Genomic DNA, 71703 nt, shown 5'->3' with positions numbered 1-71703 from the left:
AAGGCTAAGTTCTCCCCCCTCCATCTCCATATTTGGCTATGATGCTGAGTATTTGCACCCACTCTTCTTGCTTCCTTGGGTTGCTGGAAGCAATATACATGCCCTTCCTCTAACTCTTTGTTTATTTCAGATATTGGTAGATTTCACTAATGTATCCTGTTTTTGCCTTGGGAGAGTTCCTGTCTTAGCTTTGGATGTGCAACTTTGTATCAAGATCCTTGGTTTGCATATGGCTATATAATAAAGCAAACTGGGGCTATGAGGCACTGGGATACTGCCAGGCATTTTGAAGAGTCCTCCTGGTCCCATCGTTTTTGTTTTGATAAGTGTGTTTCCTTAATTCCGCACCGTTATTAGGAGCCACGCTGGTCCGCAGCAGGAGCCCTGCACCATCCGCAGGCTGCACCTCAGTAAGAAAAGTAGCAAATGCTACTCTGCCCAGGGAATGACGCTGCTCCGGCCAGGTGCCCCCCTCATCCAGTTGGAAATCATCCCACACTCGGAAATCATCTCGTCTCCCTCTAGACGTCAGCATGGCAAGGTTGGGGCCCTGCCAGCCGCCGCCACTGTGTGCCAGCCTGCTCAGTGCCCAGTGACTGGCAGGGTGCACAGCACCCTTGCTGCTGACAGGTGGACAAACAGTATTCAGCCACAGAGGCCCTAACAGGCTCAGTGTCGTGTGAGGTTCTGAGAATTCTCCACAGGGACTACTGGGCCTCAGGAGAGGTTGTGTGCCCCCAGCACACAGACCCTGGACAGGGAGGGTGAGGCACCGTGCACCCAGGGCCAATGCAGGGTGGGCGGAGGCCAGCAGGGGTGCCGGTTCACCAGGCCCCTTGCAGTCACTGTCTTCCCTGCACGCTTCACCCCCTTTGTGTCAGACTTCTGGTCTGGGCAGCCTCCCTGCCTCTCCCGCCCTTCCTTCTGCTGGGCTCTGACCTTTGCCTGAATCCCCAGGGCTGTGCTCTACCCAGGATGAGGTGGGCACAGCCAGCACACGCCCAGGGAGACTGCCTTGCTGCTGTTAGCCCTGGACCTGACCACAGACATGGGCCCCCTCAAATGGCGCAGACCCCTCCTCCCAATCACTTCTCCCATCCCAACCCAGTGTTCTTTCTCTGCCCCCCCCCAACACCCAAACCTGTGTCCTTGGACTGGGAGACCGACAGGGAGGGGAGGGATACAGGAGCGGGGGCCACAGGTCATCACTGGCCTTGGCCAGGCTCTGCCCCGGTCCTCTCTCCAGCCAGTGCCAGCCCAGGAGTATCTGCATGTGGCTGTGAGGGACCTGGCAGGTGTCGGGGGGGGGGGGCGGCCTCAGGTGGGGCTCTGTCTCTTGCTCTTCCTCCAAGCACGTGATGTGCAGGAAGCACAAACTCCATGCAGCTGTGGGACAGTGTTCTTGCCCTGCCCAGGGGGCCTCCCTACACTTGCAGCCAGGGCTGAGGGGCACATCCCTGGCAGGACCAGTCCACATGGGCCCTGGAAAGACTCTGCCCCATGCGGGCCTGGAGGGTGTGTTAGGACTGAGGGGCAGGTGCTGGTGGGAGGGGAGCCTGAGAGGCCCCGCAGGCAGGCTCTTCCCAGCTCTTGGGAAACAGCCCGCTCTGTGCTGGGCCAGCCCCCAACCCCCTGCCCTCTCCTCAGTTTCCCTCTCCTGGTGCATTGAGTCAAACACTACGCCCCTTATTCTTGTTTGGGGTTTTTTTTATGTATTTTTCTGAAGCTGGAAACGGGAGGCAGTTAGACAGACTCCCGCATGCGCCTGACCGGGATCCACCTGGCATGCCCAGCAGGGGGTGATGCTCTGCCCATCTGGAGCATTGCTCTGTTGCTACCAGAGCCACTCTAGCACCTAAGGGCAGAGGCCATGGAGCCATCCTCAGTGCCCGGGCCAACTTTGCTCCAATGGAGCCTCAGCTGCGGGAGGGGAAGAGAGAGACAGAGAGGAAGGAGAGGGGGAGGGGTGGAGAAGCAGATGGGCGCTTCTCCTGTGTGCCCTGGCCGGGAATTGAACCCAGGACTTCTGCACGCCAAGCCAACACTCTACCACTGAGCCAACCTGCCAGGGCCTACGCCCCTTATTCTTATATAAAACCAGAAAATACTGCCAACAGCCAGCACCTCCTGAGCACCTAGCGTGTGAACTGGGCCCTCTCCTAATGCTCCCTGAGACCTCACAATGAGGTCAGAGCCACTACTGTCCTTAAACATGTGAGACGGTGTTGCACAAGGCACCCGGAGGGAGGTGATGCAGCCAGCAGAGAGGACCGAGCACACACCACACCAAGAGTCCATGCCCTCCAGCTTAGCACACGTTACCCTTAGTGTGCTCACAAAAGGGAAGTCTCACGGCCTCGACAAGCAGCCTCTTTATTCCCACGGGGCCCTGGGCGGACCTTCTCCTGGCATTCGGCCCTGGGTCAACAGCAGTGGGTATTTAAAGGATGAGGATGCCAGCCAAAACCTGGAGCCCAGAACCACTTGGTCCTGGAAAAGCTCAAGTGCACGTCCACTTCCTGGAAATGGGGCAGGTTCACTTCAGAGGTTTCCACAGCGGCCCCTGAAGCTAGAGGCATTTGTGATGGGGCTCTCAGTTCCTACGAAGTGTCACTCCACTGCTCCCCACCCTGACCTTCCCCAGCACAGCTGTGTCTAAGTGGCCCCCACACAGGTGACAGTGGGTGACACAGGACCTGCTCCACGTAGAGCACAGTCACAGGACAGCCTGTTTAATAACGAGACTCTGAGGGTCTGTGACCCCAGCCACCAGAGGGACTGCAGCCTCTAGGTGTCTCGGCCACTGTGGCCAAAGGCCTGCCCCCGGTGTCATGCTGCCCCTGCCATGGAGACGTCTGGATGGCCGGCTTCAGCAGCCGCACACGTGGATGGAAGGGACTCAGCAAGGAGAGGCCATCCCCAGACAACAATGTGGAAAACACTACAGAGACGAAGCCACGCAGGCGTCCCTGCAAGCCTCCATCGTTAAAATAGAAAGCCAGAAAAGTTGGCAAGGCGGCAAGGAAAATTACAGGGCATTTCCTGTGAAGATCGTATGGGACATCCTTAGAAATTTCTTGAGGCATAATAAGCTTACTGTTCCTCTTTCTAAAAAAATATCTTCCTGTGGCTCACCTGTCCCCCCCTAAACAAACAAAAAAAAAGCAGTTATTTACGGATGGCAAATACTCCCTCTTTAGAGCAGCGTGGCTCATCTGGCACACGGTCAGGACCTGGGGTGGGTGTTTGCTTGCAGCCACTGACCGCTGTGGAAGCCTCTGAGGAAGCCTGGCCTGGTCTCGGCTCTGAAAGCCCAGTTAGGACCAGCAGGGAGCTGGACGTCGCGTTCTGTCCAGCCCAGTTAGAACCAGCAGGGAGCTGGACATCCCGTTCTGTCCACAGAGACGCAGTCCCCACACAGGAGTTCCCAGTTACTCATTTACTGGGTGAGTGTGTGGGGGCTCCCTGGGGGTCATTCCCTGTGAGAACCCCTTTCTGAACCTCCCGCTGTGGGTGCCTAAGTCTGGCCCCGAACTGCCACCTGCACGACCACGGGGCCCAGAGGGGAAGGCGTGGCCCTGAAGACGATGGGAAGGTCTCCTTCTCCCCTCCTGCACTAAGAACACTTGGACCCACCTCCTTATTCTAGAAGTTACTAGTTAAATGCCTAGTACTATAGCTGCTTTGGCACAAGCCAAGGAAATTATTTAGAAAGCAAACACCTAACACAGGCCCAGACGTGGGCTCTTCCCTGCAGCGAAGACAGCGGGCACCCCGGCCCGAGGCGGATGGGGCGGGGCGGGCTCCTGAGACCGCTCGTCCAGGGGGCACCAGGCAGAGCTGCAGTCGGGTTAGAGCAGTCCTGCGAGGGCCACTCTCCTTGCCCCCTGAGGTGACGGGCACTGAAGGGAAAGGGCAGGTGGCAGGGAGAAGGCCCTCCCACTCTGAGCTGGTCAGTCCTCCTCCTCCTCCCAGGATCTGAGAGCTGACCTTGTTTCTTCAAGGTCACTTGTCACAGAGCCCGTGGCCTTCAGACCCTGGCTCCCACACGGTTCTCACAGTGTATACGTCAGTGTGAGTGACGGTTCCCTGTGCTGTCCTCCACACCCCGACAGCGCCGTACCTACAGGTCAGTGCTGGTCAGTCCCTCCCCTGCCCCACTCAGCTCACCCTGCCCCACCGCAGCCATCAGTCTTCCCTCTCTAAGTCTGCTTATGTTTGTTCACTCATTTGTTTTGTGTTTCCGATTCCACATATGAGAGAACTCACCGGTGCTTGTCTTCCTCTGTCTGACTGACTTCTCTTAGCGTACGGCCTCGGGGGCCACCCATGCTGCACCGCTAGTAGACACTCCATCTGCAGAGGGCATGCGTGGGCCAGTCCACGTCCCAGACCAAGAGGGCGGGGGATGGAGGGGCTTGCCCACGACCGCTGCTCGCCCCCGAGGTGACGGCGCACAGCCCCGAGGACTCGCTGTCAGCACCCTGACGTGCTCCCAGCAGCTGTGACACAGAACAGAGGGCCTGCCACAGTCTCAGATGACAACCACGCAGCAAGGACAGAGCCAGACAAGAGCTGAGGGTGACATAGCTCCCACAAGCACTCTGGCCTTCCTGCTAGTGTCCAGTTTACTTGGACAATCCCAGCTCTCCCCTCTGCTAGTCTCCTTTTCGGAACACTGTTTGCTTTTATTTCCAAGTGAATGGCTGCTGGGCACCCAGTGGCCCTGCCCTGTCCGTGGTGGGCCACTGGGACAACCATCACGTCCCTGTGGAGTCTGGAACTAACTGGGCTTTGACCCTCTGGGGCCTGGATATTAAGATGTAAAGTTCAGAGGCTGCTGGAGGCTGTTACGCAAAGCAGCAGCCGACAGAGAGAAGCAGGACAGGGAGATGACAGTTCTCACTTCCCACAGCGTGTGTCCGCAGCAGCTCTGCTCCTGAGACCCTCTCTGGGCCTCTGCTGGGTCCCAAGGGACACCCGGGTACTGCTCTGCAGGCCTTGCAGCCTGGACCTCACACTACTCCGAACTCCCGTGCAGCGATCTGGAGGACTCAGAGCTAAGTCGGCACTTCCCAGGCTCCACTGCGGCATGGATTTCTCATGTGACCAGGTCCTGCCAGGTCCGAGTCCCTGCAGAATACCTGGCGGCTAGAGGTAAGCACCCCAAGCTGCTGGCCGCACTCAGGGAGATTCCTGAGCAGGGCCCGCTGTCCTGGAGATTCCTGAGCAGATGAGGCAGAGGGCCCGCTGTCCTGGAGATTCCTGAGCAGATGAGGCAGAGGGCCTGCTGTCCTGGAGATTCCTGAGCAGATGAGGCAGAGGGCCCGCTGTCCTGGAGATTCCTGAGCAGATGAGGCAGAGGGCCCGCTGTCCTGGAGATTCCTGAGCAGATGAGGCAGAGGGCCCGCTGTCCTGGAGATTCCTGAGCAGATGAGGCAGAGGGCCCGCTGTCCCGGCCCTGAGCTGTGAGTGGGGACAGAAGCCACAGTGGGGCTCTCAGAGACAAGTCGTATGGTCCACGCAGACACCAGTCCTGGCTGCAGGGTCCATGCTCGGGTCCTTCGGCCGCCCAGAGATTCCATCAAGCACACAATACGTGGCCACAAATGCCCGTCTCTGACACAAATGAGTTTGTCTGTTTAAAAAAAAAGAAAGACTGAAATAGATTGAAAAAAAATCTCCTTTATCCAAATGATAGACGCTCTGTGCTCAGGCCACTCCTGACCAACCCATCTGCTAGGTTGAGACATCTGAAACTCCATCTTCACAGAACAGGAAACATGTGGGGGACACTAAATAGTTGAAATTCCATCTTATAAGAGATTGAAGATAAACATATTGAAAATAAAAACACTCCAGTGAGTGGTCAGCTGTAATGCCCTCCCTGAGTTCTGAGGGCGTGAGGCCCAGAGCGTCCCTCACTCACACACGGAGGTAACAGGGTCCGGGCTACCGGTCACCTCGCAACACTGGTCTCGGGCCTCTGCCACGGCCTCTGGAGGCTAGGATTTCGGAGGCTGTGGCTCAGCCAGAAACAACAGTAAAAGAAAAGAGAACAGGGCCTCCTCACCTATTTTTATTCACGGCCAAGCCAGCAGAACGAGAAGCCAGAGGCTGGGCCTGGGAAGACGTGTTTGGCTGGGCCTCCGTCTGCAATTCCTCTGCAACAGGAAGCTCTCGGTTCACAGGGAAGAGTGGGCTGCCCCTCCGCCCCCTTCCAAGTCCCCACACCGCCGGTCCCTCCGTCCTCACACGGCCCTTCCCCTGCTCACGGAGCTCACGTGTGCGTCTAACCGGCTCGAGAAGCTTCTGGTGAAAACAGTTTTGCTTCTTCCCCAAAGAAACACTCCAACAGAGACCTTTTTTCTTTGTTAAACACTATAGGAAAACAGGCTGTGGGTGTCCGTCAAGGCAGGGAGGGTGCCCCTGGTGCCCGGGACAGTGCTGTGGACACTTGCCAGGTGCTTGCAGGACCTTGGGAGTAAGAGGAGCTCAGTAACAGGCCGGAAAGGGCGGCCACTCGTGGGACAAACTACCGAAAACCCACTCAGAGGAGAGTCGAAAGCCTTCGTCAGTGTCAAAAGTAAAAAGAAATGTTGACTTTGTCACAAGCAAATCACTGAAAAACGACGAGAGCCTCTTCCTTCCCTGTGTGTCCTCCACAGAGAGACAGCACTGCACGGAGTCGCTCGCACAGGAAATGAACCCGTGCTTGAATCTCAGCAACTGCACCAGATTTCCCTTCATTCACTCCAGACTCAAGAAGAACCCTGTCAGGCCCGGGAGATGAAGTCTCCGTTGCGTATGGAGAACAGCACGGAGTTCAGCGGCCTTGCACAGAGGTCCTGGAATTGGATGCATGGTGCTCAGACTGTAACAGAAGCTGTATCCACCGATTTATCTTTGCCAGAGGGACCCCGGGTGGCACACTGACTAAGAGCTTCTCGTGGGCTGGCCCTTCTCAGACGGAGCGCTGTCTGACCGTCTCTCCCAGGGAATGGGGAGCCATGTTGCGTGTCTGGCTGGCTCTTCTCAGACGGAGCTGTCTGACCGTCTCTCCCAGGGAATAGGCAGCCATGTTGCGTGTCTGGGCCTCCTCCTTCTGTGGATGGAGGTGCTCTCCTGACAAGAAGAACCAGCGGGTTTGGTTTGAATTGCGTGGCAGTGTCTATCAACTGTCGCATGGACGAGCAGAATGTGCTGTTTCATGCAGTGGAATATTATTTGGCCATTCAAAGGAACGAAGCTACCACATACATGGACCTGAAAAACATCACTCTAGGGGAAAGAAGTCAGACTCAGAACGCCACGTATTATGTGGTTTCATTGGCTGAAGTGCCCGGAACAAACAAATCCAGAGACAAGAGGCGTCGGTGGCTTTCCGGTCGGGGGAGGCAGGATTGGGGTGACTGCTGATGGGGATGGGCTTCTCTGTGGGGGGGAGTGAAACATACAGTAACACAGCTCTGTGAACATAATAAAACCACTGACTCGTATACTTCAACATGGTGAATTTTATGGTCTCTGAGTTATATTTGGACTAAAAATTAACATGTAAATTGAGAAAGAATTCTGGAGTATCAGAAAACAGGGATCTCTCTGTAAGAGAGAGGGAAAGGACAGGCCAAGAAGCATGTTCAAGTCCGAGGAGGTCAGCTGTCCGGCAGGCCCGGGCGGCAAGGCCAGGCTGGACAGCAGCCCCAGGACTCGGAGACCTGGACCCAGTGTGGATAGGTCTGGACACATTCAAAAGAGTTCCACAATCAGTTTGGTGATAAATTAGAGATTAGTATAGAAAAAAAAAAAGAAAAGTTAGAAAAAATTTAAATTTAGAAAAGACAAAAACCTGTACTCCCCCCCTCAGAAAAAATGACTATTGTACACAACCTGACTCAGTTGTGAAGAACAGTTTCATGCTGTAAACGCAAACACGTACAGACCTCATTACAGACGGAACAGGACTGGCCCAAGGGGCAGGACGTGGACAGGAAGTGGGAAGGGGTGGTCAGTGGGTAATATCTAAAATAGAAAACTCAAGACACAGCCGTGTAGCAAGCTCTGGGGGAGCATGGGTGAACTCTGGCCTCAGAAGGCAACGTGAGAAGTCCTGGCTGAGGCCAGAAAGACGGTTTGTCGTATCAGCCAAAGTGAATGCTTTGGTGTTTAGAACTGCACATGCTGTTTTATTAGAAATGTGAAAATTATTCCCCGGTCACCTATTAGAGAACGCGTCATCTCTGTTCAGAGAGGCTCAACTTCTCTCTCATGCTTTCTAGTTCCCTATAATCAATTTTACAGAACTGCCCCCAAATCAGGAGAAAACATCCTAGAGTTAAGAAGACAACCGTCCTTCTGGCTGAAATGCCTCAATTCCACACAGGTGACGCTTACCACACATCTCTGAGGCCTAGCTTAAGAAAAGTAAGTTAAAAGGCCTAAGCACATTCTCCCCTTACAGAGTTCCCCGAGATTTTCAGACTGGGGCAGTTTAACCACAGCTGATGCCCAGAAAAGTGCCCGCCACCTTTCAGACTGTGTGTACAGTTGGGCCTTTGTCCTTCAAGGGCACCAGAGGGCACAGGTGAGCTGCATGGGAGTTGAGCCTAATCTTCAGCACCCTTTGCCCAGATAACCCATGGTCAAGCTTTTAGAATGAGAACAGCAAAATACTAGGGGTGAGTCTCAGGGCACAGGTCACAAACATTCAGACTTGTGGGCACGGAGTGGACATTTACTTTCTGCAAAATTTCAAAACAGAAAATGCTTCCCATTGGGCAAGAGCCATATTCTGCCCCTGTAAGAGCACAGAGGGTGCACTGAACAAACAATGATACAGTCACTAATGCTGGTTCTTTATTACCTACTTGCCTGTCTGTCTGTCCATCCGTCTGCCTGTCTACATATCCCACACCCACGGAAACCATGTTATACTCATCACACCACTGTTTAAAGAAGAACAAAAGGGAAATGCCTGTGAACATTTTGAGATGCTTTGCATAGTTTTGAGATGATTGCTGTCAAAGTTCTAAATGTTCATTTTAAAAGCATGAAATAATAATTGAACACTATAAATAAAGCACACGGCCCATTACTCAACAGCTCTTCCCTCCCTCCTCCCTAGAACATAACTTAGACTCTTTTTTCATGTCCTCTGTGCAGCCCCAGCCCAGGGACCAGCTGTACTGGTCTCGTTCAAATGTGGTGTTCTAGTCACAGGCCCAAGGGGAGCCATATGATCCGATTCTGGTCAGTGAGAGACAGGAGAAGTCACTCAGGAGGGAGCCTGTGATGGATCTCCTCGTTCTTAAATAAGACGTGAAGGTAAGATGGTGCTCCCTCCACTCTGAACACAGGCAGGGAATGAAGCCTGGGGTCACGCAGCCCTGGCCGCCACCGACACATCGAGTCAGCAGAGGGGGGGACGGGGGGGGGGCGCTGATGGCGAGGCGGGCCAGCTCTGGAACTGTCCCCCTTTGGGGCTCCTTATTACAGGGCCCAATAAATCTCCTTATTGTTGAAATCACCACCTGCTGGGAGTTGCACGAAGATCTCTCTGTCTAACCCCACGTGATGGATTGCAGAGCCACCAGGACAAGGAGAAAGTCCTGCAAAGCTTCCGGGCTGGACAGAGACCTTGTGGGTGGGGAGGTCAGCAGTACACGGCACTGCACCATGCACAGCAGCCACACGGATACCCTCTGCCAGCCTCTCACTGCGCAGGTTACTGCCACCACTGAACCACAGCACTGCACCACGCACACAGCCACACGGATACCCTCTGCCAGCCTCTCACTGCGCAGGTTACTGCCACCACTGAACCACAGCACTGCACCACGCACACAGCCACACGGACACCCTCTGCCAGCCTCTCACTGCGCAGGTTACTGCCACCACTGAACCACAGCACTGCACCACGCACACAGCCACACGGACACCCTCTGCCAGCCTCTCACTGCGCAGGTTACTGCCACCACTGAACCACAGCACTGCACCACGCACACAGCCACACGGATACCCTCTGCCAGCCTCTCACTGCGCAGGTTACTGCCACCACTGAACCACAGCACTGCACCACGCACACAGCCACACGGACACCCTCTGCCAGCCTCTCACTGCGCAGGTTACTGCCACCACTGAACCACAGCACTGCACCACGCACACAGCCACACGGACACCCTCTGCCAGCCTCTCACTGCGCAGGTTACTGCCACCACTGAACCACAGCACTGCACCACGCACACAGCCACACGGACACCCTCTGCCAGCCTCTCACTGCGCAGGTTACTGCCACCACTGAACCACAGCACTGCACCACGCACACAGCCACACGGACACCCTCTGCCAGCCTCTCACTGCGCAGGTTACTGCCACCACTGAACCACAGCACTGCACCACGCACACAGCCACACGGACACCCTCTGCCAGCCTCTCACTGCGCAGGTTACTGCCACCACTGAACCACAGCACTGCACCACGCACACAGCCACACGGATACCCTCTGCCAGCCTCTCACTGCGCAGGTTACTGCCACCACTGAACTTGCCCTCAGTCTCACCTGCATGTCCAGGTACTGGGCACCTGTCACACCTCTACTAATAGCCCAGGGCCAGTGTGTCTGAGAAAGGCAGGTTTGGACTTTCCAGTCCCAGGAGGGCACCGGCATGGAGCAAGGTGAACAAAGGAAACCCATCTGGACCCCATAGAGCCACCGTCGCAGAGCTCTGGGGCCTCGGTAAACAGACTAGGAGTGGTCAGCCTTCACACCTCCATCCCATCTCTGCATTCTCATTTCATCCCCTCACATCTCCAAAGTGGGAAGCTCATCTCACGGGAGAGAGAGCCAGCCGGGAGCAAGGCCAGGGCAATGCCTTGCACAGCCCTGGCAGGTGCCAGAGTGAGGCTGTGCCCCACTGTTCAAACACACTTTGTGGAGGGGACACCTTATGCACAGCCTGCGTTTAGTACCCAGAAGACCCGCGTGTTATTCAGGTCTCTTTCAGCGGCAAGAGACAGAATTCCAACTCAAAATAGCTCCTGTTGAAAAAGGCGCAGGTGGGGAACGCCTTGGCTGCCATGGGAGCAGAACCTTCAGGCACAGCTAGATCCAGGGGCCAGGCAGCCTGCTGCCCAGCAGCCCCAGTGAAGACTGTGATTGGTCCAGCTTTGGTTGCCCTCCCCTTCAAAAGGGGTGGAGCTCTCTGATTGGCTGGATGTGAGCCATGTCAGCAGCTGTGGCCAGAGGGGCGTGTCAGCCCCCACCTGAGAGCAGGAAGGAAGGGCAGCTTCCTCAGAAGTGGCCAAAGCATATGCACCTTCAACCCTTCACCATCCACTGATTTACACCCAAACTTAGCCTGACACCCCCCACAAGGAGAGACTCAGCACTCCCCCTGAGGATGATGCCCCCCCCCCAGGGAGCAGGACTCGCTCTCTCCTTCCCCTGACCGCCAGGCTCAGTGGGTCTGCAGGGGCGCATTAAAGTATAAAAGCCACAGAAACAAAATTGAAAATAAAATTTATGACCCTTTTTCAAACCAATATCCTAAAGCTGACCAAGACAGCCAACCAGTGATGGTTCCCTAAACTGCAGGAGAAATTTAACAGACACTTATATCTAAGTGCCACATGCACGTAGGGCGTCTGGGCACTTCCCAGCTCCCCAGGGAACAGATGAAGAATGTCTCAAGGACCTTGCTCCAGTCAGAGAGCAAAGGTGGATCCGCTGATGATCGGCTCATCCCTCGGCACTGCGGCAGACCCGGCGTTCCCACAGACAGGTTCCGAGGGAGCCAGAGGACTTCCGTGTCTCTGTCCTAGAGATGGAGGTGGTGCAGCAAACATCTGGGACGGGCGTCTTGCCGAGAATGTCCCCTTCTTTGTGATGTGACTGTTCTTTCTCTGGATGGGAAAGGGGCTGAGTGTGGTCAGGGCTGTCCACAAAACCCCTGTCACGTTGCACCCAGAAGGCACAGAATATCCACAGCACAGCCAGCTCCCCACGGGGGCTAACTGCTGTGTGACACAAAACTCCAGTTACTGCTGGGTGGCCAGGCCCCCGGAAAAAGGAGTGACTCAGGAGAGAGGTGGTCATGCTGGGGAGCATTTCCCTCTCTGGCAAGAGGAGGTCATGGGAGGAAAACGCTCTTGTGCTGTCTCCTTTCCTCCTGCTGGGGACACGTGGGCTTGGTCAGTGCCGCTTTGAGCTGCCACCGTCTCAGAACAGAGACTCTTAGAAAAGTCCATTTAGAGGGCTGAACCATCATGCAACTTCCAACCACCCTGCTTCCTGTTGGGTTAGAAAATAATAAGTCACATCTTGCATAGGTGGTATTTTATCAATTACAGCAGTGGTCCCCAACCTTTTTTGGTCCACAGACCAGTTTAATGTCAGAAAATATTTTCATGGATTGGCCTTTAGGATAGGACGGATAAATGTATCACATGACCGAGACAAGCGTCAAAAGTGAGTCTTAGACGGATGTAACAGAGGGAATCTGTTCTTTTTTTTTTTTTTTTTTTTTTTCTGAAGTTGGAAACGGGGAGGCAGTCAGACAGACTCCCGCATGCACCCGACCGGGATCCACTCGGCATGCCCACCAGGGGGCGATGCTCTGCCCATCTGGGGCGTCGCTCTGTTGCGACCAGAGCCATTCTAGCGCCTGAGGCAGAGGCCATGGAGCCATCCTCAGTGGCTGGGCCATCTTTGATCCAATGGAGCCTCGGCAGTGGGAGGGGAAGAGAGAGACAGAGAGGAAGGAGAGGGGGAGGGGTGGAGAAGCAGATGGGCGCTTCTCCTGTGTGCCCTGGTCAGGAATCGAACCTGGGACTCCTGCACGCCAGGCCGACGCTCTACCACTGAGCCAACCAGCCAGGGCCGGGAATCTGGTCATTTTTTAAAAATAAAACATCGTTCAGACTTAAATATAAATAAAACGGAAATAATGTAAGTTATTTATTCTTTCTCTGCAGACAGGTACCAAATGGCCCATGGACTGATAGCAGTCTGTGGCCCAGGGGTTGGGGACCACTGAGTTACAGAACTCGCTGCTCAGAACAACCAACTACTATGCTCACAGCCGGCTGCCTGGCTCAAGGCAGAGCCCGGAGAAGGTGCCAGGCCAGTGCCCCACCTGCTTACTTGGAATTCCACTTTCAAAGGTTTTCCACCCGTTTGGAGAATACAGCAAATAAGTGACACACACTTGCACTGTGGTTCCGCCTCCATCTGGAACTGTCAGGAGGAATTCCTACTGCCAGCCCCAGCTCCCCACTCAGTCTTTGGGGGCGCCAGCCCAACAGGGAGAGCTTTGCCATACAGTCTGGCAAGGGTGGGCATCCAGGCTCACTGAGCCTCTGTTTCTACTCTGAGTTCCGCCATCCCATGTCCCCTCTTGTTGAGTGATTCTGGGATGGCTGTGGCTCTGATCAGGGAACGGAACTGGGGACACATCTCCTCTGAGTGACAAGGAGACAGTCATGTGATTCACAGTCACTTCAGGATGTAGTCAAATTACTGAAGTGCCTGGTGTGGGAATGACTTCCACAAATTTGCTCGCTGCCCGCTGTGTGCTGATTCACCTGGCAAGGGACAAGAAGACACTGCTGGCATCTGGACAACAAACAGAATCTGGAAAGAACGCTGCAGAGGGCGCCGCACAAGAAACCGGAAACACCTCGCAATCCTGCAGCTTGCATGTGACAGGACCTTGAGAGACAGTTCCCCAAACTGGAAATTATCCAATTTACATGACAGGTCATTAATGACAAGTTGTGAAGCTGAAAATAACTTTTCTGAACTCTCAATAAGAAAATCAAAGTTTAATCAACAGTGCGAAAGAAAGGCTTCAGCTATCTTTTGATTCTCTCTATAGAAAGCATTCTAGCCCTGGCCGGTTGGCTCAGTGGTAGAGCGTCGGCCTGGCGTGCAGGAGTCCTGGGTTCGATTCCCGGCCAGGGCACATAGGAGAAGCGCCCATCTGCTTCTCCACCCCTCCCCCTCTCCTTCCTCTCTGTCTCTCTCTTCCCCTCCCGCAGCCGAGGCTCCATTGGAGCAAAAGATGTCCTGGGCGCTGGGGATGGCTCCTTGGCCTCTGCCCCAGGCGCTGGAGTGGCTCTGGTCGTGACATAGCGACGCCCCGGATGGGCAGAGCATCGCCCCCTGGTGGGCATGCCGGGTGGATCCCGGTTGGGTGCATGCGGGAGTCTGTCTGACTGCCTCCCCGTTTCCAGCTTCAGAAAAATACAAAAAAAAAAAAAAAAGCATTCTTACAAAATTATCATCAAAAAAACTGGAAAAGCCTAACCAGGTAGTGGCGCAGTGGACAGCGTCAGGCTGGGATGTGGAGGACCCAGGTTCGAAACCCTGAGGTCATGGCTTGAGCGCAGGCTCATCAGCTTGAGCACAGGGGTCAATGGTGTGAGCGTGGGATCATAAACATGACGTCATAGTTGAAGGCTTATGCCCAAAGGTCACTGGCTTGAAGCACAAGGTCGCTGGCTTGAGCAAGGGGTCACTGGCTCTGCTGTAGCCCCCCGGTCAAAGCACATATGAGAAAGCAATCATTGAACAAGCAATCAACAAACAACTAAGATGTTACGATGAAGAATTGATGCTTCTCATCTCTCTCCCTTCCTGTCTGTTCCTATCTGTCCCTCTCTCTTACTCTGTCAAAAAACAAAAAAAGCTGGAAAAGTATTTTCAAGTGGAAGGAAAGTCAGGGTTCAGAACGAGGGGCTGTGGAAATGCCTGAAGTGTGTCAGAGAGATATGGGCAACCCCAGTGACCAGTATCCATGACACCTACTGCCTGACGAGGACCACTGGGTTCAGGTACAGACGTGAACAAGGCAGGGCTCCCAGGACCCTGGGGAAGACGCATGTGCAGACCCCCCAGGGCAGCGTAGCAATTCTTGGGCTGAGTTTCCTAAGAAGGGAAGGCCACAGACTTTGACAGTCCTCCAGCGTGTTTATTCGGGGGAGCAGAGCCTGTTGGCCTCTCGGCACCGTGTCAGACAACCTCCCCTCAGATACAGGGTCTGCTGCTGAGGCCTCGGGGATTCTCGCTTGCTGGTAAATATTACTACCCTCCCATTTGCAAAAAAGGAAGAGGGAGTTTAAAAACCCCACCCGCACAGGCCAGGAATATAAATTAAGGTGTTCTTTCAGCTCCTAAATTTGTGTGCACCATATCTGCAGGATCCAAAAATGAAAGGATGTTTCCATATATAACCCTCAGCACAGAAATGCAGAACACCTGTTCTGTGGGCCGGGAGGGGAACAAAGGTGTCCTGGGATAGAAGGCCACACAGAGAGGCTCCCGGCAGCCTCAGTGTAGAGCGTGCCCACTCAGCTGGGTAGTTCAAGTGTTTTGCTTTGTGATAAGGTATCATCTACCTGGAGGAGATTCTAAGGAAAATGACACCTATGGTATAAAACACCTAACAGATGCTAGATAGTCATCTTGCCTATTGTTGGGAAATTATGAGACTCGATGTTTCTGAGCCTTTCTGATGTTTCTGAGCCTTTCTGTTGTTCTCCGTGGTCTTGTCTGTCAGCTCCTGAAGTCATGTGCCAGAGCGCAGGCTGGGGGGTCCAGGTGACTCTGACCAGGAAAGCTGACACATCTGCTCTGAGCCCTGACTCTGCGGGACCCCGGGCATCTGCTCTGTGCTTCCCCAGGAGGAGGCACAGTTACAGCCTGGCCCCCCGTTTCCGGGGGCAGCAGACAGTCCCCCCGCTCTGCAAACACACAGCCTGCCACCATCCATGCTGCCGAGCCCACTGCCTGCTCTTGACCAGACCCTCCCCCTAAAGTGAGGGTGTGCCTAGTGCCCTCCCAGTCCACCCATCCTCTTACTTCCTCTCCGCACACCCACTCCCACCAGACACGCCCAGGAAGTCGGCGCTCAGAGAGCACTCTCCCAAGTCTCCACATGTTCCCCACCCAGAGCTCCGTGAACCCCCCCTTTTGGGTTCTTATGGGTTCTTCCCCAGCCAGGTGTGACAAAGTCATTGGCTGCTAGAGACTGGTACAGCCCCAGAGGTCAGGGAGCGGGGCTGGAAGTCCCCTTCTGATCACACCACGAAGTCCGGGCAGCCCCCCACCCCATCTTGTGGTTATCGAGGAGCTTTCCAAAGCTTACCCGTTAATATACGCAGCAGCAGTTGAAAGGGGTCTGTTGTGAAGAACAGAAGACATTCGTTTACCTTTATTTGTCTCAGAACTGTCCTGGGGACCTGTGTCCCACACAAGCAACAGTCAGGAATGCTGTGATAAGTAGTGCGGTATCAGGTGGGGGCAAGACTTACTGGGTGGGGGTCACTTTGTAACATATAGTGTGTACATCAAGTCATGGTGCACTTTTGACCGGTCACAGGAAAGCAACAAAAGACGATAGAAATGTGAAATCTGCACCAAATAAAAGGAAAACCCTCCCAGTTTCTGTAGGATGATGTGGCAGCATGTGCGCATGCGCAGATGATGATGTAACACCGTGTATACAGCGGAGCAGCCCACGGCCATGCCAGTCGAGATGTGGACAGTACAGAGGAAAGTTCAGTGTGTTCTGTGGCTCGCTAAATTCGAATCCGTGACCAAAGTGCAATGTGAATATCGGCGCATTTATAACGAAGCGCCACCACATAGGAATAACATGACTCGGTGGGATAAGCAGTTGAAGGAAACCGGCAGTCTGGTGAAGAAACCCCGTTCTGGTAGGCCATCAGTCAGTGATGCGTCTGTAGAGGCTATACAGGATAGCTACCTAAGGAGCCCTAAAAAATCTGTGCGTGCGTGTGCTCGACAATTACACCTAAGCAAGACTACAGTTCATAAGGTGTTAAAGAAACGTCTCTGTTTTACGGGGTACAAATTGCGGCTGTTGCACGCTATCAAACCGGCAGATAGACCCACACGATGCGCGTTTGCTACAGATATGCTTCATGAGATCGACAATGATGCAAGATGTTTGCAGAAGATTTTGTTAAGCGATGAGGCGACCTTCCATATCTGTGGACATGTTCATCGTCGTAACGTCCGAATATGGGCTGTTGAACATCCTCATGCCTACGTTGAGTATGAATGTAACTCCCCTAAAGTGAACGTGTGGTGTGGCCTGATGCATGATAAGGTGATAGGCCCATTTTTTTTCACGGAGCCGTCTGTGACGGCAAAGTCCTATCTTGACATGTTGGAATTTTATGCAGTGCCACAATTTCCAGAAGGTGTCATCTTTCAACAGGATGGCGCTCCTCCACACTACACCACCATTGTTCGTGAGTTTCTGGATAGAACATTCCCCCGGCGGTGGAGAGGCAGGGGTTCTGTCAAGCCATGGCCACCACGATCCCCAGATCTGACGCCCTTAGACTTTTACTTTTGGGGTTATGTGAGGCAACATGAGTACATTGAACATATCAAAGACGTTAATCACTTAAAACAGAGAATCACAGGCCCTGGCCGGTTAGCTCAGTGGCAGAGCCTTGGCCTGGCGTACAGGAATCCTGGGTTCGATTCCCGGCCAGGGCACACAGGCGAAGCACTCATCTGCTTCTCCACTCCTCCCCCTCTCCTTCCTCTCTGTCTCTCTCTTCCCCTCCCGCAGCCAAGGCTCCATTGGAGCAAAGTTGGCCCGGGCACTGGGGATAGCTCCATGGCCTCTGCCTCAGGTGCTAGAATGGCTCTGATTGCGGCAGAGCGATGCCCCGGATGGGCAGAGCATCGCCCCCTGGTGGGTGTGCCGGGTGGATCCTGGTCGGGCTCATGAGGGAGTCTGTCTGACTACCTCCCCGTTTCCAACTTCAGAAAAATGCAAAAAAAAACAAACAAAAAAAAAAACAGAGAATCACAGACGTTATTCACTCTGTTACACCAGACGTCCTTACCCGTGTGTGGCAAGAACTTCACTATCGTTTGGATGTGTGTAGGGCAACAAATGGAGCCCACATCAAACTGCACTGAATAGGTATGAAACTGGGAGGGCTCTCCTTTTATTTGGTGCAGATTTCACATTTCTATCGTCTTTTGTTACTTTCCTGTGACCGGTCAGAAGTGCACCATGACTTTACGGACATACTGTATAACTGTCTAATCACTATGTTGTACCTGAAATATGTCAACTGTAAATGAAAAATAATTATTTTTAAGAAAGATGTCCCAGGTATCGTCAGAGTGAGGCTCCAACATCCCCTGTTGACACCAGAGCTGCAGGAAGTCATGTTGAGCCTCCAGAACAGCAGCGTCTCAGTCCCACCACAGCCTGGTTTGTGCACAGGCGTCCCTACACACCCCCTCCTGCCCACCAGTTACACCTCCGCTGCTGTGTCTGCCCAGCAGCAGGCCAGGTCTGGGAACGAGTGAGCCCAGCGCGGGCCCCACATGACCAGACACCGCCGTGTGATCACTTAGTACGCAGGAGGTGTAAGAAATGTAACCTACAGCCCCAGAGAGGTGCGGCGTGAGTCAGCGTGTGTGTGTGTGCATGTGTGTGTGAGCGCATGTGTGTGACCGAGTGTGCATGCGTGTGACTGTGTGTGAATGTGTGACTCAGTGTGCATGTGTGTGACTGAGTGTGTGTGTGTGTGTGTGTGTCATGATCACACAGATAAGGCAGCAGCTTCTGACCCTGGAGCAGACAGGACAGTGACTTGTAGAAACAGGAAAACATGTTAATTGCAGGATAAATGGCTCTGGGCACTTGTGTCCATCAGACTCAGATTATATATCATAAAGGAAATCTTTTTTTTTCTTTTTTTTTTTGTATTTTTCTGAAGCTGGAAACGGGAAGGCAGTCAGACAGACTCCGGCATGCGCCCGACCGGGATCCACCCGGCACGCCCACCAGGGGGCAATGCTCTGCCCATCCAGGGTGTCGCTCTGTTGCGACCAGAGCCATTCTAGCGCCTAAGGCAGAGGCCATGGAACCATCCTCAGCACCCAGGCCAACTTTGCTCCAATGGAGCCTCGGCTGCGGGAGGGGAAGAGAGAGACAGAGAGGAAGGAGAGGGGGAGGGGTGGAGAAGCAGATGGGCGCTTCTCCTGTGTGCCCTGGCCAGGAATCAAACCCGAGACTCCTGCACGCCAGGCCGACGCTCTACCACAGAGCCAACAGGCCAGGGCCATAAAGGAGATCTTGATAAAAGAGTGAGTTCACCAAAATGACATCTCATTAATTCAGCCCTGGCAGGAAAGGCTGAAATCTAATTTTTCCAGATAACTACAATCACTCAAGCTTACAAATTAACATTTTATCAGAAACAATTCCATCCTTAACCAAAGCATTCCAAACACGATTCCATTTTCTCTGGGAACTGGCGGTCTCCCTGTGGAGGACGGGTCACTCTGTGCAGCCCTTGCCGCACAGGAAGTGTGACCGAGGCCTCTCAGGCGGAGGCTCCAGGCCACTGCATCTCTAGCTGCACAGCCACAGCGTGGTGGGAGTGGACAACACAGGGTCACGGAGATCAATTACAGCAAATGTCCAACATGGCATTGTCACTGTTCATGGGACGCGGGGCTGGAACTGATGCCGAATCGATTCAATCATGACGCATTGAAGTCAGCGCTTGTGGGTGAGGGCTGGAGGCAGCTCCGGGGAACAGGACATGCACGCACCTCACAGCCCCGGGGGGTCGGGAGACAGGACCCAGCTCACCCTGGGCAGCAGGTCTCCTGTGGGGCTCATGTCTGCGCTCTGGCCCTTGAGACCCTCCAGCCTCTTAGTTGGCCATATTCCATGAAGAACTCAAGGGGGCAGGGACTGGGCACCCTGGGCTTGGCCCCTGCCCACCAGGCACCCTCTGCCCACACCGCGGTGGGGAAGGCGGGAGGCGGTGGGCCCGGTGGATGGTTCTGTCTTGCAAGTCTCCTGGGTTGGCCCTCCTGCCCCTGCTCCCTTATTAGGGGCAGCGATGTCACTGGGGCCAGGAGCTGCAAAGCTGAGACCCAAGCTCACGGGTGACCGTCACCTTAAGGCCACCGCACGCTGAGAGCAGTCACAGTCACTGCTACTGATAACAGTAAAAACATAAGAGCTTGCAATTTTTGTTTGTGAAATAGAGTGGATTGTTAATACATGTGGAGATGGCTTGGCTGTTTCATGTCGATTGTCTCACTGGTGTCCTGGTCAACCCAGTGAGACGACTAATAATACCCCCATTTTTCAGGTAAAGAAACTAAGGCTTTGAGTGGTTAAAGGTCACACTGACGTACTCGAGAGCTCTGGAGACTAAGCTTTTCACCACCTTGCTGCCTACTCATCAAGCCTAACTGTTCCCTTGTGTCTGTCATATCGGGGACAGAGTGACAGCTGGTCCACTGGACCTTGTCTGCAACCTACAGTCTCCCATGACCGTCACAAACCAGTGATGACTTTTAAATGTCTGGTTCCATCATCTACTTACAACATAATTATTACATTAAAAATGATCTAAGTTACTTAAGTCTTCAAAAGACTTCTTTTCTTACACACCTAGGACATCAGCGTCTTTTTGCCCAAGAGACGCAGGGAAGGAGAGTTAGGAGTAGCCTCTGGCTGCTAGGGACAACCCTGGACATGAGGGTGGAGCTGGGGTGGACAGTCTACCTGTCTGTGCAGCTGACCCCAGAGCAGCTGTCCTGGGATCACTACGGCCCCGCTGCAGCCAGAGGAGAAGGGGGAAGCAACAGGCAGTAAGGGCGTGTGCTCCTTTGTAAGGAGTCGTGTTTCTCAGGGTCCAGGCCAGAAACCACACCTGGGGACTAATCAAGAGGCGGTTAACACAGGTAGTGGAACGCGGAAAGAGGAAAAGAGCAAACTCCCAGGTGGCCGGCTATGTGACACGGCCCTGACACACAGGGCTAGGGGACAGGACAGAGAGGGTCATCTGTCCCAGAGAGCACAGCTGTGGTCATCCTCTGAGCATCAGGGGCTGTCTGGGCATCATGACATGTCCATCCATGACTGAAAATCCCATGCTGTGAGTGGGAAGTTACAGCAACCCTGGGCAGCCAGGACCATGGAGAGTTCAGACGAATGACGCTTCTCCCCTGAGCAGTCCGCTAGGTGAGCTTACCTCTCCAGGAGACAAGGTGCTGGTGGTCTCGGATTGGTGGGCTTCAGAAGTAGTGGCTCTACCGTGGGTCAGCTGAGAGCAGGTCCGCAGACCTGGCCTGCCCTGGCAATCGCATGCACATCTGGAACAGCTTGAGCCACCATCTGCTTGAGGCCACCGTGCCTGCAATGCAAGGTGAGTGTGAGTCTGGTTCCGGGGTGTGCGTGTTGCTCGTCCAGGAGGCTGTCCACAGGGAGCGGCAGACGGAGGTCGGGGACGCCTCCCCAAGCTGCTCCGGGGCCCTGCCTGCCCTTCCTGTGGACGTCTCCTCACAGAGGAGCAACACTCGAGACGCACACAGCAGAGAGCGGCAGGGCCCTCGGCCCCACGGCGGTGACAGCTGGGCTGGAGTCTGGAGACACAGGATTGCAGACACCTTTTCCACCACCATCACCATTCTCAGGGATTGTCTCTGTCCCAGTCTCTGCCCCATCGGGCCGAACGCCTGCTACTGCATGTCTCTACACTGTCATAACGCAGGTAAATGACACTATTTCACTGGGGACGACCTCAAGTCACGACGACCACTGGGGTAACTCCTGACATAGACAGGACTACTTGTTTGATGGGCGTCTGAACACAATCAGAGAAGGAAATCCTGAATGTCTACTGGTTGACACTCTTCAGCTGGCACGAAGGGCCTCCAAACCCAACTCAAATCCCGAAAATGTCCACCTAGAAGATCTCTCAAACCCCAGGTCAGAAGGAGAAAGTTCAGTGACGAATTCAGACCTGTGCTCAGCACACACACTCCAGGCTTGTCCGACCTCCTTCCACGAACCCCTGTGTGTGGGGCCTGCTGACGCAAAGCCTTGGACATGAAGGCTAATTGGCACGACCCTAAAAGGGACTCAGGGCTGACAAACCCTTAAAAACACAAACAAAGCAGAAACTCCTTTAACAGGAATAGTTGTCAATGCAGCAAACCAAAGAATGGAAACTTGTCCCATCCGAGTCTTAAAGACTTGTGAACTAGAAAGCTCTGAGGGCTCCAAGGGGTTTTGGGGAGACCGCGGTCATTCCCTCTCATCCTCTGTCCCCTCCACGCCGTCTCTTCTCCAGCTGTGACAGACTTTGCAGATTAATAGTATGTAGTAGACTGTATTTCCTACAAACGGGCTCTGCCATACTTCCAGATTCAGATGCTCTTCCTGAAGCTTCCTTCTCCGATGAAAGCTGGCGCTCACCTCCATTCCCCTTGCACCTGATGGGGCCTTTGTGGCTGACTCAATTGGAGCACGGTAGAAGTGACGCTGCAGTAGGCTGAGAACAGCAATCCAGCCCCCAGGTAGCCAACCACCGTGCCATAAGGACGCTCAACCTGACCCACGCAGAGACCACGTGGAAAGGCTATGTGGAGAGGAACCGCCAGGTGTGCAAAGATGGAGGCTCGGGTAACTCTGGCCCCATCCTCTGAGCCTTCCCACTCTCGCCAGAGGTGTCATGGAACCCAAAACAACCCTTCAGCTGTGCCCTGTCCAAATTTCTGACCCAGGGTGCCTGTGAGAAGTGATTGTTTTGTGCCACGAAGCTTTGAGGTGATGTGTTACATGTTACACAGCCATTGAACTTGGAACCCCAAGTCATCGCAGAAACGTTCTGTCATCGTGTCCACACACTGCAGACCAAAGATGAAGAAAAAGAAGTCAGACCACATGGTCCCTCAGAATCCACAGGAGATGCTGCCCTGATTGGGTAGGGAGAGCTCATACATATTTAAAAGATAACTCAAACTTCCAAAGGAAAGAGAAAAATGTGAACCTTCTGATTGTGTTGATGCTGCAATTTTCTCAAAGGCAAAACTTTTACCTATGATATATTCATTAATGACCTTGGTTATTAGGTTACAAAACAAGAAGAAAAGCAGATCATTCGCGGCTTTTAAATATGGCTGGAAAATTCTTTTAAAGTCCTCTGAAGAGGAAGTTCACGTAATGTTCTTGATGGATGACTGCCGGCGAATGAACATGAGTCAGTCATTGTGATTTAAAACATGCAGGCTCTGTATCCACCTTGGACGCAGAGAGCCACTCAGAGCAATGAGGAAAACTGGCCAGTCCACTGATGTGATCATCTTGCTGAGTCTATCAGATATGTGAGATCGCAAGGCAGCCACATAAGCTGAATTCCAAAGGAGCCGGCCGTCAGGGAGAAATGTAGCACACACCTATCTGCCCTTTGGCAGAGATGGGAGAAACACGTGGCCACCAGCAGGTCTGGAGGCGTCAGCTTGGAGCTTTGCAAATCATTAGAGGTCAAGGGAGGGCCAGGGCGCAAGTCTGGAAGAGCTGACTTCAGAAGTTTGCAGTTTCTCATGAGATCACTGAGTGCTCTGAAGAGAAATGCCAGCACCCACCCTGCAGAAGGGGGAGGGCAGGCCGGCGCATTTGCAGGGAGAGGCCAGCTGCTGGCGGAGCACAGACAGCCCCCGGTTCCCGTGGCCCACCCCACCTGTGAAGCAGAGGCCGGAGACACTGCAAGACGGCCACCCAGTCCTCTCGCCCACATGTACAGTGAAGCCCAAAAGGAAGCCTGACCTGCACTAACCCAGACCAGCACACTGCACCTCAACAGAGGGTTCAGAGAGGAGAGAAAAGACCAGCACACTGCACCTCAACAGAGGATTCAGAGAGGAGAGAAAAGACCAGGTCTCCAAATTCCCAGGTTTCAGAAAACAAACAAAAAAACAAAAAATGTTGTCACACCCAAGAACCTGGAGCGGTCACAACTTGAGGGAGGAAAGATCATCAAAAGGTGTCAGCACTCGACTCAGAAGTTGGGGTTATCTGACAAGGATTTTAAAGTAGCAATTGTAAAAACACTTCCATGAGCAATTATGAACACCCTTCAAACAAATAAAAACATCTCAGCATGTAAATAGCAGGTAAAAAAGAACTAAAAGGAAACCCTATAACTCAGAGTGTAATAACTGAAAATTAAAACTCACTAGACAGGCTCAGTAGTTAATTGGAGAGGAGAGAGGAAAGAGGGAAGAATTAGTGAACTCAAAGACGGTTGTTCCAATTTGAACTGAGAGAAAATAGGCTAAAAGAAGGAAAAAAAAGAAGACTGCCTCAGCAAACTGTGGAACCAACAACAAGAAAAATCTAACGTTTGTATCATTTGAGTTTCAGGAAAAAAAGAGAAAATGTAGGGGTGAAAAAAATGTTCTGAAGAAAAATGGCTGAAAATCTTTTTTTTTTTTTTTAAACTCAACTAATCCACAAGTAGGCAGGAAAGAAAGGAAAAAGAGGAACTGATGGAACAAAGTGAAAACAACTAACAAGATAGTAGATTTAAATCCTAACACATCACTAGTGATATTAAATGTAAATGGTCTAAAATTCCCAATTAAAAGACAGAGATAAACAGATTAGATAAGAAACCAACACCTGGCCCTGGCTGGTTGGCTCAGTGGCAGAGCATCAGCCGGCCTGTGGACACCCTGGGTCTGATTCCTGGCCAGGGCATAGAGGAGAAGTGACCATCTTGCAGGAGTAGCACCAGAGTAATGTTATTCTTCTCTTACCATTTTTGGATGTTTTTGACATTCTATTGTTTTTTTGTTTGCTGCTGGTTTTTTCATGTTTTTTGTTTGTTTCTTGTTGTGGGAAGGATGGTACCAGTGTTTACTATATTGGGTTCATGTCATCAAGTATGAAAAGGAAGATGTTGTGATTCAGCCGTATTCTACCACTCTATCCAAAAATCCATGGAAATGCTTATACATGTTTAGCTTAAGCCTAGAGTCCTCATCCTTCACTCACTGAAAAGATGGTCCCTGGGTCTAGGACTCCACTCAGGCGCTTGTCTTCCCGAGACACCTGTGGCATTAACGTGCTCAGCAAACATGAGCCACCATGTGCAAGACAGTGTGCTGGGGACATGGGGAGCTAGAGATAAAGGAGGCGGCAGCTGCCCAGGAGGGGTCTCCAGGGCAGGTGGACATCAGGCAGAGCAAGGCGAGGACTCTAAAGTGAAGCAATGACCTGCGGCAGCTGCAGTAATAAACTCTGAATTTCCGGAAACCCACCCATTGGGGCGGGGGACTGAGACGGTGCCCCACGTGTGCAGGGGTCCCCGACCTAACAGCCCCTCATCAGAGATGGCAGCTCACACCCAACAAGACACTTAACTGCCACAGAGGCCATGGGGTTTGCTAGAAAGATCACACGTGCTTTTCTGCTGCCCTTTGCATATAATCTTAGGAGCCCATGGTGTGTTTGTCGCTCACAAATTTGTGAGCTGCATTTGGAAATCTGCACCTTCCAGGCAGTCCCACCATGGAGGCCAGCAGCTCAACACCCTGGACAGGCAGCATCACTGAGATGCTCTCACCCTTCAGGCTCCAAAGGCTCATATCCCCTCGGAGAAGGTCTTTAGGATTTGGAAACAAAGCTCACGCATTCCTCTCCTTCCACCGATTCATAATCTTTCAGCTCTCACCTCTAAACAGGGAGGCCCCATTATGTAACTCTGGCCCCCAAGCCAGAGACGGTCATTGTCAGGGCAGCTGCTCCCTACTGGCCCAAGCACGGGGCGGCCAGCAATTCCCACGGCTACCCTGGCTCCCCCTCCCATGGCAGCTCCATGGGGAGATGCTGCCTTCTCTCCTGCACGGAGCTAACTAGGGAGGAGATTCCAGAAAAATGTTCAAGTTGGCAAAGGGTGGCTTGCTTGAAGAAACAGGCCCGTGTCTAAAGAAGTACCTGCTTACGGTGTCATGTGGGCATGGCTGAGAAGACAGAGTGTCTCCCCTAGAGAAGATGTAGCAAATCAGGCCGCTTCCAGGGAGGTGCCCACCTCCTGTTCCCAGGAATGCACACACTGAGGCCGGCAGTTTCTGGAGACAGAGCAGGGAAGCAAATGTGAACGGGATGCACCACCTAGTGGCCAGAGACGGAACTACTACTCGTACACACTGGGCAGAGCTCAAATAGCAAGGTGTCACCAGGGGTTCAAGCCCTCTTTCAGGTGACCAGTAATCAATAAACTGGCCAAGAAAATACAATCTCGTTCCATAAGACTTACGAAGATCTTCTTGAAAAAAAAATTTTTTTGTGACAAAGACAGAGAAAGGGACAGACAGGGAGACAAGGCAGGGAGTGGGATGAGAAGTATCAATTCTTCGTTGCGGCACCTTAGTTGTTGTTTGCTTTCCCCTGTGCCTTGACCAGGGAGGGGGGCTATAGCAGAGCCAGTGACCTCTTGCTCAAGCCAGTGACCTTGGTCTTCAAGTCAGTGGCCTTTGTGCTCAAGCTGGTGACCTCAGGGTTTCAAACCTGGGTCCTCTACGTCCCAGTCCGATGTTCTATACACTGAGCCACCACCTGGTCAGGTTCGAAGAATATTTTATAGCTTATAGATCTGATATGCTGGCTACATCTTCTGGCTATTAACAGATACCAAATTTGAAAGGAAAATGCTGAGCTGTAATGTTTCACAAAAATCCTCCCTCTTTAAAACCCATTCTGGTTAAATAAGTGCTTTTCTTTCCAATAAAGGTTCTATAAACTTAAAAACATTCCTTGTACTAAAACACAGTGAACCCTTGAGTACATCAATGAACCACCCAACTATGGGTACAGCTGACCCCTGAACAAGGGTTTGAACTGTGCGGTCCACTTCCATGCTGCTGAAACTCGTGTTGCTCGACAGCCCACGGCTGGGAATTCCTGTGCTTGCAGGGCTGACCTAACTTACACGCAGGTTGCGACGGCTCAGGGATTGGCGCCCAGGCCCATGCTGTTTAAAGGTCAGCCGTGCGTCTGTGGGAGGGCGTGATGCCCTGAGAAACATCTCACCCCTAAAAACCACAGCTGATAGGATGAGTCAGCATTACCTTCTTCTTCTTTTTTTTTTTTAAAGATTTTATTTATTCATTTGAGAGAGGAGAGAGAGAGAGAGAGAGAGAGTAGGGAGATACAAGGTGGGAGGAGCAGGAAGCATCAACTCCCATATGTGCCTTGACTGGGTAAGCCCAGGGTTTTGAACCAGCAACCTCAGCTTTCCAGGTCGATGCTTTATCCACTGCGCCACTGCAGGTCAGGCAGCATTACCTTCTCACTCAGAAAACAGGTCCACAATATTTCTTAAAGCAAATTGCAACTTTATTAACTTTTCAGTACTTACAACCTTTTATATTACTGATAAAGTTCAAATCAAAGCTGCTAGACACAACAGTTCAGTCATGTGTACAGACCAGACGCACACACAACGCTGCACACGCAGAGCTCTGGTGTGGGACAGACAGAGACCACGCTGTTTGGCTCAGGAATAAAGAACTTCTGGCGAGAAGCTTCTCAGGCAGGTCACATTCAGGCCGGAGATCTGAATGATGCACTTTGACTTAAGTGACAAAAAACTAAAGTCATAGGAATTAAATCAATTTCAATCACTGCAGAGTTTGATCCTCTAGTTCCATTTTTTTCACAGAAAAAAAAAATATATTTCAAGCAAATAAACCAAATTCCAGACTAGTGTTTATTTCTCCTTCATCAAGGCAGGCGACGTACAGATGCTGTACAAGAAACACGCGTGTCCACTCACGCACACCGCTTCCGGCGGGCCACAGGCTCGCGGGAGACGGCCCCACTCTGAAGCACACGACTGCTCTAAATGTACAGCGAGCCGTCGGCGGGTCCCACGTAGCCGACGCCGATCAGCAAGACGTCGATCAGTGTCCATATTCCCAGGCCGCCAAAGCTGAAGAGCTTGCCGAGGCCTTCTCTCCACTGGCCCAGGTAGAAACGGTCCGCTCCAAACCCACCGAGGGTGATGCTGTAACACCAAACAGGACTGGAGTCCGGGGCACAGGAGTCTGGGGGCCCCACCCCGGAGCTCGCTGCCACACCTGGGGAGGCCCTCAAGTGACCCTAAACCTTCATCAGAACACAACTTCCACATTTTACAACCCAAATGTATAGTTTAGATCCTTGATGGGAACTGCATATGCGAATGGTTAAGTTATACGTGGGTTTCTGACTGTGTGGGTGGTCAGCACTTCATCCCCGTTATTTCAAGGCTCCACTGTTATTGCGACGAGAAGACTGTAAAATGTCCAGAGTAGACATGTGACCTTAACTGAACTAAACGCAAGGTTTCTCCTTTAAAGAAAAGCAGTGGCTATCTTTGCACACTCGAGAACAAAGCAGGAACACGGGGTCAGGAGTGGTGTCAGGAGGCAGCCCACTGCCATCGGCTGCCCAGGCTCAAGCTGTCTGTTTCAGTCACTCGTCTCTAAAAATTTAGTGTTAGGAACAAATGCGTTTCAAGGTTTCTTCCAATTTCAAGATCTAATACTATTTGGACAACTTCTCGTTGGATTTCAAGTTTTTATGATGGAAAATTTCAGAATATATAAATGTAAAAAATAAAGAACTGCACCCAGGCCCTGGCCGGTTGGCTCAGCGGTAGAGCGTCGGCCTGGCGTGCGGGGGACCCGGGTTCGATTCCCAGCCAGGGCACACAGGAGAAGCGCCCATTTGCTTCTCCACCCCCGCCCCCTCCTTCCTCTCTGTTTCTCTCTTCCCCTCCCGCAGCCAAGGCTCCATTGGAGCAAAGATGGCCTGGGTGCTGGGGATGGCTCCTTGGCCTCTGCCCCAGGCGCTAGAGTGGCTCTGGTCGTGGCAGAGAGATGCCCCGGAGGGGCAGAGCATCGCCCCCTGGTGGGCAGAGCGTTGCCCCTGGTGGGCGTGCCAGGTGGATCCCGGTCGGGGGCGCATGCGGGAGTCTGACTGTCTCTCCCCGTTTCCAGCTTCAGAAAAATACAAAAAATAAACAACTGCACCCAGCCCTAATAGCATCAACATGGGCCAGCCCTGGGTCATCCCTACTCCACCCCACCCCACCCCACCCCCACAGGGTTCTGAGGCTAACCCCCGACACTGTCACATTCTGTGAACAAGTACAATGGGTCCTGAGTGGAAAACTATTCTTACTCTTTGAAAGTCAGTTAAGTACTTTGTGATTAAGATGTCAGCCCCAGGGGAGGGGGTGGCAACTGTGTGAGGGACACATAGGAACTGTGTCTTTGCAACTTTTCTGTAAATCTAAAATTAGTTCAAAAATAAAGTTTACTCTTTAGAAGAAGCTGCCAGTTTCAGTTTGAACCACTGCTGATGAAGACTGTGGAAAGTTGTCATCTCTCATTCCTGCTGTCTGCCTTCTCCACCCTGGACTCTGCTTCCCTTCCCAGCCACACCTCCTGCCAGGCAGCCACTTCCTACCCACCACTCCCAACTCGGCGCTTCTCAACAAGGGGCCACCTGGCAGTACCTGGAGACATCTACAGGCTGACCTGACCTGGGGGAGGGTTGTGCTACTGACACCAAGTGGAGTCCACAGATGCTGCTCAACATCCTACTGTGCACAGGACGCCCCCCAACAAAGACCACTTTGGCCCCAAAGTCCGCGGCAACGTTCTGTGCACTGAGGGCCTCAGGCTCCGCCTCTCAGCTCCAGCTGCAGAGGGCCCAGCTTTCTAGTGAGCGGCTCACCCAGGGCCCCTACCCACCTCCCTCTGCTGGGGAGGATGGCTACAATGTCTTTTTTCAAACTGTTGAAAAGTTTAACAAATACAAGCCTATTTCTAAGTAAAAATTGGGAGTCTGTAATTATTTCTGGATGGTGAAATTATAGCTGATTCTTAATGTTTTTTCTTTGTCATGTTCACTTTTTCCAGTGTTCAAAATTGAGCATTATTTTATTATTATTTTTTTTTACAGGGACAGAGAGAGGGATAGATAGGGACAGACAGACAGGAATGGAGAGAGATGAGAAGCATCAATTATCAGTTTTTCGTTGCGACACCTTAGTTGTTCATTGATTGCTTTCTCATACGTGCCTTGACTGCAGGCCTCAGCAGACCGAGTAACTCCTTGCTGGAGCCAGCGACCTTGGGTCCAAGCTGGTGAGCTTTTTTTTGCTCAAGCCAGATGAGCCTGCGCTCAAGCTGGCGACCTCAGGGTATTGAACCTGGGTCCTTCCGCATCCCAGTCCGACACTCTATCCACTGTGCCACTGCCTGGTCAGGCTTCAGTATTATTTTTTATAATAACGAAGTTGCTAAAACTTAAAAACACCGTAAAACACCGTAACTCTACCTATCTGAAATGGTACGTGTCACGTGCAGGATGGGAACCCACGACTGGTTCCAACGCCCTCTGACCATGACTAGTCAAGGTTTCTGCAGGCTTCCTGAGAGAAAAGCTAACTTCCTGCCACCAAACTCCATGAAGGTACCGGTCTGATGACCTGAGTGACTCCCACAGCTGTGCTGCCTCAGGTCTGTCTCAGGTGGGGGTGGGACTCGAGGGCGGAGGAGCCAGTCTGAGCTCAACGTCTGGGCGAGTCCACTGATCCCCACACAATCCAAACGTCACCTTTAGCTCCTCAGCTACAGCCTTACCTGAGGGCCAGGGCCGTGGACCACTTGTAACCTCCGGTCCAGTTGCAGTAGAGCATTTTTGGAAAAGTCCGGTTACCTTTACAAAGGAAAAACACTCTATTTAGAAACACGGGTATAAAAAGACTCTTGTACAGAGATGAACTGTAATTAGTAGCCTTGTAATTGCAAATCTAGAAAGTTGACCCTCCTTACAATCACAGTCACTGCAGTGAATGAATGGTAAAAAGAAAGGCCAGACCATCTCTAAGCAAAGATTTCCTGTTTAAATCAGAGAAGCAGAGGTCACAGTGTGAAGAACGGTAAATGCCTACCAGCCATTGAGACTCAAAGTGCAGACAGACAGACAGACTGGGCGACAGAAAAAGATGGGACCCCTGACTTGCGCACAGAATTGTCTCCCTGGAACACAGGGCACACAGTCGGCCCTGGAGACCCCCAGACAACTGGCTGTCCGTGGGGGGAAAAGTGAACCTGCCTCACCTCACACCAGGGACCACACTCCCCACAGAGGAAGCAGACCTCATTGTGAAAGGACAAACTTAAAGCTTTTTAAAAAAGTTTAGACCTGAAGTCAATGTACTCTTATTGATCAATGTCACCCTGTTAAAACAAGGGCTAACTAGGATAGACTAATAACTTTCAACCAATTCAAAGTTCAAGTTCTGTTCAGCAAAAGATACCAAACATAAAAGTGGAGAAAGAAAAGTTAAAACCTGGGAGAGAATTTTAGAGACATCAAAAGGTTAGAATCCAAACTATGAAGTCTTCCAAGAAATCTCTGAGAAGACAACAGAACTCAGGGCAGCATGTGGAGAGGAAGGGGGTCATCAAGACGCATGCGCCTGGCGGGCAGTGGATGGTGGAGCCATGCTGGAAAGAGACACGCTGGAGGGCCCGGGCCATACAGACTCCCGCACACACGGCCAGTGCACAGAATCATTAATGGAGCACAGTCTGTAAGGAGAGAAAAGACAACCCACAGACAGGAGAATGGGCCAATGACGACATCGTGCAGAGGACTGCCACTCACAAGTGAGAGGAAACAGAGAAGCTGCACGGGTGACTCTCAGAGCCAGATGTCAAGAGGAAAAGGACAGTCCCTGGAGACCACAACTGGCCCTTGCTGCGCCCAATTCTAAAGCATGCACCACTGAGTAACACGTTGCACTGCACCTCACCACACGGATGTGACAGAGCTGAGTGATTTAAAGACAAGGCAGTGGGGCGACAGCAAGACTTGGGGTGGCTCCTTCTGCAGGACGCAGGAAAAAACAGGCAGCTGTGCTGGTCGTCAATTTGGTGATAGTCGGTGACAACACGTTACCCTTTCAAGCATACATTTCAAGAGATAAGGATATTGTAAATTTTCTGGACTTTTTTTTTTAGCTTACTGAGCTTATTAGTGAGGTTTGGCATAACTACAAAAATGCTCATGCTTCTGATGAAGTGATTTAAATATAATTCTCATATTTCCATAAGCTAGCTTAGAGAAAAACATTGTGCTCCAAATCTTGCTGACCTACGTACCCAAGCAGTGCACGTGGTCCCGCACCGTGCAGTTGGCCGTGTAGCGCTGCCGCGGGCAGGACACTGTCATGCAGCTGGTGGAGTTGGAGCACTCGTAATCGGTCTCTGGGAGCTGCCAGCAGAACCTGCAATTCATGCTGATGACGAAGTTCTTTTGGGATATTAAGTTCTGATCCTATGGAGCAAAGGACACAGAATTCATCAATCATAACATAGTACTTGGTGGGGTTTTTTTTGACAAAGACAGAAAGAGAAACAGATAGAGGGACTGACAGAGACAGAGAAGAAGGGAGAGAGATGAGAAGCATCAGTTCTTCATTGCAGTTCCTTAGTTGCTCATTGATTGCTTTCTCATATGTGCCTTGACCGGGGGCTACAGCAGAGCCAGTGACCCTTGCTTAAGCCAGTGACCTTTAGGCTCAAGCCAGTGAACCTGCAGTCAAGCCAGCGACCTTAGGTTTCAAACCTGGATCCTCTGCATCCCAGTCCGATGCTCTATCCACTGTGCCACCGCCTGGTCAGGTAACATACTACCTTGTTAACATGTCAAGCAGCTCTGAAGCAGGACCCCTAAAGCACTCTGAAAGAAGCACCTATTATGGAAGTCTTTCTGTGCTCCCTCCTGTTGGTCAAAGTGTCAGAGACAGGATGTAGGGATATGACTATAACAGGTTCATTCTGAATGGGCGAGTCAGTACGTTTAAGCTTTTGCTATTTCCGACTTTCTGTAGGAAGTCTGATCATTGCTTCAATTTACCTGTATGTCAAAAAATTGCCATCTGGGCCCTGGCCAGTTGGCTCAGCGGTGGAGTGTCGGCCTGGCGTGCGGGGGACCAGGGTTCGATTCCCGGCCAGGGCACATAGGAGAAGCGCCCATTTGCTTCTCCACACCCCCTCCTTCCTCTCTGTCTCTCTCTTCCCCTCCCGCAGCCAAGACTCCATTGGAGCAAAGATGGCCCAGGCACTGGGGATGGCTCCTTGGCCTCTGCCCCAGGCGCTAGAGTGGCTCTGGTCTCGGCAGAGCGACACCCCGGAGGGGCAGAGCATAGCCCCTGGTGGGCAGAGCGCTGCCCCTGGTGGGCGTGCCGGGTGGATCCCGGTCGGGCGCATGCGGGAGTCTGTCTGACTGTCTCTCCCCGTTTCCAGCTTCAGAAAAATACCAAAAAAAAAAAAAAAAAAAATTGCCATCTGAACCCTTGTAACTGAAACTCACCTGGATGGAGGTTCTAGTTTTTGGATACAGTTGACTTTAATGCTAAAATATTACTTAAAAATGCAGAGCAATTTCTTTCAGAATTTCCCTCAGAGTCAAGTCTAAACTCTCCTGATAACTCCAGGTCTACAACAAGCTTATTTGGGATAAGTTAAGTTTCAGTACTTACCACGCAGGTGACAGAAGGCTTGACTGTGCAGTCAAACGTGACGGGCTTCCCATAGACACAGGAGAAGTTCGTCCTGCACTCCATGCAGTCTGCAGGGAGTTTGCTGCACAAGCCATTGCTTGGACATTTCATCACATAGGGTGGGATGCCGGTACTTTCTGTGGGAGGCGAGAGAGAAGCTCATCCTTTGGTAAGACTGATAAAAGACAGTCTTCTAAGGTTATGGGGCGTGACCGTGATCAGCAAGCTTCTAGCTACAATGGAAAAGCACAGCTGGAGTCACGGAGCAGGGCTCCTTCACCAGCCGACCACGGGACTTGGGGAGCGGCTCAACACTGAGCACTTAATTACTGTCCCTCCAATGACCATAAAAATCAAAGCTGCTTATGTGTATATAATGCATATCTAATGCTAGCTGTTAAGTTAGGGCCTCAAAAATATCTACCATGCTACAAGATGAAAAAACCAAAGACTTAGGGATGTGTGGGTTTGTTCAAGATCATGGAAGGAGTGGAAACTGGAAAGAGAACCCAAATCCCCGTTTCCACTCCAATGTTCTTTTCCCTTGAACTCGCTGACTTGGAAACGAGGCTAGTGACCCCCTAACTGGATCTATCAGCACAAAAGGATAGCAACTCTAGAAAATGTTACCATCACTACTCCAGATTGCTATTTCATTAAGTCCTAACTGGCTGAAAACATTAACCATCTTATACTACCAAAATTCAAAACAGTTTTCTACAGTGGGTTTCTAACAACATCTTCAGTGGGTTGCAGGTTTTCCCCCCAGCCCACCTAGCCAGGAGCACAACGTATTTCTACAAGTGAAAAGAGGATCAAATCTGCAAGTATTCTTAGGGAGGAGGAGAAGTATTAATATTTGGTTTTTGAGAAGCTTTCAAAAGATCAAAAGGCGCTTTCACTAATGATAATCTACACTTTAAATCCAAGTATGCTGTCGTCTTTTGCATCCAAATTACAATCCGCAAAATACCTCTAAAGGGATGAAACTATAGAAACAAAGGTTCCATTAGCAACACACACTAATCCTCATTGAATACCGGTTTTAAGTCATTGTAGCAGATGGTCAATTCTACAAAACAGCATTTTCCTTTTCTTTCGTCCCCATTACTACTGTGGCTGGAGGCTGGAGGCCACAAAGCCAAAGGGCCAGGCTAATCTCGCCACCTTGAAGACGGGGGACACCGACGCCCAAACGGGAGAACAGTGTGGTCACGCGCCTAGTAGCAGCACAAGATCTCGGACCCAGATCCAAGTCTCTGCCTGTCACCTCTGTGACCCTCCCATTGCAAACAGCCTGAGGGCGGAGGTGTGGGGGGAAGCTTTGAACATCCAACCTCCGGAACCAGGGTCAGGAAGAACGACGTTTTTGGAAGGGAAAGAAGCACTGGTTGGGGAGAGGGTGGGTCATCTTGATAAAGAGCGAGAACTAAAAAAAATAAAGAGATGGAAATGAAGAGTGTGGGGCTGTCAGACAGCTCAGGACTGTCTGCAGGAATCGTCTGCCCGCCCGCGGAGGGCGTGTAAACCTAAAACACACACAAGAAATAAAATCTGCAAGAAACGGGAAGTGGGCGCTTCGACTCGCAGGACCCCCCCCCCCCAGCGGGAGGGGAGCGGCCGTGCGACCCCGGACCCGCCCCGGAGCGGAGCGGAGGATGCCGTACCTGCGGCCCGGGGCACGGCCGTGAACGAGCGTGTGGGGCCCGGGTCCCGGATGGCCTGCGCCAGCGGCGGCGAGTGCTCCACGTTCAAGGACCCTGCGGGCGGAGAGACACGTGAGCCCGGGCCGGAGGCGGTGGGGCCCTCAGGGATCCGCGGCCCAATCACTACAGAAGGAAACACCCCGCTCCGCCCGGCCTCCGGCCTCCCGGACGCTGCCCGCAGGCCCCGGGGCGCCCGCGCACCCGGCCAGACCCGACGTGGTCCCGGCGTCTCACTCACCACCGCCCGACAAGATGTAGAACTGAGAGAGGAAGAGCAGCACTCGACATAGGCGGCCCAGGACGCCCAAAGGGCCCGACCCAGCCGCCATCTTGCGGGCGCGATGCACTTCCGGGGCGCGGGCTAGCGTTCTGCCGAGGGGCGGGGCGCCGGAAGGGGCGGGGCGCCAGAAGGGCGACTTCCCCGCCCCTTTCCAGGGAACCCAGGCGCGGGCGCGGGGTTCTCTCCGCGTGGGTCCGGTGGTGGGGACACTCCAGAAGCTCCCGAGAATTGGGTGGCGGTGGCCGCCGCGACGCTGACGGGTTGCTCGGTTCCCAAGCGCCGCCTGTGCCCTAGGACGAGGCGTTCACTCCTCTGCCCACAGCTGGAGGTCGGGAAAGGCCACCGGGTCCGAAATGCACCTGCACTGGCTGCAAGCAGAGGCGAGCACAGTGCAGACGTGGCCGCTGCTTGTCTGGGGCGGGACGCATGTGTTATAGAGAAACCGCTGCTATGCGAAGGTGTCCATGGCATTACACTTAATTTCGGACTAAAATGGGCTTATTTACATATGAGGGTTGGGGCCCAAACCTTATGGGAAGCGACGCCCAAGTGCGCCCGGCTGACTGCCGTGGGTCCCACTAGCCAGCCCCTTCACGACACCCGTCACTTCCACCCGTTTTCCTAAGACTGGGGGAGGCCGGGCATCTTTATTATATGCGGCTTAAGTGTCTGTTTGTCACCGATAGCTTATTGGTTGCTTGCGTAACTGTACTAGCCAATGGGGTGAAGTTGCCATGGCTGAATGCAAATTGAGCGGGACAGGGGGAAGGTGAACATTTGTTTGCATTGGCAATCATCTGTTTTACATAAAAACTACCTCTTAACGTAATTTCTTTTAAGAATGCCTCCTAGAAAATACAGCACTGAAGAGGAGAGAAAAGGAGCTAAAGCTGCACAAAAACGGCTTTCTCGACAAAAAGAAACCACTGAGCAGAGAAAGACAAGGCTTGCTTCAGTCGCAGAGCAAATGCGTCTTTCTCGGCAAAATGAGACTGATGAGCATAGAGAAACAAGGCTTGCCTCAGATGCAAGACAAAAAAGCCTGTCTCGACAAAATGAGTCCCTTGAACAAAAGCAGGAGAGAAATGCAAAAAAACAACAGAGTAATGCTGACCGAAACGTAAAAAGGATTAAAAGTTTCAAACGGAGAAACTTTAATTTTTGAGCATTCCTCTGGTGACATGAATATTAAATGTGAACACTGTCAGTCCTTAAACTTCAAGTTAGAAACTAATCGATTTGACCGTAGCAAGAAAGAATTTTCTCAATGTTGCAAGTACGGAAACATTGTAGTTCCACTAATTGAGAATTATCCACCACTCTTGAATAAATTATTGACTAATCAGCATCCAAATAGCAAACAGTACATGGATAGCATTTGATCCATTAATAGTTCGTTTGCTTTTGCATCCATGGGAAACAAACCAATTGACTTGCCTGGACCAGGACTTTATTGCTTTCGACTTCGTGGTCGAGTTTACCATCAAACTGGAACTTATAGCTAAGTCTTTGGCTCCTCTAAAGGTGAAATACATGTCATTCCAAGAATTGATTTGGCTCCATCTCAAACAGGGTTGCCGTTTCAATTGAGACGTAGACAATTTCCTGTAAAACTTGCCTTTGCTATGACCATCAATAAGTCTCAGGGCCAAACGCTTAAGCGTGTTGGCATTTTTTTACCTGAGCCTGCATTTGGACATGGTCAACTTTATGTTGCCTGTTCAAGAGTTTGTGAAAGAACAGACGTAAAATTAAAAATAATTGATGGTCCTCTGCAAGGCGAGTTTAAAAATGATGGAAAGATCTACACAAGAAATGTGTACAAAGAGATATTTGACATGTGAATTAACATTTTATTATTTAAATCACCTTTATTTATTGAGCTAGCGGTGGCTCTTAAGAAATGTACCGCCAGTGGTTTCCTTCATTGCACTCTAAGCAATTAAGCAAGTAGAAGGGGGAAACCCCATGGGGCACTAAGCAAAGGGGTGTCCTCGCCGCCTGCCCTGGGTAATTCAGTTTGAATTAGCAGACACCTTTGCACAAATTATTTTAATTACAATTTATAATATCTGGAACAGCGGTCATTTTGTATGACCGCCGGGCTTTCTAGTTCGGTATAGCTGGCGGGCCTTCAGGTCCGGGGCCCCGGCCCCTCCCTGGATGCCAGCGTGGGGAGACAATGCCCCAGCCGCAGGCCGCCTGCATCTGTTCCTGGCCGCATCCTTGGTCCTGGGCTGTTAACTTGCTCAGGGACGGTGGGGGGCGCTCTCTTGTGACTCCTCACTCCTTCACTGGCACCTCTGATGAATGGGAAAAATTTATCAAATCGTGCTTGGCCTCAGTATTAGCTTAAAAACTTGACCATACAATTTGCATCTCATAGCACTATAAGGTCTGATGTAAATCACAGTTTTGTTTACAAGCTATACGTGTTGAGAGAGCTCATATCAATTTTATTTTGAATCCCACAATAGGTAGCCAAATAAATACTCAACAAGTACTAATAACTAAAGTCTACTGGCATAAAGCCAACTTCATTCTGTTCTGAGCAGTACATATTCCTCTTAATTAAAGTCAGAAATCCATTTAAGTATATAAATCAGTGGACTGTCATCCCACCAGAAAAGTAATTTCTGGAAGCACATGCTTCCATAGCTGAAACACATGCATTTTGTTAAGAAATTTAGGTTTTCTGAAGAAGAGCAAGGCTCCATCGTCAAATTACAAGCATTAAAACAGCACCTCTCCACAAAAAGATTACTAGAAACAATAAATCAATACAGTAAGGTCGCAGGATACAAAATTAATATACAAAAGTCCACAGCCTTTCTATATGCCAACAATGAAACATTAGAAACTGAACTCAAAAAAATAATCCCCTTCACGATTGCAACAACAAAAAAATAAAATAGGAATAAACATAAAGAATGTAAAGGACCTATATAACGAAACTAGTATTGTGAAGGGAAATCTAAAAAGATACAATGAGATGGAAAAATATTCCTTGTTCTTGGATAGGAAGAATAAATATAATCAAAATGGCCATATTACCCAAAGCAATATACAAATTTAATGCAATTCCCATCAAAATTCCAATGACATTAAAATTTTTTTTTAATTTATTCATTTTTAGAGAGTGAGGAGAGAGAGAAGGGGGAAGGAGCAGGAAGCATCAACTCCCATATGTGCCTTGACCAGGCAAGCCCAGGGTTTTTGAACCAGCGACCTCAGCATTCCAGGTCGATGCCCTATCCATTGCGCCACCACAGGTCAGGCGACAGTTTTTAAAGAAATGGTACAAAAAATCATCAGATTTATATAGAACTATAAAAAACCCCGAATAGCCAAAGCAATCCTAAGGAAAAAGAATGAAGCTGGGGGCATTACAATACCTGACTTCAAACTATATTATAGGGCCACGACAATCAAAACAGCATGGTATTGGCAGAAAAATAGACACTCAGACCAATGGAACAGAATAGAAAGTCCAGAAATAAAACCACATATATATGGTCAAATAATTTTCAATAAAGGGGCCAACAACACACAATGGAGAAAAGAAAGCCTCTTCAACAAAAGGTGCTGGGAAAACTGGAAGGCCACATGCAAAAGAATGAAACTCGACTACAGTTTGTCCCCTTGTACTAAAATTAATTCAAAATGGATCAAAGACCTAAATATAAGACCTGAAACAATAAAGTACACAGAAGAAGACATAGATACTAAACTCATGGACCTTGGTTTTAAAGAGCATTTTATGAATTTGACTCCAAAGGCAAGAGAAGTGAAGGCAACGATAAATGAATGAGACTACATCAGACTAAGAAGTTTTTGCTCAGCAAGAGAAACTGACAACAAAATAAACAGACAGCCAACTAAATGGGAAACGGTATTTTCAAACAACAGCTCAGGTAAGGGCCTAATACCCAGAATATACAAAGAACTCATAAAACTCAACAACAAACAATCCAATAAAAAAATGGGAAGAGGCCTGACCTGTGGTGGCACAGTGGATAAAGTGTTGACCTGGAAATGCTGAGGTCGCCGGTTTGAAACCCTGGGCTTTCCTGGTCAAGGCACATATGGGAGTTGATGCTTACAGCTCCTCCCCACCTTCCCTCTCTTTCTCTCTCTGTCCTCTCTCTTTCCCTGTTTTTCTCTCTCCTCTCTAAAATGAATAAATAAAATAAAAAAAAAAAATGGGAAGAGGACATGAACAGACACTTCTCCCAGGAAGAAATACAAATGGTCAACAGATATATGAAAAGATGCTCAGCTTCATTAGTTATTAGAGAAATGCAAATCAAAACTACAATGCGATACCACCTCACACCTGTTAGATTAGCTATTATCAACAAGACAGGTAATAGCAAATGTTGGAGAGGCTGTAGAGAAAAAAGAACCCTCATTCACTGTTGGTGGGAATGTAAAGTAGTACAACCACTATGGAAGAAAGTATGGTGGTTCCTCAAAAAACTGAAAATAGAACTACCTTATGACCCAGCAATCCCTCTACTGGGTATATACCCCAAAAACTCAGAAACATTGATACGTAAAGATACATGTAGCCCCATGTTCATTGCAGCATTGTTCACAGTGGCCAAGACACGGAAACAACCAAAAAGCCCTTCAATAGATGACTGGATAAAGAAGAAGTGGCATATATACACTATGGAATACTACTCAGCCATAAGAAATGATGACATCGGATCATTTACAACAAAATGGTGGGATCTTGATAACATTATACAGAGTGAAAAAGTAAATCAGAAAAAAACAAGAACTACATGATTCCATACATTGGTGGGACATAAAAATGAGACTAAGAGACATGGACAAGAGTGTGGTGGTTGGGGGTGGGGGGGGGGGCGGAGAGGGGCACAAAGAAAACTAGATAGAAGGTGACGGAGGACAATCTGACTTTGGGTGATGGGTATGCAACATAATTGAATGACAAGATAACTTGGACATGTTTTCTTTGAACATATGTACCCTGATTTATTGATGTCACCTCATTAAAATTAATAAAAATTCATATAAAAAAACAACAGCAGCTCATACACTGCAGTACAAACAGTGTAGATTCTACAAATAATGAGTCTGAGTTCAGTCCTTTGTCAATCATCCAGTGTTCAGTATTAGCTTCCCTCTGGTTGTTGGTTTAAACAAATTAAGTAGTAATGATTCCAATTTTGGAAATAAAGTTTCAGTGTGAACATTAGTGAAACAACTGAGGATACAACATTAGGAAATAAGCCTGACCTGTGGTGGCGCAGTGGATAAAGTGTCAACCTGGAACACTGAGGTCACCGGTTCGAAACCCTGGGCTTGCCTGGTCAAGGCACATATGGGAGCTGATGCTTCCTACTGCTCCCCCATTCTCTTTCTTTATCTCTCTCTTTCTCTCCCCTCTCTAAAATGAATAAAATCTTTAAAAAAATAAGATTTTCTGCCATATTCCAAAATGTTTTTCAGACTTTGATTTGAAACCTATCTTTTGAAAATCACAAATCTTAGCAGTAACATTTCATAATCCTCATTTCTTAGCATTTTCCTTTTAGAATGAATGACATTTTCCCATTTAAGTCAAGACATTTTGGGAATTCAAGTTTCCCTAAGCTTGTCCTCTTACTGTCCTCAGACACAGCAGTGTACATTATCAACTACTCATTCAGGGTCCCCTCTCACTGCGCCCAGCAGGGGGACCGTCAGCAGGCCCGAAGTTCTCAGCAGCACTAACATTAATTAAGAAAAACGCATTTTCAGGGGGTCAAAACGAGGTTACGCAGAAGGAAATACAGAAAAGGGCTTCAGATTTCTTCCTCAGCATTTAGTGTATGTGATTTCTTGAGATCCTTCAATTTCAAAATAGCAGAAGTTAGTGAAATCTCTCCATGAATTTTGTTGTTCCTTGTTCGAACATTTACAGCATTATTAGTTTTTTCCTTTTCTCCAACCACTGTAGGAAAAAAGAAAGGAAAATAACATTTTAAATCAACAATTTACAAAACATTAAGGGAACAGTCACATGACAGGCATCTTACTGGGTTTTTATTCTATATTAATTACTAAATCTCATCAGTAAGCTTCCTGAGGGAAGAACATTGTCTAATCCCATCTCTCCTGTCTGCTGAGAGAACACCTATTGTGGTCCTGAGATAGAAATGGGAGCAGAGAGCTCTTACCGACACCTTGACCTGACTCTACCCCACCCCCATCCCGCCTAGGGCTGGTTGGGATGGCCCAACCAGCCAACGAGAATTTCCTGGAATGTAGGTCAAAAAATGTATTCTCTCTTGTCACCTATACTGTGAGATGATACAGGAACTTGCCACCACGTGTCCTGCCATCTGGAGGGAAGAAATGGTCACCAAGTAAGGCAATGCAGTAGAACCCACGAACAGCATGAAGAAGCTGAGAACAGGGACAGAAAACGGAGACACCGTCGTGGTGAGATTGCATTCCTCTTCCCAGTCACTGTTCCAGTGGTCTGGCTACTGAGTTCCACCTTCCAGGTGGTTGGGCACTCAGTGCCCTTCCCATAATCCCACCTTGCTCAAGCTACATGAAACTTCTGTCACAAGAGGTGACTGAAACATCACAATGCTGACTAGAGTCAAACATGTTTGATGAGAAAGTGTTGACAGGACAACTCTGCATATTTATTTTGTCTTCTACAGAATCTTTCAGCTGACAGGAGATAATACTATGCCTGCAGGCATACCAGTCTCTGGATTTTTAATCTTTTTTTTTTTTGTATTTTTGTATTTTTCTGAAGCTGGAAACAGGGAGAGACAGCCAGACAGACTCCTGCATGCGCCCGACCGGGATCCACCCAGCACGCCCACCAGGGGCCACGCTCTGCCCACCAAGGGGCGATGCTCTGCCCCTCCGGGGCGTCGCTCTGCTGAGACCAGAGCCACTCTAGCGCCTGGGGCAGAGGCCAAGGAGCCATCCCCAGTGCCCGGGCCATCCCTGCTCCAATGGAGCCTTGGCTTCGGGAAGGGAAGAGAGAGACAGAGAGGAAGGAGGGGGGGGTGGAGAAGCAAATGGGCGCTTTTCCTATGTGCCCTAGCCAGGAATCGAATCCGGGTCCCCTGCACGCCAGGCCGATGCTCTACCGCTGAGCCAACCGGCCAGGGACGCCTTTTAGTCATTTTTAAAGTTGAAAATTTTAATTTCTGCATTTAGTTATTCATGTGCCTAAAGAAATTTTTTTGCCACTTAATTATTTTCTTTTGGTCATCTTAAATTTGGAACCTTGTACACTCATGAGTTTAATTATAAAGATTTCTAACAAAACAGAAAAGCAAAGAATATTTTAGGCCTGTTACATGGCTGAAATGTAAGGAGTAGAATTTTACCGAGGAGGTCATTTTCACATTTTTTTCCATCCACTGGTCTGAGATACTAAATCTCGCTGGTGTTACCAGACCACAGGACACTCCCTCCAGCAAACAAACAGTCCTGCGGCCCAGCCTTCCCAGAAACATTGCACCCTCCCTCTGTATGTGAGTATTCAACAGTTAACCTGATAGGTTTAATCAAGCAGTTAGACCATAGTCTTTATTTTAGGTTTTGGAATTAAGGTGCAAGAAAGCAAGCATTTATGAGAACAGATACAAATTGAAATTACCCAAAATAAAATTATACTGAGCCAGTTGTGCATTTCAGATTTTCTTATTTAGTGAACATTTATGATCTAAATCGACATCGGCCATGAATCCTTCTTCAGAAAATGCACTGGATACCTACAAGAATATAAAACGCTATTATGACACTGTGAATGGTCGCCAGCCTCCAGTGACTCACCCCCTTGTGGCCTTCCCCCCACACTGCACTAGCTTGGTCTGTGTGACCAGAGGCTGGGAATGATAGCACGTCATTTCTGAGTTTCCCTCCTTTCAGATCACTGCCTCCGGGGCAGAGCAGCTGCCATGTTGGGAAGACAGGAGGGCGCAGCCCAGGTGCTGACTCGTAGAAACTGTCAGATAATAAATGTTTCTTGTTTTAAGCCACTAAATGTTGGAGTACTTTGTTGCACACCAGTAGATAATGTAAGTATTCTTTTTTTTTCTTTTTTTTTTTTTACAGAGACAGAGAGAGTCAGAGAGAGGAATAGACAGGGACAGACAGACAGGAACGGAGAGAGATAAGCATCAATCTTTAGTTTTTTCGTTGCGTGTTGCAACACCTTATTTGTTCATTGATTGCTTTCTCATATGTGCCTTGACCGTGGACCTTCAGCAGACCGAGTAACCCCTTGCTCGAGCCAGCGACCTTGGGTCCAAGGTGGTGAGCTTTGCTCAAACCAGATGAACATGTGCTCAAGCTGGCGACCTCTGGGTCTCGAACCTGGGTCTTCAGCATCCCAGTCCAATGCTCTATCCACTGCGCTACCACCTGGTCAGGCAGTGTAAGTATTCTTACATGTGAGAAAAATAACTCATATGTGAGATGTTTTAAAATATCAATTTCTCACAAACATGAAGAAATAAAATAGATGCAATCCAGTACATGAGCATGATTCAGATGTGACTCCCAATTACAGAAAACATGGGTTGGTCAGTGGATGTGTTAGTTATGCAGTGCTTTAAGGCATGAATACATTTCAAGTCAAAAACCTTCACCCACCAGATGCCAAGATGATTATGTACTTTCAATGTCTCTGGTTTTACCTGAAGTGCAGTTTTCACAGGTTGGTCCCAAAGGGATGACCATTACCTGCCAAGGAGACAGCCAGAAAGACCTGAAAAAATATAAAGGATAAGTACTTTCAAAATGACCATTTATTACACGATTTTAAAAATAACCAAAGATTTTTTTTAAAGTAAGACTTCACAAGAGAAATTATATTTATATAAAGTGGTATGGAAGTAAAACAAATTACATTAACAGTGAAAAGGCAGGCCCTGGCCAGGCGGCTCATTTGGTTCGAGTGTTGTCCCGATAGGCCAAGGTTGTGGTTTCGATCTCTGGTCAGGGCACATACTTTCGGGAAGCAACCAATGAATGCACGGCTAAGTGGAACAACAAATGATGTTTCATTCTCTTTCTCTCTCTCCTTACCTCTTTCTCTAAAAATAAGTTAAAAAAAAGAAGAGTTAAAGGCAGTAGAGCAGACATGGGGGAAGTTGGGAATTCTGATGAGAAAGGGAGGAAGGGTGGGCTGGCAGATGGCTACACCGCCCCTTAACCACACCACTGAAGCCCACCACGTCAGTTCAGTGCCTCACTTTTTCCAAACATGACTTCTGTGGTCCAAGCTGTTGCACTTCGACAGGAACTGGGCCCTACGTGGTGCTCTGGGCAGAGGTGTGACAGAAAAGTGCACAGCACAATTAGAGTGGGTGTTTTTTCTAGTGAGGACATGTCACACTGGCCTTTGCATGACCAAAGGGACCTGATGCCATCAACCTGCCATGGAGAGTTGGCTGTTCCCTCGGGTTATGGTGTAACGAGGGATCAGGAGTGACCATTACTGATGGCACACTGAATCTTCAGAAGAGATCTAGTTGATGGAACTTGGGGAGGTCCATGTTGTTGAGCTCTTGTGTGCCCTCCGGTGGCCGCTTCCTTCATCAATCACTGAGCTACTGCTGGGGGAGACACAAGCTGGTAGCAGAGTGGGTCCTTCTGTTTTTCAATGCTGAAAATCTCCGCACAGAGGAGGCCTTTGGGTGGGCAGAGCACCCTCATTCCTCATTCTGAGCCATCACCCACCTTCTTCTCCCCCCAATCTAATTACTTCTTAGTCTCTGACCTCGTAGCCAAAGCAGTAACCAGAGTCCGTGCATCAGTGTCCCCCCTGCCTCGGGCCACATCCCCTTCCAGGCAAAGAGGAGTGACTACAAGACAGACCTCTCAATACCCTGCCCTCCACCCCGGCACAGATGGGCTGTGCTACAGCAGCGGTTGGTTCTTTTTGGATTTGGGCCATTGTGAACGAGGGTTCCACCGAAGTCCATGGTCACAGCTTACCCCAGGAGGAAGCAGCCAGAGCTGAGGGAAGGTGGCAGTAATGGCGAGAGCCAGCACCCTGGGAGTGTGGGCCCCACTTTCCAGATAGCAGCTTTGATGGGCTTAAATCCGTGTGAAGGTAACTCTCTAATTTTACTGAATGCCCCAAATGAGGCAGTTTCATGTCACTCTGCCCTTGTTTTCTGATTTGGCAGGTGTAACAAGAATTTTTTATTTACTGTTTGGATACTTGCTAACTATAAGGCGGGAAACACCAATTTTTTTTATATCAATTTCATCTTTTATGCTTGATCATTAATAATAGACATAGATTTCCTTTTCCGTATCACTTCCCATTTACCCCCAAAGTCTTCTGACAGAATGGATATCATTCTTTCCACTGACCCCACAATGGCTCGATGAATGACCTCAGGGTTCTTCTTATCATCCCCATCCTTACTGAAAAAACGAAAATGCACATTTGTTTTCTTAAGATTGTCATAACTTGATCCTCTTATCTTACATTTAAAAGTTACTTTCCCAAACTACGTAAAACAATGAGTTTCTCACAAATCTTTAAGCATAAAATGTGCCTTTTATTAGAAATAAAGTTTTCTTCTAATGCTCATATCTTTTATAAACCAAAGGGAATGAAATTCATTATCCAGGAGGAAATGAGGTGGGTCTCACCAGGACCTAGACCTTGATTTCTATGTATCATTCTCCAACATTGTATTTACTGTAGTTTTCGTTCTGAACTTCCATTTCTCTTTGGAAAAATGGCTGATTCAAAAGCTGGGTCTAGAAAAATACAAATAGGCCTGCAGCATCTTGTAGGGCCAGTGAGCAAAGATGCGCTAATTTTTTTTTTTTAATAAAGAGAAAGGATGGGCATGTCAAACAGACACAGGAGCCAACACAACAGAACTAGCAATGGCAAAGGCTAACACAAGTTGGGCAAAAGATTTTAATGTTATTTCATTATAACCCGAAGTTTAAAATTAATATTCACAAAGTTTATACTGATATAAATAAATAATTGGGTAAAAGAATTCAAATCATATGTGAGAGACTCGTTTTACACCAATAACACCAATCCCTGCCAGAAAACAGAAGAGGATGGACCATTTCTCAACTCACTGATGAAGCCAGCATGACCCAGACACGAAAGCCGGTGAGAGATAGTGCAAGACAGGAAAACTACAAACTATGTCCCACATGAACACACAGACAAACAATTAGGAGACTGAGGCCAGGACATATGAAAACGATACATCACGGCCAAGAGGATTCATTCCAGCAATGCAGGGCTCAATATTCTTAATCATGTAACCCACCATGTAAACAGGCTAAGGAATAAACGTCCCACGGTCATAGCCACTGATGCAGTACAAGAATATGACAAAGTTCAACACTCATTCATGACTTAAAAACCTTTAGAAAGCTAGGACTAGAGATGAACTTCCTCTGCTTGATGAACAGCATCTACAAAGACCTACAGCTAACGTTGTACTTGGAGGTGAAACGACTGTATGCCTTCCTCTTAAGACTGGGAACAGCCCTGGCCGGTTGGCTCAGCGGTAGAGCATCGGCCTAGCGTGCGGAGGACCCGGGTTCGATTCCCGGCCAGGGCACATAGGAGAAGCGCCCATTTGCTTCTCCACCCCTCCGCCGCGCTTTCCTCTCTGTCTCTCTCTTCCCCTCCCGTAGCCAAGGCTCCATTGGAGCAAAGATGGCCCAGGCGCTGGGCATGGCTCTGTGGCCTCTGCCTCAGGCGCTAGAGTGGCTCTGGTCGCAATATGGCGACGCCCAGGATGGGCAGAGCATCGCCCCCTGGGGGGCAGAGCACCGCCCCTGGTGGGCGTGCCGGGTGGATCCCGGTCGGGCGCATGCGGGAGTCTGTCTGACTATCTCTCCCCGTTTCCAGCTTCAGAAAAATGAAAAAAAAAAAAAGACTGGGAACAGGGTGAACATATCACTCTCCAACAGCCTATTCCACACTGCACTAGAGGCTCAGCCAGTGCCATGGGCAAGACACGGCAATAAAAGGCACACAGAGAGGAAAAAACCATTCCTATTTGCAGATGGCATAACTGTCTACATAGAAAATCCCCAAAACTTTACAAAGAAAAAAACCCAAAAAACCCTCCTAGAACTAATAAGCAAGTTCAGCCAAGTCTCAGGATACACCACCAACATACAAAAATCAGTTGTATTTCTCAATACTAGCAATGAACACATGGATGCCAGAATTAAGAATACAATACCCTTTACAGTTGCTTCCCCAAAATGAAATCCTTATGCATAAATCTAACAGAACATGTATAGGGCTTGTATGCCAAAATTTATAAAAACTGATGAAAGAAATCAAAGAAGTTCAGAGACTGGAAGACTCAACATAGTCAAGTAAAAGCTATCTAAACTGATCTCTAGCCCTGGCCAGTTGGTTCAGCGGTAGAGCGTTGGCCTGGCGTGTGGAAGTCACAGATTCAATTACTGGCCAGGGCACACAGGAGAAGCGCCCATCTGCTTCTCCACCCCTCCCCTTCTCCTTTCTCTCTGTCTCTCTCTTCCCCTCCTGCAGTCAAGGCTCCATTGCAGCAAAGTAAGTTGGCCCAGGCGCTGAGGATGGCTCCATGGCCTCCCGCTCAGGCACAGAATGGCTACCGTTGCAACCCAGCAATGCCCCAGATGGGCAGAGCATCACCTCTGGTGGGCATGCCAGATGGATCCTGGTTGGACGCATGCGGGAGCCTGTTTGTCTGCCTCCCCACCCCCCACCCCCACTTCTCATTTCGGGAAAATACAAAAAAATAAATAAATAAAAATAAAAACAAACTGATCTCTAGATTCGAAACAATTCTGCTAAAAATTCCCACCAGGATAGAGCATTGACCTGGGATGCTGAGGTCGCCGGTTTGAAACCACAGGTTTGCCTGTTCAAGGCACATATGGGAGTTGATGCTTCCTGCTCATCCCCCCTTCTCTCTCTCTCTCCCCTAACCCCTCTGAAAAGTGAATAAATAAAATCTAAAAAAAAATGTGGTATTAACAAAGAGATAATCAATGGATCAGTGAGACAGAACTGAAAATCTACAAACAGAACCATACCAATATATCCAATTGATTAAAAATATTTTTTTTGTGTGACAGAGACAGAGAGAGGAACAGGCAGACAGGAAGGGAGATATGAGAAGCATCAATTCTTTGTTGCAGCACCTTATTTGTTCATTGATTGCTTTCTCATATGTGCCTTGACTGGGGGCAACAGCAGAGTAAGTGATCCCTTGCTCAAGCCAGTGACCTTGGGTCCAAGCCAGTGACCATGGGGTCATGTCTATCATCCCACCCTCAAGCCAGTGACCCCGCACACTAGCTGGTGTGCCCATGCACAAACCAGATGAGTCCATGCTCAAGCCGGTGACCTAGGGGTTTCTAACCTGGGTCCTCTGAGTCTCAGTTTGATGCTCTATCCACTGCGCCATAGCCTGGTCAGACCCAATTGATTTTTGATAAAGGTACAATGGCAAGACAATGGACAAAGGATGCTCTTTATAACAGATGATGTCAGAATGCTCGACACCCAGATGTCACCGATGAATCTGACCTAAACTTTGCATTTTAGACAAATGAACTCAAAATGAATCTTAGATCAAAATGTAAAACTTAATACTAGAAAATTTATAAGATAAAGCATAAAGAAGGTCTCCATTAATTACCTGGGCTTAGGCAAAGAGTTTGTAGACATGAAGCCAAAACATGGTCCATAAAAGAAAAACTATATAAATTAGACATCACTAAAATAAAAAAAACTAAAGATTAAAGGGAAAGTTAAAGATGCTATATAAATGAAAAATAAAAGCTGCAGATTAGGAAAAAATATCTGCAAATCAAATATAACATCAAAGGGCTTATACCTAGAACATATGAAGAACCCTCACAACTCAACAGCAACAAGCAACTAGGTTATTGACACTGCATCGTCCATCATAGCTCATCACTCACCTGACATACGTGAGGTTAAATCTAATGGGGAGCTGGAAGTCCAGCTGGATCGTAGCACATTGATGGTATCTGCCAATAGCATCCTTGATTTCTATATCCATCTGCAAAGTCAATGATGTTTGCTTAGACAGTTTCTATTTCCCTTTATACTGTACTCTCTTTGAAGCCTCTGGTTTAGGTACTTTAGGGCCATAAAATGCTCCACCTCCTGGGTTTACCTTCCATGGTTTTCCAAATTCCACCAAACTATTCTGCAGTTACTAGTTAAAAAAAAAAAAGTAACCTAAAACTACACACACATTTTATCTTTTTTGTCACTGGCTCAAAAAGGTAATATCTTAGCCTGACCAGGTGGTGGCGCAGTGGATGGAGTGTCGGACTGGGATGCGGAGGACCCGGGTTTGAGACCCGAGGATGCCAACTTGAGTGCAGGCTCATCTGGTTAGAGCAAAAACTCACCACCTTGGACCCAAGGTCGCTGGCTCGAGCAAGGGGTTACTCAGTCTGCTGTAGCCCCACGGTCAAGACACATATGAGAAAGCATTCAACTAAAGTGTCACAATGCGCAATGAAAAACTAATGATTGATGCTTCTCATCTCTCCGTTCCTGTCTGTCTGTCCCTGTCTATCCCTCTCACTGACTGTCTCTGTAAATAAATAAATAAATAATAATCTTTAAAAAAAAAAAGGTAATATCTTAGAAATCTTAATTACATTCTGTTTTTAGTTCAACATCTATTTATTGAGAATCTTTCGGATAAACTACCGAGCAAGGACAACATAAAGATGATTAAGATGGTACTTGCTTTTCAGGAAACATATACATTTTGTTTGGTGGAAAAAAACGATCATTCCCCAAACTGCCCAGTGAATTCCAGGTAAGCATTTAGGGAGGGACGCCAGCCCTTGTGCCAATGCAGGCCCCTGCACCTTACACACGTCTTAGCTTCCATCTCGCTGTTCTTGCCAGAGGGCCCTCCACACATGAAAGGAATGAGAGCTCTGATGCTGCTCCCTCCTTCCCCTCCGTGTTCAAGTGGATGAGCAGAACAAGGGGCCACCTCTTCTCTGGCCCTCCCTCCACCTCTGTACCTGTCACTGAGGTGGGAGGATTTATGTGGGTGTGAGAGCAGGAGGCCCGCACTGGTCATCAGCCTAAGCCACATGAATTCCTTCCAGTCAGCCTGGCATGCAGATGCTCGTCCCTAAAGGTGACACAACAATGCAGGGTAAGCACTTTGTTCCCACTACCTTTTCAGCTTCATCCCGTAACGCCATCTCTCCTAAGAAGTTCTCAGGCCTTGTCGACAGATTTAATTGAAACGAGAAGCCAGACGTGGAGTAAAACAGACTGCAAGAACTGCAAACACCCCTTTATTTCTTCTTCAGTCTGAAATGAGAGCAAATGAGGACTTTTACATAGAAAACCAAAATAAATTATGGCATTTTTAAAAAGACGAAAATCCTCAGTTAATGACTCGGTTCTGGCTTTTCATTGTTCCTCCAGGGCATGTCCCTGGATTGCCCACCACAGGCCGGACGTGCACAGGTGCCAGAGGCCCCAGCCCAGCACAGGCCGGACGTGCACAGGTGCCAGAGGCCCCAGCCCAGCACAGGTGCCAGAGGCCCCAGCCCAGCACAGGCCGGACGTGCACAGGTGCCAGAGGCCCCAGCCCAGCACAGGCCTGACGTGCACAGGTGCCAGAGGCCCCAGCCCAGCACAGGCCGGACGTGCACAGGTGCCAGAGGCCCCAGCCCAGCACAGGCCTGACGTGCACAGGTGCCAGAGGCCCCAGCCCAGCACAGGCCGGACGTGCACAGGTGCCAGAGGCCCCAGCCCAGCACAGGCCAGACGTGCACAAGTGCCAGAGGCCCCAGCCCAGCACAGGCCGGACGTGCACAGGTGCCAGAGGCCCCAGCCCAGCACAGGCCGGACGTGCACAGGTGCCAGAGGCCCCAGCCCAGCACAGGCCAGACAAGAGGCGGGCAAGAGCACCTCGTGGGGAACAGCGCCACACAGAAGGGGAAGGGCAATGCGCAGAGGAAGTGAGAGCACGCGGCAGCCGCAGGACTGGGCCGAGTCCTCCGTGGAGAGGTTAGGGCGGGAGCTCTGGAGAGAGGAACTCCGAGGGTGAAGGCTGTGAGGGCAGAGGAGCCACAGGGGCTGCCTTGGGACCAAGCTCTGCAGGCTGGAGATGGGCATCACGGGGAGGGTGGCAGGTGACCAGGCTGGAGGCAGGCAGGGGTCAGAGAAAATTAAGTGCCTTCAAAGCCAGGGAGGAGTCTGTACGTTTTATCCTGAGAGCAATGGAAAATCAATGGAGGATTTTTGTTGTTGTTGTTTTGGTTTGTTTTTGTTAAGTAGACTTAATATGATTTAATTGGCTCTCTTGCAGTGAGGGAGGTGTATTAGTAAGACTAGAGGAGGGGCCCATGAGGAAGCCAGTGGGATTTCAGGAATGAGGGGATGGTGGTTGGAACCAGAGAGAAGGATCAGGAATGCGGAGAATTCGATGGGTCTGCAGGGTGTCTATCCTTTCATTTGTAGTGATGACCCATGTGATAAATATGCACTACGCTGGGAATTCAGGAATGAATGAAATTCAGGGATTAGTCATGTCTTTAGGGAGAGCCAGCAATAGGGCTTGTGATAACTGGACATGAGTGAAACGTGTAGGACACCTAGGCTGGCCTGATGTCCCAGGAGGAAGAGCGGTGTGGGAAGCAGAAGAGGGGTCTGTTTTGCAGGTGCTCACGTGGGGGAGCTTGTGATTCCTTTCACCAGGCGCTCCCTAGCTTATAACATACAAGTCCTTTGTTAGATCCCCACCTAAGTATTGCTTATCTTTGAGTAATTATAGATGACCCTGTATTTTTAATTGCATCACCCAGATGCTTACTGCTAAAAAAAGGGATGTCCAATGGATTTCTGCAGGCAGAGCTTGCATCCTGAGCTATCAGAGCTGCACACTATATGCAGCATGCACAAACAGAATCGAAAGGAGGAACAGACAATTCCACAGCACGGGGGGGGGGGCAGGGAGAGGAGATTCCACCATCCCTCTCAGCACCTCACAGAACGACTGCGCAGAAAGTCAGCCAGGACTCCGGAGAGCTCAACACCGCCACCAACAGGACCTCACTGTCATTTAGAAAACCGGCCGCCCAACAGCAGCAGAGCACACATCTGGTCAAACGCTCACGAAATGTACACACCGAGATGGACTAGACCCTGGGCCATAAAACTAATCTCAGCCAGATTTAAAAAAGTTGAAATCATAGCAAATTTAAAATAAATACATGCAGTAGAGTGAAAATGAAAATACAACACATCAAAAGTGACAGGACAGAGCAGAAGCAGTGTTACTAGGTAGATATATAGCACTAGACATGCATATTATAGAAGAGGAACCTTCTCATGTCAGTAGTCTAGGCTCTGACCTCACCATCTAGGAAAAAAAGGCAACATAAACCCAAAACAACAATCCTAAGGAAAAAGAATGAAGCTGGGGGCATTACAATACCTGACTTTAAACTATATTATAGGGCCACGATAATCAAAACAGCATGGTATTGGCAGAAAAATAGACACTCAGACCAATGGAACAGAATAGAAAGCCCAGAAATAAAACCACATATATATATGGTCAAATAATCTTTGATAAAGGGGCCAACAACACACAATGGAGAAAAGAAAGCCTCTTCAACAAATGGTGTTGGGAAAACTGGAAAGCCACATGCAAAAGAATGAAACTCGACTACAGCCTGTCCCCGTGTACTAAAATTAATTCAAAATGGATCAAAGACCTAAATATAAGACCTGAAACAATAAAGTACATAGAAGAAGACATAGGTACTAAACTCATGGACCTGGGTTTTAAAGAACATTTTATGAACTTGACTCCAATGGCAAGAGAAGTGAAGGCAAAGATAAATGAATGGGACTACATCAGAATAAAAAGTTTTTGCTCAGCAAGAGAAACTGATATAAAAATAAACAGACAGCCAACTAGATGGGAAATGATATTTTCAAACAACAGCTCAGATAAGGGCCTAATATCCAAAATTTACAAAGAACTCATAAAACTCAACAACAAACAAACAAACAATCCAATAAAAAAATGGGAAGAGGACATGAATAGACACTTCTCCCAGGAAGAGATACAAATGGCCAACAGATATATGAAAAGATGCTCAGCTTCATTAGTTATTAGGGAAATGCAAATCAAAACTACAATGAGATACCACCTCACCCCTGTTAGATTAGCCATTATCAACAAGACGGGTAAATAGCAAATGTTGGAGAGGCTGTGGAGAAAAAGGAACCCTCATTCACTGTTGGTGGGACGGTAAAGTAGTACAACCATTATGGAGGAAAGTATGGTGGTTCCTCAAAAAACTGCAAATAGAACTACCTTATGACCCAGCAATCCCTCTACTGGGTATATACCCCAAAACCTCAGAAACATTGATACGTGAAGACACATGTAGCCCCATGTTCATTGCAGCACTGTTCACAGTGGCCAAGACATGGAAACAACCAAAAAGCCCTTCAATAGAAGACTGGATAAAGAAGATGTGGCACATATACACTATGGAATACTACTCAGCCATAAGAAATGATGACATCAGATCATTTACAGCAAAATGGTGGGATCTTGATAACATTATAAGGAGTGAAATAAGTAAATCAGAAAAAAACAAGAACTACATGATTCCATACATTGGTGGAACATAAAAATGAGACTAAGAGACATGGACAAGAGTGTGGTGGTTACCAGGGGTGGGGGGAGGGAGGACAGGGGGAGAGTTAGGGGGAGGGGGAGGGGCACAGAGAACTAGATAGAGGATGGCGAAGGACAATCTGACTTTGGGCGAGGGGTATGCAACATAATCTAATGACAAAATAACCTAGACATGTTTTCTTTGAATATATGTACCCTGATTTATTAATGTCATCCCATTACCATTAATAAAAATTCATTTAAAAAAAAAAACAAAACCCAAAACAAGAAATATGTTAACTACTTCCAAAGAATGTATCCATTTCATTTAAGGTGTTGAATTTATTGGCATAAGGTTGTTCATAATACTGGCTTATTCTGTTCATATTTGTACAATCTGTAGTAACCTTACTTCTCATTCATAATATTTTAATTCATGTCTTTTCCTTTTTTCTCTGATCAGTCTAGTGAAAGGTTTATGAATTTTATTGATCTTCTCAGAGAACCAATCTTTGGTTTTTTGTTTTTTTTTTGTTAGAGACAGAGAGAGTCAGAGAGAGAGATAGGTAGAGACAGACAGACAGAAACGGAGAGAGATGAGAAGCATCAATCATCAGTTTTTTGTTGTGGCACTTTAGTTGTTCATTGATTGCTTTCTCATATGTGCCTTGACTGTGGGGCTACAGCAGACTGAGTAACCCCTTGCTCAAGCCAGTGACCTTGGGTCGAAGCTGGTGAGCTTTGCTCAAAACAGATGAGCCCGCGCTCAAGCTGGCGACCTTGGGGTTTCGAACCTGGGTCCTCCCATCCCAGTCTGACACTCTATCCACTGTGCCACCGCCTGGTCAGGCCAATCTTTGATTTTTGCTGACACTTTATATCCTTTTTCTTTTTTCGATTTCATTATTCCCTACCTTACTCCTTCCTCCCTGCCAGTTCCTGAAGCAGCCGGCTGTCCTGTCTCTGTCCTGTGGCAGCTGGATTACTGACCTGGACCTGCTCTCCCCAGTGCAGGACCGAGTGCTGTCAATGTCCTTCTGAGCACCACTCTAAGTCTAAGCACCCCACAAACTGGGATGTCTGGTGTCTCCTTTCCATTTCATTTGCTACATAGTACCTTTCCATTTCCCTTGTGATTTCCTCTTTGACACATGGGCTGTTTAGAGGTGTGTTATTTACTCACCAAATATTTGGGAGTCAAGTTACTGACTTCTACTTTAATTCTACTATGGCCAGAAAATACATTTCGTATGAATTGAGTCCTTTTAAATGTATTCAGAGTTATTTTACGGCCCAGAATTTGTCTATCTTGGTAAATGTTCTCCGTGCACTTTCAAAGAATATGTATTCATTCTACTATTATTGGTTGGAATGTTCCATAAATGTCACTTAGGTCAAATTGTTTGATAGTGGCCTTTCACAAAACAATTTAAATCTGAATTAACATGAAAACCTGCAAAGATAAAAAAATAACAACAACCAAAATAAAATTCCTCCAAATCTCTGAAGATACTAGACTTCAGACCAAGGCAGCACGGAGTCCGTGCCGACCACCCCACCTCTTGTGCTGTGCACCTACTCCACCGTGCAAAAGATGTGGGCGTCATCCTGCTGGAAGCGTCGAACTCAGGTCAAGCCACTCAAAGTTCCTGACAGCTCAGTTCTGTGAAGAACTCCAAAATCAGCAAATCGAATAGGCATTTCCTTCCAAGATCGCAGGCGATGGGCAAACATCAGACTAGAAGAGATGCAAAAACACACAGCTCTGACCCAGAACAAAAAAGATGACATGATTCTCTGAATATTAACAAGTTACAATTAAGCCTCAGGATCTGCAAGCACTTTATTCTGGTTCTTAGATCATGAGTTTTAAAAAATCTTTTTTTTCTTCTTTGCCAAGTGAGAAGAGGGGAGACAGACTCCTGCATTCGTTCCGACAGGGATTCACCCAGCTATCCCCCCCACCTGGGGCTGAAGCTCTGCCCTTCTGGGGCCATGCTCGCAATCAAGCTATGTCAGCAGTGGAGGTCATGGAGACACCCTCAGCAGCTGGGGCCAACATGCTCAAACCAATCAACTATGGCTGCGGGAGGTGAAGAGATAGAGGAGGAGGGAGAGAAAGGAGCAGCAGATGGGTGCTTCTCCTGTGTGCCCTGACCAGGAATCAAACCCAGGACATCCACATGCTGGGCCAGTGCTCAGCCAGGACCAGGAAACATATTTTACATAGTAAAGTCATTCTCCAGAATGAAATAGCTTAGATAAGATGACAGTAACCAACATCCTTCAGGTTAAAGAACCACTTAACTCCAAAAAGCAAAATATGTGATAAGACTGACAGCTCACTGTGAAGAGGGCGGTGTGCTCTTACGGAAAGATCTGCCTGACTTTCGGGACTCACCAGTGGCCCGGACAATTCGTGGGTTTCGGGGCGAAAATGTCTTTCTCAACAGCAAAGGTGAACATGTTCTTGCCGTAATGCTGCCAGTGGCCCTAGGCCTCCCCGAGTTTATTGTTGTAGATGCTGGGAGATAGCACCTCTGTGAAGTCACCGTGGTGATATTCCTCCTGGGAGAAAATGCACTTCAAGTTAAAAGTCCGCTATGACACACCACAGAACTATGCAAAGTAATAGCGAGAGAAGACATTCTAAACCCGGGGTTATCTCGTGTGAATGTGTGATTAGTGTGCCCTCTGTTTTAGGTGTGGTACTTTCAGGATCATGAGAGAAAGATAAATGGATGCTTAGTGTAATTTTCACATTAGCTATGTTGATTTTGCAGTACATACAATATAGTATATAATGCTTTAATTCTTTGAAAATCTACAAGGCCAAAGAGAAAGGAGAGAGGAAAATGACAGACACACTTGAACATCTAGAAGGCTGGTGAGCAACTCCTCCGGCTGACCTGGGAAAGCGGACACCAATGGGGAGACTCCCAGAAGCAAACCCACCTCAGCTGAGAGACATTTCTAGGATCCGCATTTGTGAAGGCACTGGTCTTATTTTCCATTCTCTAGCATTTTCACTGAAAATTTAATTGCCATTCTGATACCCAGTCCTATGTCTACAGATTTTTCTCTCTGGAAACTCTTAGAGTATTTTCTTTATCTCTAAAGCCTTAGAATCTCTCAATAATGTGCCCTGGTGCCAGGAACTAAAACCCGGAACTCCTGCACGCCAGGCTGACGCTCTACCACTGAGCCAACCGGCCAGGGCCGAGACAGCGACATTATTAATTAGCATAAAACAAAGTTTATAGTAGACAAGCATATTGTCCCATTTAAACACTTAGCAGCCCCCTCCCTCTCTAGTCTGCTCTTCCCACCATGCCAGGCACTGTATGTGGGTAACTGCTCAGGAAAGGTGACTGCTCAACTAGCTGCTTCACACCGACGGCACCATGTTCCAGTCAGAACACCTGTCTGTGCAAAGGTTTGACTGAGTTTAGTTCTCAACCCACAGAATGGGAGAAAACTGCAATGAACACATCTGATTCACACCCAGCACATATAAAGAATGACAACTCAACAACAAAACGCAACAGCCCATTCAGAATGGGAAACAGGCTTGAAGAGCCATGTCTCTGAACAGGATATATAAACAGTCCCTAAGCACATGAAAAGATGCTCAATGTCACTCGTCACTAGAGAGACACAAAGCAAAGTCACAATATGAGATACACCCATTAGGTTGGAAACTATAAAAAACAAACAGGCCCTGGCCGGTAGGCTCAGTGGTAGAGCGTCAGCCTGGTGTGCAGGAGTCCTGGGTTCGATTCCTGGCCAGGACACACAGGAGAAGCGCCCATCTGCTTCTCCAGCCCTCCCCCTCTCCTTCCTCTCTGTCTCTGTCTTCCCCTCCTGCAGCTGAGGCTCCATTGGAGCAAAGTTGGCCCAGGCACTGAGGATGGCTCTGTGGCCTCTGCCTCAGGCACTAGAATGGCTCTGGTTACAACAGAGCGACACCCCAGATGGGCAGAGCATCCCCCCCCGGTAGGCATGCTGGGTGGATCCCGGTCGGGCGCATGCGGGAGTCTGTCTGACTGCCTCCCCGTTTCCAACTTCAGAAAAATACAAAAAAAAAAAAAAAAAAAAAAAAAAAAAAGGGGCATTCCCTTGTGCTAAAGCTCCAGGGAGCATGGAGTGAGCTCGAGTATGTCCTATAAAACATGGAGCTCTATGTTGACATACAAGTCTTTGAAGAAGGAGGAACTGCTGAAATAGTTCATCAGCATTTGTCCCTAAGACAGCAAGCAGTCTTTATAGTGGAAACACCATAGGTATATATTTGCTGTCTGTATATAGATTAAAGGGGGAATATGGCAAATGCTGAAAAGCCATGATAATGGCATATAATTCTAGACTTTGAGCTGATTTTAAGTTGACAGTTTCAGTATAAAGTCCATTGATTTGCAAGAGTGATTTGCCATTTAGTGGAAGTTTCCCAGAGCCATTGTTGTTGATCCTTTGAAAAAAGGAACAACAGTAATTTTGAGGCTCAAAACCTATAAGCTGTAAGGGTTGCCTATGCCCCTTGATAATCCAGGAGGCAACAAGATCAAAATATGGAAGTGTATTCCATGGGCTATTAGATGGTTCAATGTGCCCAAGCTGTAGCTGCTCTTATACCAATTGAGCAGCTGCCCTAAGTTTCTCCTGAGGAAGGGGCCATTGGTCTACCCATACAGGATTATCTGATTTCCAAGTAATTGGGTCTGCACAATGCATTATTGAGGTAGCAGGAGCTACCAAGGCCCCTATGCTAAATTTTGATATCCTAATCCACACCTTCTGGTATTGGATGCCACTCCTATGGGGGTGAGAATTCCTCGCTGTTCTTTCCCTAGTCCCTTGGAGGGCAAAAATCCCTGATCAAGCATCTGAGTACTGACTAAACCATTAGGACTGACAAGCAATGCTCCCATATTTTTCAAAACATCTCTACCCCACAGATAAACTGGCCATCCAGGGAGCACATAAGGCAGGGGTCCCCAAACTTTTTATACAGGGGGCCAGTTCACTGTCCCTCAGACCATTGGAGGGCCGGACTATAAAAAAAACTATGAACAAATCCCTATGCACACTGCACATATCTTATTTTAAAGTAAAAAAACAAAACAGGAACAAATACAATTTTTAAAATAAAGAACAAGTAAATTTAAATCAACAAACTGACCAATATTTCAGTGGGAACTATGCTCCTCTCATTGACCACCAATGAAAGAGGTGCCCTTCCAGAAGTGCGGCAGGGGCCGGATAAATGGCCTCAGGGGGCCGCATGTGGCCCGCGGGCTGTAGTTTGGGGACCCTGACATAAGGCTTAAAAAATCCAGAATGACCTTCTTAATCTTCCCAATGTAGAAAACTAGAACTTTGTTGAGGGGATTTACTCTGCCATATACCTTGTAATTCTGTGGCTGCTGCATGAGTGGGCCAGGAAGGAGGCCAATGTAGCTTAGCAATAACAGACACATCAGCTCCAGTATCTAAAAGTCCTTTAAATTTATGCTCATGCATTGTTAGTTCCATTTCAGGGCGTTCCTATTTTTTTTTTAAATCCAATTGGCAAAATCAGAGGAGCCAAATCACCAATTTGCTTGGGGCCCCTTTTGAATGATGTGGCCTGAGAAGCAGAATTAGCATCCTTATACTATTCTTCTAACTGCCTGAATTAGCCGTGAGACACATTCTTTTTTTTTTTTTTTTTTTGATTAATTTTGATGGGGTGACATTGATAAAATTGTCTTGTCACCTTCTAATTGGTTTTCTTTGTGCCCCTCCCCTCCCCCAACCCCCTCCCTCTCCCTCCCCACCTTGTAACCCCAACACTGTTGTCCATGTCTCTGAGTCTCATTTTTATGTCCCACCTATGTATGGAATCATATAGTTCTTAGTTTTTCCCGATTTACTTATTTCGCCCAGTATAATGTTATCAAGGTCCATCCATGTTGTTGTAAAAGATCCGATGTCATCATTTCTTATGGCTGAGTAGTATTCCATAGTATATATATACCAAAGCTTTTTAATCCACTCGTCCTCTGACAGACACTTGGGCTGTTTCCAGATCTTTGCTATTGTGAACAATGCTGCCATAAACATGGGGGTGCATTTCCTCTTTTCAAACAGTGCTATGGTGTTCTTGTTCTTGGGATACATTCCTAACAGTGGTATAGCTGGGTCAAAAGGCAGTTCGATTTTTAATTTCTTGAGGAATCTCCATACTGTTTTCCACAGTGGCTGCACCAGTCTGCATTCCCACCAGCAGTGCAGGAGGGTTCCCTTTTCTCCACATCCTCGCCAGCACTTATTCTGTGTTGTTTTGTTGATGAGCGCCATTCTGACTGGTGTGAGATGATATCTCACTGTGGTTTTAATTTGCATTTCTCTACTGATTAGTGATGTTGAACATTTTTGCATCTGCCTATTGGCCATCTATGTGTCCTCTTTGGAGAAGTGTCTATTCATTTCTTTTGCCCATTTTTGGATTGGATTGTTTGTCTTCCTGGTATTAAGCTTTTTCTTTATAAATTTTGGTTATTAACCCCTTATCAGACGCATTGTCAAATATATTCTCCCATCGTGTAGTTTGTCTTTTTATTGTTCTTATTGTCTTTAGCTGTGCAGAAGCTTTTTAGTTTGATAAAGTCCCATTTGTTTATCCTGTCTTTTATTTCACTTGCCTGTGGAGACAAATTGGCGAATATATTGCTGTGAGAGATGTCAGAGAGCTTACTGCCTATGTTTTTTTCTAAGATGCTTATGGTTTTATGGCTTACATTTAAGTCATTTATCCATTTTGAGTTTATTTTTGTGAATGGTGTAAGTTGGTGGTCTAGTTTCATTTTTTTGCAGGTAGCTGTCCAATTTTCCCAACACCATTTGTTGAAGAGGCTGTCTTTACTCCAATGTATGCTCTTACCTCCTTTGTCAAATATCAGTTGTCCATAAAAGTGTGGGTTTATTTCTGGGTTTTCAGTTCTGTTCCATTGATCTATATGCCTGTTCTTATGCCAGTACCAGGCTGTTTTGAGTACAATGGCCTTATAATATAACTTGATATCCGGAAGTGTGATACCTCCCACTTTATTCTTCCTTTTCAAGATTGCTGAGTTCTCTTTTGGTTCTATATAAATTTTTGGAATATGTGTTCTATATCTTTGAAGTAATTCATTGGTATTTTAATCAGTATTGCATTGAATTTATAAATTGCTTTGGGTAATATAGACATTTTAATGATGTTTATTCTTCCTAACCATGAGCACAGTATATGCCTCCACTTGTTTGTATCTTCCCTGATTTCTTTTATCAATGTTTTATAATTTTCTGAGTACAAGTCTTTAATCTCCCTGGTTAAATTTATTCCTAGGGACTTTATTTTTTTGGTTGCAATGGTAAAGGGGATTGATTCCTTAATTTCTCTTTCTGACAGTTAATTGTTAGTGTATAAAAATGCCTCTGATTTCTGAGTACTGATTTTATATCCTGCCACCTTGCTGAATTCATTTATCAGGTCCAGTAGTTTCTTGACTGAGACTTTAGGGTTTTCTATATACAATATCATATCATCTGCAAATAATGATAGTTTTACTTCTTCTTTTCCAATTTGGATGCCTTTTATTTCTTTTTCTTGTCTGATTGCTGTGGCTAGGTCTTCCAGAACTATGTTGAGTAAGAGTGGCGAAAGGGGCACACCTGCCTTGTTCCTGATCTTAAGGGGATTGCTTTTAATTTTTGCCCATTGAGTATGATATTGGCTGTGGGTTTGTCATAGATGGCCTTTATCATGTTGAGGTATGTTCCCTGTATTCCCACTTTGCTGAGAGTTTTGATCATGAATGGGTGCTGGATTTTATCAAATGCTTTTTCTGCATCTATTGAAATTATCATGTAGTTTTTCTCCTTCCTTTTGTTTATGTGATGAATCACATTAATTGATTTGCAAATGTTGTACCAGCCTTGCCTCCCAAGAGTAAATCCCACTTGATCATGGTGTATGATTTTTTCATATATTGCTGGATCCGGTTTGCTAATATGTTGTTGAGGATTTTTGCATCTAAATTCATCAGAGATATTGGCCTATAATTTTCTTTTTTTGTGTTGTCTTTGCCTGGTTTTGGAATCAGAATTATGCTCGTCTCATAAAAGGAGCTTGGAAGTCTTCTTTCCTCTTGAATTTTTTGAAATAGCTTGAGAAAGATAGGAGTTAATTCTTCTTTGAATATTTGGTAGAATTCACTTGTGAGGCCATCAGGCCCAGGACTTTTCTTTTTTGGGAGTTTTTTGATAACTGTTTCAATTTCATTTGTTGTAATTGGTCTGTTTAGTTTTTCTGATTCTTCCAGATTAATTTTTGGAAGATTATATGTTTCAAGGAATTTGTCCATTTCATCTAGGTTGTCTAGTTTTTTGATGTACAGTTCTTCATAGTATTTTCTTACAATTTTTTGTATTTCTGCTGTGTCAGTTGTTATTTCTCCACTCTTATTTCTAATTTTGAGTCCTCTCTCTTTTTTCCTTGGTGAGTCTGGTTAAAGGTTCATCGATCTTGTTTACCTTTTCAAAGAACCAGCTCCTGGTTTCATTGATCCTCTGTATTGTTTCTTTAGCCTCTATGTCATTTATTTCTGCTCTGATCTTTATTATTTCCTTCCTTCTACTACCTCTGGGCTTTACTTGCTGTTCTTTTTATAGTTCTTCTAGATGTAGGGTCAAGTTGTTTATTTGAGCTTTTTCTAGCTTCTTGAGGTATGCCTGTAATGCTATAAACTTCCCTCTCATGACTGCTTTTGCTGTGTCCCATAAATTTTGAGTTGATGTATGCTCAATTTTGTTTGTTTCTAGGAATTTTTTAATTTCTTCCTTGATCTCATTGTTTACCCATTCGTTATTTAATATCATGCTATTTAGTTTCCAAGTGTTTGAGTATTTTTCAGCTTTTCTGTTGTGGTTGACTTCTAGTTTCATGCCATTGTGATCAGAGAAAGTACTCGATATGATTTCAATCTTCTTAAATTTGTTGAGACCGCTTTTGTGCCCTAACATGTGGTCTATCCTAGAGAATGTACCATGAGCACTTGAAAAAAATGTATATTCCCCTGCTTTAGGGTGAAAGGTTCTGAAGATATCAATTAAATCAAGTTGATCTAGTGTGTCCTTTAAGTCTGCTGTTTCTTTGTTAATTTTCTTTCTTGAGGATCTATCTAGTGATGTTAGTGAGGTATTGAAATCCCCTACTATTATAGTATTGCGGTTGATCTCACATTTATATCCATCAAAGTCTGCTTTATATATTTAGGTGCTCCTATATTAGGTGCATAGACATTTATAACGGTTATATCTTCCTTTTGGATTGCTCCCTTTATAAAAGTTATTTTGAGAAATGATAAATACAGGCTACTTAAAAAGAACAGCCTGATAAATATTAGTACATACTCATTCTATAAAAATTTATTAAAATACAGATTAAACAGCAACATACACATTTCAAACCTTAGCAGGGGTCCCCAAACTGCGGCCCTCTGAGGCCATTTATCTGGCCCCCGCCGCACTTCTGGAAGGGACACCTCTTTCATTGGTGGTCAGTGAGAGCAAAGCGCGGCGTCACTCAGGTACAGTACTACTTCCGTTCTGTTTTTTTACTTTAAAATAAGGTATGTGCAGTGTGCATAGGGATTTGTTCATAGTTTTTTTTATAGTCCGGCCCTCCAATGGTCTGAGGGACAGTGAACTGGCCCCCTGTGTAAAAAGTTTGGGGACCCCTGCCTTAGAGGGTCACAAAAGCCATCTATCTTGACTTCAGCATGGGGCTTCGTGCCTGTTGTTTACAACCCAGATACCAAAGGCTGGCTGTGAGTTGTTCAATACTTACAGCCTGAGCTTCATTATCAAACGTAAGCAGCTCTAGGGTGGCATCCTTCTCCAGTGGACGGTCCAAGTCCCACAGTTCACAGTTTGGCTACTACTGTGCTTTCAGCCAGTTCTCAACTAGTGAGAGAAAAGTCACTTGGCAGTTAACTTTATCACAAGCTCTAACGATTCCTTAAAACAAAAGACTAAAATACTTCCAGGGATTGTTTCTTTCTTTAAGCAGATGAAAAGTACAAATGTAAACTAACTGGACAGGAAGTTTTTATTCTGTGACATTTATTTTAAGTACAAGAGTAATATACGTCCACTGTAAAGAACTTGGAAAACAGAGGAAGAATAGAATAGAGATCACATGCCCAGAGATAACAACTCACAACATTTTGGTACATGTCTTTCCAGTCTTTTTCTATACCCACCTCTCTTCACACACAGACACACATACACCTTTTCTTTTTTAAACAGTTGTCATGATAATTTTACAGCCCGCTTTTCCACAACCGTGCCACCAGACAGACTTCCCAAACAGCCTAGAAGCATCGTACTCATTACGTAAGCTTCCACTCCTGCAGAGACATTGACGCACAGGCAGCTAAGTGTCTTCTGGAACTGTTGGTCAAAGGACATGTGTCTTTGAAAGATTTCTGATATGTTACTGCCTGTGTGTACCAGTTCCACACAACCTAAAAGACTTTTTAAGTCTTTGCCAATGTGATGTTGGAAACTGTCTTAATCTGATTAACTTTATGTTTAATGGCCACTTTTACTTTGATGAAGTGTCCGTTTCCTTTGCCTATTTTCTAAGGTGGTAATTTTCTTCGTGTGTGTGTGTGTGTGTGTGTGTGTGTGTGTGTCTTTTAGAGAACATTTACTTTAGTTTGAAAATTACTGACAAAAGCAATACTTTAAGAGAAGAAACCTGGAAAGCGCAGAAGAGCACAAAGAAAGAAAATCACTCTCAGTCCTATCATCCAGAAATCATGTATGTCCTTCCACATTTTTTGACAAATATACATACCAATACAAAATCTTTAATAGTATCATCCTGTGTGTTATTTGGTTACCTCGTTTTTAAACTTAAAATAAGTCACATTTCTCCCTAACAGTAGACAGATTCCTAAAGCATGTCACTTAATAGTTGCAGAACCAACACTTGTTTGATGAACCCAGTATTTCCAGGCATTTTGGTTATTTCTTTGCGCTTTCTTTTGCAACAACAAATAATGCTGCAATGAAAATCCCTAAACACACATCTTATCCAACTATTTTTTTTCCCACAGAAAATTCTAGATGTAAAACTGCTTGGTCAAGGAAAATGCACTATTAATGATTTCTGTTAGAACACACTGCCAAATTTTCTTATCAGGAAAAGTGCAAAAATACCTTTTCTCTGTGCTCTCATAATCTTTCTACATGGTGTCATCTTATATGTGATGTTTTATTTTGCATCTGTGAGTAACTTGAGCAGTGGTATAGCACTCTGGTTAAGAGCACACAATCTGATGTCAGGCCAAGCTGGGTTTAAACACTGGACAATTTACTCTGCTTCTCTAAATTTGGTCTTCTCATCTGTAAAATGGGGCTAGTGGGTCTTCCCCACACGTAATTTAACTCACAAAGGTTCGTGACAGCCTGACCAGGTGGTGGCGCAGTAGGTAAAGTGTCGACCTGGGACGCTGAGGACCCAGGTTTGAAAGCCCGAGGACACCAGGCTGAGCACAGGCTCACCAACGTGAGCATGGCGTCACCGGCTTGAGTGTGGGATCATAGACATGACCCCATGGTCGCTAGCTTGAGCCCAAAGGTGGCTGGCTTGAGCAAGGGGTCACTGGCTTGGCTGGAGCCACCTGGTCAAGGCACATATGAGAAGCAATCAATGAACAACTAATGTGCTTCAACTACAAATTGATGCTTCTCCTTTCTTTCCCTTCCTGTCTCTGTCTCTCGCTTAAAAAAAAAAAAGGGTTCATGACAAATAATAAGCGTGGATTATACTGCTCATCTCTTTTTGAAATAATTCTCAATATCCCATTTCATGATTTTGGCCCTGAATTCCTACTGTCTCATAGTAAAGTGATGACCACTGTTTTCGTATTGGGCTTGCCTGATAGAGCTTTGCCCCATCCTTTTGTCTTGGATAACTTTTACTTCTTACATGCTTGCAACCCCTCTGTAGGACTAACATAAAAAGTATTTTTGCTTCAAAACTCATTTTTCTCCAGCACACTGATCCATCTCTCCTGGAAAATATGGCAATGGGTTCGAAGGGGCCTATAGGGTACATGATGTGACAGGGTCAGACAGAAGGACGACCACAACGACACGCTGTCAGAATAGCAGAAGTGTATTTACATGGCAGTTTTGAGCTATAGCTTCTAAATACTCGGTAATTAACACTAGAAATTGACATTAGTCAAAACAACACAACTTCACTATTGTAATTTCTAGGAAAAACAAAATACTTATTTCAGGCTGCTAACAGCCCTAACATGGACATCTTCAAGCCATAATAAATTAACCTTTTGTACATTTCTAGACACACTTTCATTGTTGGAGTCATTTTCCATATAGTTATTTCAGTTAATCTCTACAACCTCATAAGGTAAGTGGGGAAAGTAGTATTATTTCCACTGAAAATGCAAGAAAACAGGCTTGGAAAGGTTTAGGGACCTGTCCAAATTGGTTCTTTGAACCATCCACCGTTAGTTACTGGTGGAACAATGGTTTGGAGATAAGTTTCCTGACCCTTAGAGTCCTGTGGAAATTCACGGAATTATCTTGATAATGAACAAAGTCAACGTAATGTGGTCTGTCAAGGGTTATACGTTTTTCTCTACTATGTATTTCTACTAAAACTTCAAAATTTGGATGTTTTCAGAGAAGGAAAATGTGTTCTGATATTTGATCGGCCTCTTTAGAAGCCAGAGGGGGAGAAAAATCAACTGATTTCATGTGATTTACTCAATGAGTAAGAAAAGAAAGATTTTAGTGGTCCTTCAGAACAACACATGTCAACAAGCTCTGGCACAACCCTCATTACTGAACATCTTCTCCAAACTACAGTTTACCTAATCTTGGAAGCCACTGGGTGAGTTGTACTTTTCCAAACTTCCCCAGGCACGGTCTCTCCACTGGCCACTCTTACAGAGATCACCTTCCTTGTATTCCCCTCGTTCTGACAGATGGTAAACAACAGCTGACGATCTTCCTTCAACGTTTCAAGAAGTCTCGCTCGGTCCCATATGAAGCGGAGCTGCTTTCTCTCCTGAAAATCACGAGAATCGCCAAGGTGAGGATACACAACCCGGTTTCTCCTAACTGCTCAGCTCTGAGTAAGCTTCACCCCTCCTCCCTGTGCCCTGTCCTCGCCAGCCCCACGTCTGTCCCCTCATGATCACTCTGACCTCCTTCTCATTCTCGGGGTCAAGCCCAGGACCTCTACCCACTGCCATCGCCCCTTCCCACACGTGTCACACACAGGTACATGGAGTCGCCCAACCCAGCACTTATTCATGCACCATCTGACGTCATGCTCTAGTACTTCCTCCAGCTTCTATCCCCACTCAACCACACTAAGCCCTTTGAGGCCAGGTAGCCCTCCTCTGCTGACACCTGATACCCACTCTGGCTGTTTCAACAATTCATCGGAGAAACCAAAGCAGCCACCTTACGTCACACAGAGGAGCCCTCCCATCTGAGCGCGCACAAGACGGAGCGGCGGCTCGGAGCTGCGTGGCTGTCTCCTCTCCCTGTTCAGAAACACTGAGTCTAAGGGCTGCAGTGTCAATGCACCACTGTGCCCCAAGTGGCCATTTAGTCAGAGGCGGTGTTTGCTCTGAAACGCGCTGGGTAACCAACCGCCTACGCCAGCCTGTTTCCATAGCAACGACCTACCTCAGCGCTAAGCTCCCTTTCCTCCTTCTTTTTCTTCTTGGTCTTTTCTTGGCTTTGACAAGGAGGAGGAGGCTGGGAAATAAAAGTAAATCGTGACCAACGCACACGGATAACAGGAAAAGAGTGACAGATGACACCGCGGGAGGGGACACTCCCACAAGGCGGCACCTCCCACCCACCCCCACCCCCACCCCCCGCAATGGGCAAGGTGTTTTCTTGCTGGGACCAGGTCCTGCTTTCTAACATATCGAACGTATTTTAAGGTCACTGGAAAATCCGAAGACGAGTTAAACGTGTTATTTCACCGTGGCGCTCGCGCACCGCAGTCTGTCTTGGGAAAAAATCTGGAAAACATGCTGGGGTTCGAGAACGAGAACGCCTTCGGAACGCAGAACACTGAAGTGCGTCTCAGGGAGAGAACCTGCCCCTCCATGAACTGAAATGGCCAAGCCCTGCATTCACAGCTACGTAAGAGAGAAAGACCGCAGAAAAGGAATGCCCACGACCACCTGTCCTAACAGGTTAGAGCCACCACCACTAGGGGCTCGGGCCCTGCAGCTGCTGGCTCCCGCCCGGGGAGAGAGCAGAGCTTGCAACTCGCCGGCCTCTCCTTCAAACAAACAAACAGACAGACAGACAAAGTCTGTCTATTTCTGCCCCTAAAAAAAAACGCACAGCAGCAATTTCATGCAAAAGTTGAGCAGGTGCATCATGACGTCAGCCTCGCATGACTGCAAAGGCGGTGGTTACGGGGTGTCTAGGAGGGCGCAGGGCGGCTGGGCTCGTCCCCGCACGGGCCCTGCACCCCCAGCGCGCCACCCCGGCCCCAGGAGGGGCCCGCCGTGTCCCCTCCAGGAGTCCCGCCACGCTACCTGCGTGCCGGGAGCCGAAGCTGCCGCCCACGCCGCCGCGTGCTCCATCTTGGCCTGGTGTATCAGCTCCTGGCCGAAGCACACCCGCAGGCAGTGCAGGCGGTAGCGCAGGGAGCGGTTCTCGGCCCGGAGCTGCGCCACCTCCCGTGTCAGGCACGGCCCCTCGGCCTGGCACCGGTCGGGCGCGTCCTGCAGCTCCTCTCTCAGGCGCAGGACCTCCGCCCACAGCCAACGGATGTCCTCCTCCTGCCGCTCCAGGCGCGAAGCCACCTTATCACTCGCCAGGGCCTTCGTCTCCATGAAGCCCGCCTCCCTCAGCAAGCGACGTCGCGCACGGTGAGGGTGCAGCAGCAGCAGCGGTAACGAGGACCAGCCAACAACTGCACACACTTCAGGGGACGCGGTGACGGCGAAGGCCGGGGCTGCGCTTAAGTACGCGAGAGAGGCGGAGCTATGGAAAAGGAAGGCGGGGCGACGGCGAGGGGCGGGGCCGCGCTTGAGTACGCGGGAGCGGCGGAGCTATGGAAACGGAAGGCGGGGCGACGGCGAGGGGCGGAGCTGCGCTGACGAACGCGGGAGCGGCGGAGCTATGGAAACGGAAGGCGGGGCGACGGCGAGGGGCGGAGCTGCGCTGACGTACGCGAGAGCGGCGGAGCTATGGAAACGGAAGGCGGGGCGACGGCGAGGGGCGGAGCTGCGCTGACGAACGCGGGAGCGGCGGAGCTATGGAAACGGAAGGCGGGGCGACGGCGAGGGGCGGAGCTGCGCTGACGAACGCGGGAGCGGCGGAGCTATGCAAACGGAAGGCGGGGCGACGGCGAGGGGCGGGGCTGCGCTTGCGTACGCGAGAGCGGCGGAGCTATGGAAACGGAAGGCGGGGCGACGGCGAGGGGCGGGGCTGCGCTGACGTACGCGAGAGCGGCGGAGCTATGGAAACGGAAGGCGGGGCGACGGCGAGGGGCGGGGCTGCGCTTGCGTACGCGAGAGCGGCGGAGCTATGGAAACGGAAGGCGGGGCGACGGCGAGGGGCGGGGCTGCGCTTGCGTACGCAGCCGCGGCGGCGAGAAAACGGTGTCTGGACGACGCTGACGTACGCAATAGAGGCGGGGCTGCAGCTACGTACAAAAAGGGGGCGGGGCTATGGGGAGGCGGGGCCCGGGACTGCACACCGTGGCAATGAGGTCGAACCTTGGTGCAGTGTGGGCTTAGGGGACACTGGGTGCAGGGTCCCCCTGTGGCCTCCGCCTGGAGAGTGGTGGCGGGCCTGAATAAGGTACTTTAAAGGTTATCAGCTTGTCGCCATTCGTCGGTTGAAACGCAAATCATCTGGGAGGGAGCCGTCTCCCTCCCAGAATGACTCCATTCTAGCTTTTGCTATTTTTGGACTTGCATCAAACTTTGTAAGAGTGGACACTGAGAATCAGTCTTCTTTGGCCTTCATCTCAAGGCGGACCAAGTGCAGAGCAGGGGCTGCTGAACCAGGCTACCTAGGTACACATATTAAATCTGTGAGGCAGTTGCCACTTCCTCGAGGCCCGGACTAATGCCACCCATCTTTGGTAGCCCTCTTAACCATGAGCACAAACCTCCCTGCAGTAGAAACACAAATTTATTTTTATTAACATTTCTAGAGGTTAGACTGTGGCACACACTGTTCTAAGCTTTTTAGAAATAGTAGCTCTAAGGCTTATAACAAGAGACACTATTCTACCCGTTTATAGACGGAGAAAGGTGCACAGACAGCCTAAGTGACTTGACCAAAGTCACACAACCACTGCATCACACAGCTGAGGTTCAAACCCGGACTATCTGGTGCCAGTGTCTTTTTTAAAAAAACATTTTTATTTATTCATTTTTTTTAGAGAAGAGAGAAAGAAAAGAGGGAAGGGGCAAGAAGCATCAACTTCCATATGTACCTGACCAGGCAAGCCCAGGGTTTTGAACCAGCAACTTCAGGGTTCCAGGTTGATGCTTTATCCACTGCACCACCTCAGGTCAGGCTACCAGTGTCTTTTTGCTTAACATTATGATGCCTTTCAACCTTGGTCAAGTTAAACGTGTCATACCTATGATGAGATAAAAGGTAATAAATACTGTTGGAGTTCCAAAATGGATCGATGCCGTGAAGACAGAAAGCAATCACTCTGGAAAATGAAGGGTGGCAGGTGTTACCAAGGTGGAGAGGTGAATGAATGCCATTCCAGGAGCAGAGTGAGCATGACAGAAGCTCCCAGGTTTAGGGGCTAGGGGTAGGGGCCAGAGGCAAGCTATTTGCATTAAGCTCACTGGAATCACAGGCGGCTCCCAGGAGAAGATTCTGTAAATATGGCACTAAGACCACTGTACCCCTCTCACACCCTTCCGTGCTCAGCTTCTGGACAGTTAGACTCTCGGGCTCTACATTCAACCTTCTGCCATCTGATTTCTGCGCCTCCTGTTCTGCCATGACCTTTGTATTGCCAAATGCTGTGGCCCTGCTTGGGTGTCCCACAAGTTTCCTCTGGCTTCTTTGCAGCTTCTAACTTTCTTGGCCCCTACCCTCCTGCCCCCTAATCCCCACACCACCACTGATCTGTTTCTTGTCACTATGGGTTAGTTTGTATTTTCTAGAAACTTCTGTAAGTGAAGTCATACAGTATATTAATCCTTTTGTTTGGCTTCTTTCCCTTAGCACAATAATTTTGAGATCTACCCGTGGTGTTGGGTATATAACAAAACCACTTTTACCAAAAACTGATTGATACAAAGAACTCAGTTCCTACAGCATCCCATCAACGTTATGACAAAAAGACCTTGAACAAAATGACGTTACTTGAGGACCTGCTGTATGTTCTGTTCAACTTCTGTGAATGTAAAACTGCTCTAAGAAATAGTTTACTTCAAACAAACAAACAAACAAATGCCCTGGTTGGATAGCTCAGTTGATAAGAGTGTGCCTGAGCACAAAGGTTGTTTGTTGG

At 48.3% G+C, this 71703-nt stretch overlaps 1 protein-coding gene and 1 pseudogene across 2 annotated transcripts; both read right to left on the bottom strand.

The window, feature by feature from the left end:
- Positions 1–20938: 20938 nt before the first annotated feature.
- Positions 20939–35493, bottom strand: TM2D3 (TM2 domain containing 3). Of its 2 annotated transcripts, none has more exons than XM_066355342.1 (6): positions 35377–35493; positions 35100–35192; positions 33412–33569; positions 32030–32204; positions 30503–30578; positions 20939–21216 (listed from the first exon to the last, which is right to left on the bottom strand). In XM_066355342.1, exons 1-6 carry the CDS (start codon positions 35465–35467, stop codon positions 21123–21125), a joined length of 687 nt encoding a protein of 228 aa, XP_066211439.1. In that variant the 5' UTR covers positions 35468–35493; the 3' UTR covers positions 20939–21122. The 2 variants fall into 2 exon arrangements, with proteins under 2 accessions (XP_066211439.1, XP_066211438.1); XM_066355341.1 differs by lacking the exon at positions 20939–21216 and adding an exon at positions 27182–27873.
- Positions 35494–40522: 5029 nt separating this feature from the next.
- Positions 40523–69164, bottom strand: LOC136384697 (threonine--tRNA ligase 2, cytoplasmic-like; annotated as a pseudogene).
- Between the last annotated feature and the right edge of the window lie 2539 nt (positions 69165–71703).

This window comes from Saccopteryx leptura, chromosome 13, assembly GCF_036850995.1.
Source record: "Saccopteryx leptura isolate mSacLep1 chromosome 13, mSacLep1_pri_phased_curated, whole genome shotgun sequence".
Taxonomy (NCBI): Eukaryota; Metazoa; Chordata; class Mammalia; order Chiroptera; family Emballonuridae; genus Saccopteryx; species Saccopteryx leptura.
The sequence above is the reverse complement of the archived record's forward strand: the minus strand, read 5'-3'. Positions and strand labels throughout refer to the sequence as shown.

Bases quoted from the DNA above. Each gene is read 5' to 3' on its own strand.
- TM2D3 (XM_066355341.1), bottom strand. From the start codon at position 35,467: ATGGCGGCTGGGTCGGGCCCTTTGGGCGTCCTGGGCCGCCTATGTCGA. The intron at 33,570-35,099 runs GTACGGCATCCT...CGCCTCCCACAG, and splicing joins GGCCGTGCCCCGGGCCGCAG to AAAGTACCGGCATCCCACCC. The intron at 27,874-30,502 runs GTAAGGCTGTAG...TTGGTGTTACAG, and splicing joins TCCACGGCCCTGGCCCTCAG to CATCACCCTCGGTGGGTTTG.